Source organism: Cibotium barometz, chromosome 40 (genome assembly GCF_041138505.1).
Source record: "Cibotium barometz isolate CiBa-2024 chromosome 40, ASM4113850v1, whole genome shotgun sequence".
NCBI lineage: Eukaryota > Viridiplantae > Streptophyta > Polypodiopsida > Cyatheales > Cibotiaceae > Cibotium > Cibotium barometz.
Genome location: NC_141085.1, coordinates 22,251,797 through 22,312,744, shown reverse-complemented (window position 1 = coordinate 22,312,744; position 60,948 = coordinate 22,251,797). Strand labels below are relative to the sequence as shown.

At 44.4% G+C, this 60,948-nt stretch overlaps 1 protein-coding gene across 3 annotated transcripts; it reads right to left on the bottom strand.

The window, feature by feature from the left end:
* Nucleotides 1–8,724: 8,724 nt before the first annotated feature.
* Nucleotides 8,725–35,988, bottom strand: LOC147615322 (protein KINESIN LIGHT CHAIN-RELATED 1-like). 3 transcript variants are annotated; one of them, XR_015262824.1, is made up of 3 exons: nt 33,697–35,988; nt 8,995–9,710; nt 8,725–8,909 (listed from the first exon to the last, which is right to left on the bottom strand). XR_015262824.1 is itself a non-coding variant. In XM_086779400.1 (3 exons), exons 1-2 carry the CDS (start codon nt 35,652–35,654, stop codon nt 9,527–9,529), a joined length of 2,142 nt encoding a protein of 713 aa, XP_086635526.1. In that variant the 5' UTR covers nt 35,655–35,988; the 3' UTR covers nt 8,725–9,398; nt 9,496–9,526. The 3 variants fall into 3 exon arrangements, 2 of the variants coding, with proteins under 2 accessions (XP_086635526.1, XP_086635525.1); XM_086779400.1 differs by having other exon boundaries at nt 8,725–9,398; nt 9,496–9,710; XM_086779399.1 differs by having other exon boundaries at nt 8,725–9,710.
* Between the last annotated feature and the right edge of the window lie 24,960 nt (nt 35,989–60,948).

Below are 60,948 nucleotides of genomic sequence, written 5' to 3'. Positions count from 1 at the left end.
AGGACAGGGAGGCGGAAAGACAGGCAGGCGAACAGCGAAGAGGGCAGGGCAAGGCGGCGCAAGGGCGAAGGGGGGGCACGGGGGCACAGGGCGGCGAACAGCGAAGAGGGCAGGGCAGGGCGGCGAACAGCGAAGCGAAAGGGGGGGGCAGGGCGGGAGGGGTGGGCGCAGCGAGAGAGAGAGAGAGAGAGAGAGAGAGAGACTTTGTAGTGCAAAGAAGTTGACTCCCTCCCCTCCTACTAAGAGAGAGAAAGAAAGAAAGTTGTATTAACGTCTTCAAAAGGCCAAAATGACCTATGAGACCAAAAGGTAACATCATGAGGCCAAAATAGTAATAAAGAAAGATAACAAAAATCTAGAACTTTAAAATCTGATCTAGGTACATAAGCAGAGAGCTCTCATATCACCCTAATATATCCCTCATGGGCCGCTGTGCAACACGATGCACAAGGTGGTGAAACTGAGCCGGTGTGTGAGAAGGTCCTGCGATGATGGGAGATGATGACTCGGATCCTCCTGTGGTGGTGTGGCCGTGGGCGAGAGTCATGAGATCTGGGGCGTTGAGCTTTGCATAACTTAGTGGCTCTATTGAGTGTCACACCTCTCGGCCGAGCTCCTACACTAGCCTGTGGTCCAAGTATAGTGGGTGGATCAACCCTCGAAGCGCTAGTTTGGAAGAAGTCGGTGAGAGCTCTTTGTGCTGGTCCTCGAGTAAGTACAACTGATCTGGATCTCACTAAGGACTCCCTGTGTCTACAGAGCTCTAGAAGAAAAAGTCTTTGTGCTGGTCCTCGAGTAAGTACAACTGATCTGGATCTCACTAAGGACTCCCTGTGTCTACAGAGCTCTAGAAGAAAAAGTCTCAGGCATCTTTGATCCAAGAAGTCCATGATCCTAGAAAGTGGTCCGAACCCAGCTTGGAAGAGGCAGTGGAACCTCCCCCGAATCTCACAGTATACACAGCATCGACATATGTAATGATCATTTGTCTCAGGCCCTGTTTGGCAGAGCTAGCATATCATGTCCTCTTGTGTGACCGCCCTGGGCCCATATTTGGCAGTCTTCACTCTCAGCTAGTGGGACGAGGTGTAGGTCTCACCGATCGCACATCTCAACCCAAATGATAGGTGTGTGTCAGCATGGGCAGATGATGAAGCCATTCTCTGTCAAGCGTAGGAGGTGATCTTTGTAGAAGGCCATCTTCATCCCCAGTGGACGACTAGGTGAACTCCATGTCCTCTGAGTATCCAGTCTGATAATGTCCTTCTTGATAACCCTGTTTCACTCTGTGCGGTTGAGAGTAAAAGACGGGTCCTCTATGGTGTACTCAAACAGGGGGAGTGCCTCCATCTGCATGTCGTGCATGCCAAACCAAGTGCTTACCTAAGCATACCAGCACTCTCTATCTCCCTTGAGTGTCATCTGTCTTGAGGACTCGAGGGCTAGTCGAGGTGGAAGCTCCCACAGCTTGTGCCAGTATGTCACTATCTGGAATAGAGCCTCTGTCACTATCGATGCAATCCCCATCTCTGCCCACATAATCTCATGTGGCACTGATGGCTTAATCGTAATCATGCGCGAGATCATCGCCACTAGGGGCCTCTCTTCCACCCATCATATACCTCTTATGGATCTGTCTCGGCCGGCTCTCCCCTCTATCTCCTCCTGTGGTATAAGTCGGGACCCAAATGGGGACAATATACAGTAGTGTAAGTGTAACTAGAGTATCAAATAGACAAAGCTTCGTCCTCGGCTCCTAAAACTGTATCTATGAGCATTGCCTCTAGCGAGCCACAAGCGCTGCATATGCCCTCATCAATCTAACTTCGATCGCCTTCAGCATCGAGAACTCAGGTTTAGCAAAAGTGATCCCAAGGTATACATATAAGGTAACATACTCCACAGGCACTCCACTGTATGTAAATTGTGATGCCGATCTACCTATCCACTATGGGGAGGTGTTAGCGAGAGAGAGAGAGAGAGAGAGAGAGAGAGAGAGAGAGAGAGAGAGAGAGAGAGAGAGAGAGAGAGAGAGAGAGAGAGAATAAAGATTTTATTAACGTCTTCCAAAAGACCGAACTCGGCCTATGAGACAAATCGGTGTACCTGTATGGGGTATCCTCAGTCATCCCAACAAAATGAAAAAGTACTGAACTAAAAAGCTGAATCTGAGTGCAATAAGTACAATGAGTGGTGAAGGGGATGGAGCTCTACTACTAGGAGAATGCAAAGCTATATGCATGGAGTATATAATCATGATATGCAACCTAGCTAGCTCCATCCTGTACCATACTGGGGGTATAAAATGGTATACATCAATGAAGGGGGTGTCCACAGCTCCCTGAAGAACATGCCTGGGTGTGCTCTGAAGCGAGCCAGTCGCTCCGCACCCTCTGTGAAACTGAGCTCTGATCTCTGCCATCTCTCTCTGGTATAGGCGTGGTGTCCGAAAGCCAGGTGTCCTCTGTCTCCTGCGGGCTCTGAGTGTCTCTGCTCTCTAGAGAGTAATTCCTTGCCGTGTAGGGGCTGGGAGTGGGATGGATCTCTGAAAAAATGTAGTAATCTGTGTCTGTCGTCCCCCCTCTGGAGCTGTCTGAGCCTGTAATGATGTCTCTCTGTGGCACTGTATGTCTAGAATGAATCTCCCCAATATGCGCTGGTTTGTTGCCTCAAAGATCTGGCGTAGGGAATGTGGCTCTTTGAATAAAATGGGATATCTCTCTTTGATGGCTGTATATGCTCTACATCTGCATACATAATGCTCCTCACTCTCCACCTTCTCTCTGCACAATCTGCATACCCTCTCCTCTCGGAGGATCCGTGTTGCTCTGCCAGTCTCAATAGATGCCTCAAAAGCTCTGTATGACAATCTGTCTTGTGGCATCTCTCTAAATCTGTCTAGCAGGCATATAGTCTGAAATATGGCCTCTACCATCATAGGAGGCGCAGCAAACTCTGCTCGGATAATGTCATGAGGTACTGACGGTTTGCTGCGTATCATGCGTGCCATCATGAGGGCCTGTGGTCTCTCTATCTGTGTCCACCAATGGGTAGCAAGGCCTGGCGCCCATACCGCTGCTCCATACATCAATGCCGGTGTGACTAATGTGTCAAATAGCCACCCCTTCGTCCGGGGCTCCTGAAAATGCGCCTGGTGGCACTGTCTCTCTAGCATAGCCAATGCTGTATATCCCCGTGTCAATCTAGCTCTGGTTGCTGAACCCATGGTGAAGCGTGTGGCTGCTGTAGAGAAGGTAACCCCTAGGTACACGTATGATGTCACCACCTCCACCTGGTGTCCTGCGAGAGTGAATGTCAGCTGACTCCTGCCCTGTCTCGATGTATGAAAGACCGTAACCTTGGTTTTCCCAAGGTTCATAGTAAGACCCCTCTGTGTGCAGAAATCATCGAGTGCATGTAGATGCTGCTGTAGACCACCTGGAGACTCAGACACTAATACAATATCATCAGCATAAAGCATAATATGTACTGAGGTACCTGCTAAATCAACTCCATCTCCGCCTCCCCGTGTAATGAAGTCAGCCACCTCATCAATGTATAACCTAGCAAGTCTCGGACATAACTCCTGGACATCTGACTCGCCAAAACCTGCTCATATAATGCATAGATGCCCCATGTCATATCTGCTGGTATGCCAAGAGACTGCAGGCGTTGAAAGAGCCTCTCTCGTGGTAGTGTGTCAAATGCCTTGTGGAAATCCACAAAGCAACAATATAGCTTTCTCTTCCTCACTCTGGCCTGATCAATCATACATCTCAAAGTGAATACATGGTCAGTGGTAGAGAAAGCTCTCCTGAAGCCTGCCTGCCCCCCTGATGAGCGTAAACCTGCTCGCTCAGCATATAAGCTAAGCTCTTGCTCCAACACTGCACCATAGAGTTTGGCCAGCACGTGGCCAACCATAATCGTCCTGTAGTTGCTCGGATCGAGCATATCCCCTGTTTTGTGAATCGGCACAATGGTGTGCATCGTCCACTCCGTAGGCAAACCCTCTGCTAGTGCCTTGTTAAACAGGTGTGCAAGAAAAGGAGCCAAAGAATCTACTGCATATATGAGATGCTCACCCTGCAGGCCCATATGGTCGGCGGCCCGTCCATGCTGTAGGCCGCGGATAGCTTCTTGTACCATCGAGTGGGTAAAGAAGCTAGCTGTGGTAGGTCGAGGCTCCTGTGGCTGAGGTATAGGTGGCTGCTGTGGGGCGTGGTATAGGCCCTCTGCATATGTGTGCCATGTCTGTGGGTCTGCAATAGGTGTTGGTGTCCAGGGCTCTCTGAAGTGCCGCCATGAGACAGGGCTATCTCTACTCATGAAGAAATGAAAGATCTCTAGCTCCTGTATCTCTGCGAAGGCTCACCTTTTGCGGCGAGTAAGTCTCCTCATCTCTCTCCTCGACTCCCGCTCTGTGATGGCTCCCAAGGCTCTCTGTATGCAGAGCCGTGAGTATAGGGCTCTGCACTCGTCATCATACCATCTGTTATGGGGCATAGTCCTAGATCTCGCAGGCTCTCCTAAGTGTACACAATGTGGGAAGCTCTGTAATGGAGCCGTGTGTAGGAGTGATGCCAGCTGGGTTGTAATGGTATCCATAGGTGCCAGGGGATCCATGAGTAGGAGCCCATCCTCTACTCTGCCAGTGTATATGTCTGCCATGTCACGTGTGAAGTAGATGGTAGTGTGTGGCGTCGGTATGTGGGGGGCTGGTGATACTCGTGATCCGGCTAGTGAAAATGCCAAGTATGTATGATCTGCCCCAATAGGACGAGGTGGAATGGAGAATGAGGTGACAAGTTGTGATGCCTCCAAAGACCCCATAATGTAGTCTACCACCGTGCCTCCGGTCCGTGTATGACCCCCATGTGGGAAGCATGTCAGCCCTCCTGATCTCGGCCACTGTAGCATCCCGTTATAAATAACGAGATGATGCCTGGCTCCCAACTCTAGTAAGTGGTCCCCATAATGTCCTCTGTCTGGTCCAGTGTCCTCTGATGCCCGACTAGCCCCTATCTCCTCTGGATCCACAGGGTGGAGGATCTCCATGTCATCATAGTCATACACCTCACACTGTCTACTCTGTGTGTGGGCATTGAAGTCGCCCATAAGAAATACTTCCCCTAGTGTAGAATAATGCATAATCTCCTCTGACAGACTAGTGTATGGCGAGGCTCCTGTCTCCTCCTCCTGTGGCATGTCCTCTGTAATGACATAGGAGGATCCTGAGATGGAGAAAAGTAACATAGAGCTATGTATATAACCCTGTCCTGTGAGAGCTGTAAGCTGATCCACATGTATCTGGCCTCTGGATCATGTGCTACCACTCTCAGTCTCCCCTGTAGCTCCCGTCTGAATAGAACTGTTACTCCCCCCGACCCTCTCGAGGTACCCTGGCGTGTGGTCCTCCTGTATGCTGACTCCCACTGGAATCCCTCTACTCGAGGTAGCCCTCTCTCTGGGCTCTGATGTGTCTCTATCAGAAGTATGATTCTCCCCACCATAGCATGCTCCAGTCGTCCAGGCTGCACCCATAGTGAACCATTACAGTTCCATACTGCCATGTGTATCTCTGTCAGTGGCCTGGTCTGTGTCCCATAGGCCCCAAACCGCTAATCCATGGGCTGGCCATCAATGATGACCCGACCATCTCGATAGAATGCCTTCTTGCCTTCTCTCCTCACGTGTAAGAATCGTGGCATGCAAGTTCTCCTATGCTCAAGCTGCATCCTCGTGAGATCATCATCCAAGAAAATAGGAGCTCCCTCTAAACCCCGTAGTATGACCCTCTTCCTCATGAAGGTGACCCTCTCCGTCTCTCCTGCAAACTGTAGGATGAGGACTCGCTTGCGTGTTGAGTCTTTCCCGGCTCTCCATGCTTTAATGAAGGGGAGAGGGTGGGTGCTCTTCCTTGTAGCCGAGCTTCATGCATAGAAGCTGTCCATCTTTCTCGGGAGTGGAGTTGGGTGTCTCGGCTATACCTGTGACTCGAATGTTGAGGCGGGGGGCATGCCTCCTCAATGGTGGTGTGAATGATTTGGTGTTCTTCCCTTTGAGTCTCCTCCCTCACTTCTTTACGGATGTTCTTCTTCACCACCTCAACCCATCCTGATTGCTTGGCTTCGAGCTTTCCCTCCATGTCCTTTGTGATCTCCTTGGAGATCTCTTCTTTGATGGCCGTGAGAGTGTTGTCATTGATCTCCCCTTCTTCCTTCTTAGTATTCTTGATGGCTACCATTTCCACTTTCAATGCACTCACCTCCTGCTTGAGTGCCGTGTCCTCTTGTTCGAGGTTCGTGACCCCTGCTTCGAGAGCCATGATGTGCCGATGTAGTTTGTTCTCCACCTCATTGAGGTTGGAATCGGATGTCTTCTTGTTCTCCTTGATTAGTGCCTTCATTGCCGTCTCGAGAGCCTCAGGGCCTGAGCAAGGGTGGGTGGGGAAAGGAGGGAAGCCGCAGTGGGCGGCGAAGAGAGAGAGAGAGGGCGGAGAGTGAAGCGAAAGGGGGGCAAACACCGCAGCGAACAGAAGCCGCAGTGGGCGACGAACAGAGAGAGAGAGAGAGAGAGAGAGGGCGGAGAGTGAAGCGAAAGGGGGGCAGCCACCGCAGAACAGAGAGAGAGAGGGCGGAGAGTGAGCGAAAGAGAGAGAGAGAGAGAGAGAGAGAGAGGGGAGAGATAGAGAGAGGAGAAGGAGGAGAAGAAGAGGAGGAGGAGGAGAATACAGGAGAGAGGGAAACTTTGTATTGTATTTTGCTTTGTAAACCCACTTAGTGCCAATTACCTTGTATCTTAGAGGATGATCTACAAGGTACCAAGTGTGGTTTTTCAACATGGAGTCATATTCTTCTTGTATGGCTACCATCTACTTCAGATCCCTTTATGCTTCAACAAAGGTGGTAGGTTCCTAAATCTTTACCTTTGAGCCACCGCAGCAAACAGAAGCCGCAGTGGGCGGCGAAGAGAGAGAGAGGGCAGAGAGTGAAGCGAAAGGGGGGCAGCCACCGCAGCGAACAGAAGCCGCAATGGGCGGCGAACAGAGAGAGAGGGCGGAGAGTGAAGCGGCGGACACAGGGCAGAGGAGAGGGGCGAACAGTGAGAGAGGGGGCGGCAGAAGCGAACAGAAGGCGCAGTGGGCGACGAACAGAGAGAGAGAGAGCAGCGAACAACGACAATAGCGAACAGAGAACAGCGAGGAGAAGGCGGTGACAGTAGCGAACAGGGGCGGCCCCGAGAGAAGGTGACAGTAGCAACAAGGGCGGCCCAGGGAGAAGGCAGCAGCGAGCAGGGGCGGCCTAGGGAGATTAGATGAGAGAGAGAGAGAGAGAGAGAGAGAGAGAGAGAGAGAGAGAGAGAGAGAGAGAGAGAGAGAGCTTCCAAAAACTTTGTAAGAGACCTCATTGTGTGCATATACCACACAGAGAACTTGCAAAAACCATGTGAGAGACCTTATTGTGCGCATATATGAGAGAGAGAGAGAGAGAGTCGATATTTTTTATGTTACATAGTTGATGATCATGAAATTGTGTGCTAATAGAGAGAGTCCCCACTATGGTGCAAAGAGGGGGGAACCCCATTGTGGTGCAAATCAAAGAAAGGGGAATATTGTCTCCACTTGCCATCCCTACACAAGCTCATGTGCATGTGCACACTCACAGGAGAGAGAGAGAGAGAGAGAGAGAGAGAGAGAGAGTACCATCTTATGGAGTAGTAGATACCATGCATTGCTAGGAGTTTTACATGATAAAAAATACCAAGATGGGAGAATCGAATCAATTTCATGCTAAACTGAAAATGCAATTAAATGTTTATAGAGAACATTATGAAAACTGAGGTATTGAAGACCACATTTGTGGTATTATGTGCTATGCTATCAAAGGCAAAAATACCTTGATTGAGGTACTCAAGCTTACATGGAGAGGTGGCCCAAATACCTCAATCAAGGTATGCTTTTATGCTGGATCTTTTTCGTTTGTGCGTGTCCAAGTTTGCCCAAAGTGCACCAAAACTAGGCACCTTCAACCACCCTTTAAATCTTTGTTGGCCTCCCATTTCAACTTGCTAAGAATGCTTCTTAATTATGTTCGCACTTGTGGGAGAACATCCCACGTCCAAGGTTTAAGGGGCCTACTTTATCTCCTCGGTCTCAAGTTTTGACTATTTAGGAACCTTCTTCAACCACTCTCTTCCAGCCAATCTCAAGCCATTGACATGCCTTGCATTTAGATTGGATTAAGTTGAGCCCCGTTAATGCATGATCTAAGCATATCTTTGGTATCTTCATTCAGCCACGCTTATCAATCCTATCAAGGAGGGGCATTCTTACGTAGTCATACTGCAAACTCTTGTACTTGAAGAACTTAAATGCCCATGTATTCCCATCATTGAGAGCTTCCCCATAGGGATCAAACAAAGAATTTGTTCTTTAATTGCCCCTCTTTTGTTTCTTAAGCATCTTTAGTTGGCCTTCACCATTCCAAGCCATGCACAACCTCATAGCATCAAACTATACCTTTTCTCCCGTGGTAGACTACCCCACTTGCAATGGTTTTTTGTTGGAGGATCCCTGTCAAAACCTATAGCCAAAGGTTACCATCTCTCTCAATTCCCATATATATATATATATATATATATGATACACACACACACACACACACACACACTCCCTTTAAAAAGACATTTTGGGGATCACCAAAATGGGAATCTTAGCCAAAATTCCCAGGAATATTCTCTCTAAATTTTTTATCAACCATTTTTCTTAAATTTAGCTAAATAAAAAAGCATTGTCAACTTGTGATAGAGATCCTTTGTGATGAGATTGACAACCCTCCATCCAAGATGGCTCCTACCTGTGGGAAATGTTTGTACTCTGTGTCATAGGAAGAGTCACTCTCCCATAGCTTTGGCTTGCCTACAACAGAAGATGGCTCCTACCTGTGGGAAATGTTTGTACTCCGTGTCATAGGAAGAGTCACTCTCCCATACCTTTGGCTTGCCTACAACAGATTCTTCTTGCCTTTTGGTTCTCTAACCTTTTTCACATCTGGTATGAGTAGATTAGTGGTGTGGAAGATCCTAGACAACCTTGTGCCTTTATTACACCTTTGTAATCCTATGATTTCCTCTGCATCCAAAGTACTCCATTGGCTTTTTTATTGCACATCATGATGTTGCATACACAGTGATGTAGTTGCCTTTCCTCCCCATGTAGTATAGGACATTTCTATCTTGCACTTGATCTTCATAGCCACTATCTCCAATTTTCCCTACCATGTTAGCAACAATTAGAGTAGAGTGGTATTGTTGTCTTCATAACCCAACAACTAGATCTAGGCAAGCACCTTTGGGCCAGATTTTATGGAATGAAAGCTTGTCTGCCCCAAATCCCTCTGAAAGGGGGTACAAAAATGATGAGGATGAGAGACATGTATTAACACTTGATAACACTCCAACTCATATTTTAAGCAGAACATAAAAGGATCTTACTGCGTGACTACGACCATAAACATCAGCCCAGCTACATGCTAGTTCTCTGATTGCCTTCAGATGATTCTTTTCTTTGGGTATTCTCCTCAGACTTCGCTTTTTGCAGTAAAACCTTGAGCTTTTTCTCAGCTTCTTCTAAGCAAACAATGGTCTCTATACCAGTCTTCTTTATTGAGTCAATTAAAAGCTTTTGACATAGTAGTGCCTCGGCAAGCCTGCAGCAAGAAAATCAGGTGTACTTAGGAATCTAATATTTCCAACAAGATGAAACCACAATTCTAATAAAGTGCACCTGCTGTAAGACATTATGATAGAAATTAAAATAAATTGTTCACCCATACCTGCTACCCTCTCCACCGCTGAAACAACCAACACAACACCCCCCCCCCCCTTTCTTCGCTTCTCCCATGGTCATCTGTGTAACCTCTAGGACTTCAGCCATCCTGCCCCCTGCAAGCAGGAGTATTTGCTTATATTAATTCTTTGGAGAACTGCTGTATAATGCGTGAGAACAAGTGATATGACTGCCCAACGGAAGGATGAGGAAAACCGTACGTTTCCACCAATCCAAGGTCTCTACAAAAGACTCTTCACGCCACTTATGCAAGTCCAGAATAGCTGTAGGACTGCACATATGCTGGCTGAATGCTGAAGAGAACCTTCAATGTTAGCCGGGAGAGGGTAGGATGCTGTTTGCTGATTTGGTGACTGAAACTGCTTGAGACTTGCTTGAGAACCTTCAATGTTAGCCTGGAGAGGGTAGGATGCTGTTTGCTGATTTGGTGACTGAAACTGCTTGAGACTAGCTGAATTTGTGAATGAATTAAGGCTGAATTTATGCGCTTGCTTTTATAGTCACAAAAGGTGCTGGTCGGCCCAGATGATGCTGTCAGCTAGTTCCCTTTTGGACATAAAATGCTATAAATAACATTAAATGTTTAGCGCTTGAAAGCTCATGTTGTAGTCTTCATTTTCCCAGGCTGCGGAAGTGTCTCAGGCCTGGTCGACTAGAGGATGATCACCATATAGGCTGTAAGCCTGCTGTATATGCTGGCTGACTGGAGCATGATTGCTCCAGATGCCTGTCGGCTGGCCCATACTGCTGTCCAGGGCTGTGAGCAGCCCTTGGACAGGCTGAGCCAACGGCCGGCCCTTTAGCTAGCCCATGCAATGCTTATGCTAACGATCCTAATGCATACCTACTGCTAAGGCTGATTGCTACATGCACCTATCTGACGAATTCTCCAAGCGGGTTAAGAGGACCGACTCCACACTTACCTCTATGGCTCGGAGATTGACCTACCTAGCTCGTGTCTGATTGTCCCTGGACCGAGGGATCACAATGGGGTCACAACGTAGACAAATATTCCTAGAAAAGGCATTACTTCTGTACAAATGTTGCACTAATGATGATGCATGTGTGTCACTTTGTACCCCAATGCAAGGTGCACGTGACATTCCCTCCTGCTTAGCTTGGCGGCAGGTTAAGGGCTTCCAAGTAGTCCACCAATAATTGGGGGTACTCTTGAAAGAACTCTTCATCCAGCCATACTGCTTCATGGGTTCCTCGGTCCTTGAAATTCGTATAAAATTGTTGTATTCTTCAACCGGAACCATGTTTCCATCTGTTGAGGAGAATTTTTTCTAGCTCTATGACTTCTGCCTCGTCGATCATATCTGGTTGTTCCTCTTTTGATACATCCTGCAATGTTGGACCTACATATTGCTTCAACCAAGAAACATGAAAGACATTGTGCATAGTCCAACTTTCCAGCAACTTTAACTTTAAAGAGACATCAAATAGTGGAAAATGGGCCGAAACTTCGGAATGAACGCTTGGGACAACGCTTGCCCACTTGCTTTAGCCATTGCTTCATGATGCGGAGATATACCCAATCCCCTTCCTTAAAGTTGACATCTCGCTTAGATTTGTTGGCTTGTCGGGTATAAGCTTCCTGAGCTTTAGCAAGGGGCCCCTTAATTGACTCAATGATTTTCTTAGTCCCAAAATTGTCAAACAATGCTGTCCAAAAATGAGACGTGAATTTCGGATCTCTATCTGTGACAAACCACCAATGGGATACCAAAACCAAATGACCAAGCGAGCTATGTCCTTGGCTATGGCTGTCTACTTGCATGGAAAGAGCATGCATAATTTATTGAATCTGTCCACAATTGTCATACACTGTGTGTTTATAGATCCAGCTAAGGCGGGAAAAGAGCCTATGAAGTCCATACTGATGTCGTGAAAAGGTCCCTCTGGAGTAGGCAAAGACTGAAGAAACCCTGTGTGTTTCGTGTGTGAAACTTCCACTTTTTGACATATCTGACATGCTTGGACATGTTGGTAGACATTCCTTTGCATTTTGGGTCAATAGAATGATCTCTCTAACTTCTCAGGGTGCTGTTGATACCCCTATGACCTCCGACAAGAGAATCATGGAGAAGGACTTGGCGCTTTTCTTTGAGTACACACAGACGGTTCTTGAAAAGCACCAACCACTTGTCAAAATGAGCAACGGAAAGCTCTTTGTTTTAAATGATACGAGACATCAATGCATAGTTCACCTGTAGCAGCTCCTGTGCGATCTACAAGGTCCATCCTCCGTGGTCCACTCGGAGGGACACTTCGTAACACCTCACTCCCGAATGGTATCCAACAACCACTTTGATACCCGAACAGAACGCGGAGCCTCCTGCTGTTGACTGTTGCTGTGGCACATCTCCAACTTTGGGCTCTGTAAGCCCAACGGAGCGTGCAGTGACAAATTCAACCACGTGTACAAGAGATATAGATAGAGAGAGAGAAGGGGGAGAGAAATGGGAATAGGGGTATCACAGATTACACCACACTGAGCGGAGAACAAGCCCCGCCCCCTTTTCAAGAATTTATTTCAGGAACAATCCACGGGCTTTTCCAAGCCAGGACCAATACAGTGAAATGAATACAATATCAAACAAGAGTGCCAATGTCGAGGTCGGGCTGAAGTCAGTGTCAAGACACAAGATATCTGATGCCGAGCTCACCACGAGGATGACCCACAAGAGTCTTACATTGGGCTAGTACTGTAAATGCAGCGGAAGTATTCATATTGGAGGATCCTATCACACAAATGCTCAAACCGTCTTCTGTACCCTCAATTTTGCGAGTTTAGCAATCCGCTTTAAGACTTCAAACTTTAAGGAGATATGAGAGAGAGAGAGAGAGAAAGAGAGAGAGAGAGAGATGAGAACTGTACACCGTATGGGGTCTCGCATTACCCACTCAAGGGCCTCCTATCCCGTTACCAAGATAGTATTTGCTTTATTATCTTTAAAGAGACTGACGGTGTGACTAACCATAAGCCAAACGCAAGACCTCTGAAGACCAAGTGTTGGGCTGAACTGTACACTGCTGTAGAAGCACCAAAGATGTCCAATCTCAAGCCTGTGCACTCTTTCCAATGGAATGAGAAGGGGATGCAAAGCTGAGGCTGAGAGAGGGGCTGTTTGGGACTGTTCTAGACTGAGTATGAATGCTGTAAATGCTTATGAGTGCTGCAGTTTACCTTCACCAAGTGGCTGGAGCAAAACAATGAGATGATGAATGCTAAAAACCGTATGGATGCAGAAAACGCAAGGTTGAATGCTGAAACTACTGCGTTTGGCTAATGTAGAGGCTAATGCTCATGCGTTGATGCGCCTAGGGCTGTAGGAGGAAAACGATGAGGTATGAGGGCTGGAAACTACAATCGCTTTATGCTCCTTGTGCTGAAGGCTCCAAGCGCTGAATGCTCTATGCTGAATATGATGAATGAATGGCTGAATATGCTAGGGATCTATTTATATGGGCACAATGAGCCAGCCGGCTGGCTACAGAGCTGGCCGACTGCTCATGTCCACCATAAATGCATAAATGATGTGTAAAATGCTGAAAATGAAGGGAAAAGTACCAGAAAAATCCTAGTAAACATCCTGATAAATACTAGATGATATCTAGGGTGTTTGCCATGGTCTAGATGCAATGGATGAATGATGTGCAATATGCAGAATGCTTTCTGATGCAAACCCTAAGGTTTCTACTGACTATATACGCATGAATGCGTCTCTGTAAGTGGGTTAAGGGACTTAGACTGACTGACTGACTTGCTATGGCAGAGAATGACCTACGTAGCTCGTGCCTAGCTTATCCTGGACTGAGGATTACAATGGGGTCACGGCCTATGACAAATATCATCCTGAATGGAACTAATACTGTACAATGTTGCACTGATGATGATGAGCCAGTTTGTCACCATGCACTATAGTGCAGAGTGCACGTGACATTCCCTCCTGCTGAGCTTGGCGGCAGGTTCATGGCTTCCAAGTAGTCCGCCAACAACTCGGGGTACTCTTGAAAGAACTCCTCGTCTAGCCATATGGCTTCGTGGGTACCTCGATCTCGGAATTTCGTATAGAACTAACGTATCTGTCGACCGGAACCATGCTTCCAACAATGAAGAAGGATCTGCTCGGGCTCGATGACTTCTGCTTCGTCTACCACGTCTAGCTACTGTTCATGGAAAGGTCCAAAACTACGGAATGAAAGCTTGGGACAACATTTGTCCACTTGTTTCAATCTTTGTTTCATGATACGCAGATAGACCCAATCTCCTTCCTTGATGTGGAATTGTCGTCTTTATTTGCCTGTCTGCTATAGGCTTCATGTGCTTTGGTCAAGCGGTCCTTGACTGACTCAATGATCTCGAAAAATGCTTCCATGGTTTTATTAGCCTCTAGAGGTGGAGACACCAATCTCGTCAAAAGAGATGAGAAACGGCGACCAAAGGCTGCTTCATATGGAGTCCATCCGACACTAGATGAATGAGTGTCGTTCAAGATAGCCTGGACCAATGGAAGATAATGTTCCCATTTGGACTGCTGGTCATGACAATATGACTTGAGAACATCAAAGGCCAACTAGTTATAAATTTCTGTTTGGCCGTCTGTCTGCGGATGGAATGCACTAGACAACTGCAACTTAGTTCCGAAGTTTTCAAATAATGCCCTCCAAAAATTCGAGGTAAACTTGGAATCTCTGTCTGATGTAATGGTGTTGGGCAAACCACAAATTGGGTACCAATGCTTGAGAGACAGACGGGCTACGTCCTCGGCTGTGGTCGTATGCTTGCATGGGATGAGCATGCAGAATTTACTGAAGCGATCCACAATGGTGAAACATTAAGTGTTACAGGATCCAATGGATGCTGGTAGAGGCCCTACGAAGTCCATAGATATGTTGATGAAAGGTCCGTCGGGGATAGGCAAAGGTTGAAGTAAACCAGCCTTCTTTGTATGTGGAACCTTTACTTTTTGACAAATCTTACAAGCTTGAATATGTGAATAGACATCACGCCTCATTTTTGGCCAATAAAAGAACCGTTCTAATTTCTCGAGGATACCCTATGTCCTCCAACTTAGGAGTCATGGGCATCATGGAGAAGAGCTGATCGCTTTTCTCGAATGACACAGAGACGGTTCTTGTAGAACAACCAACCTTTCTATACTGAATAGTGGCCAGGCTCAGAATTGAGGGCCAAATTATACTGAGTACCAAACTCAGGGGAGTCGACATATCGGTCAACATGCTCATCAAAGACAACATCTTTGCTAACAACAACCTCATTCCGCTCTGGGTCATATAACCTATAGCCTTTGGAAAGAGAGTTGTATCCCACAAAAACAAACTTTTGGGACTTGGAGTCAAGCTTCACCCTCTGCTTCTTTCATAGGCATCACTCCCAAAAACACGGAAATGTGAGACGTTTGGTTTCCTACCAAAATAAGTCTCATCTTAGGCACTGAAGTCGTTGGAGATCGGTTGAGGATATGGTTAGCTGTAGCCACAACCTCTCCCCAAAGTGGACGAGGAAGATCACGATGCTCCAACATCGTCCTCGCCATCTCCACCACACTCCTATTCTTACGCTCAACTCCTCCATTCTCTGAAGGCGATCCTGTATTGGCCAACTCCCGCTTGATTCCATGTCCCGCACAAAACCGCACAACAGCATTAGAAGAAAACTCCCCTCCTTTGTCAGCCCGAAAGTCTTCACCTACAATCCAGACTCCTTTTCCACCATAACATATCAATCCTTGAACGAGTAAAAGCCTTGGTCCTTTTGTGAAAGAAAATACACCCATGTGGACCTGCTACAATCATCCACAAGCAGCATGAAATACAAGGAACCTCCCTAAGATGAGGTCTACATAGGTACACACAAGTCAATGTGTACCAACTCCAGAGGTTTCGAAGCCCGCCTAGTAGCCTGCTTCGGAAAAGACTCCCTATGCTACTTCCTACAAATGCAAGAACTGCAATGTCCCTGCTTGCTGCCAACATTTGGCAAGCCATCCACCATCTAGTCCCGGAAAGCCCACCGCAACGCATCCACATTCAAGTGGCCAAAATGGAAATGCCACAAATCACCCAACTAAGTGCCTGTAAAAGAAGAGAGTGTTGAGAGTATGTAAATGCCATTCTCCACTCCGTCTTCCCAAACAACCTGGCATGTTGCTTTGTCTCGGATAGCAACAAAATGCTCATCAAACTCCACCCGCATGCCAGTCTTGCAAACCTCATGCACTGACAAAAGATGAAAGCCAAGAGATGGGACATAAAGAACCCGGGAGAAATGCTTCCCCCCTCTGCCATGGGGAACGATCTCCAGCCTATCCTTATTGTGAATCAGGATAGTGGATTTGTCACCAATAAAGATGTGACCTGTCTGCCTTTGAAGATCCTGTAACAACTCTCAGGAAGGAGTCATGTGCCTGGAAGCACCACTGTCTAGAATCTACTCCGGAGTATCCCCAACGGTGAGACCAACCGTCTCACTGCTCGAAGAAGATGAAGCTCCGGTGTCCATAATCTCCAAGTGCACAAAAGCTAGAATCTTTGCGGCTGCAACTAAGGAATCAACACCTTTCTCGGTGCTCCGCTGAGGACGTTTCCTCTAATAATGACCCTTCTGGCTACAATGGCTACAGGCCCGCTCAGCCTTCAAAGCATCACACTCTAAGTTGAGCTTCTTCTCAAAAGACTTCGCCTATGAAGACTTCCATTTTTCCTTCTTGTTGTTGTTGTTGCGGCCTTTCGACCCCGCTGGCCAGTCAAAGCCTCTAAACCTCCACCCTATGGAGGGTTCAAAAACCGCTCTTCTCGGTCCAAAACCATACATAGGCACAAGCTCCTCCCATGTAATGGTACTGAGCCTCCCACTAGTGATCAAAGAAGAATAGAAAGCTGAGTACTGAGGGGATAGATGAATCATGAGACAGCAAGGTGATGGCCGTGTCCTCTGAGGATATCTCCTTCCCAGCCTGAAGAACCTCCTGCTGAAGAGCTTGGAGTTTGTTGATGTGCTCTCGCATCGTCGAAGACTTTGCAGGATTCATCACTCGCATCTGCACTTCCAAGGAAATTCTCTTCATGGGCGATACCCAATAGTACAAAGAAGCCAAGTGCCCCCAAATCCCTCGAGCCAGTGTCATGTGTTTGATGTGGTTGATCACTTGGTGTGTGCAATTAAGGAAGATGAAAAAACGAACACGGGCATTGACACGATCCCACAACTGTGCCTGAGCCTCCCGCTCTTTCTTGGTGGATAGTGAAAGCTCCTCCTCCTCCAACTCTAGCCTTGGAACTCCAACCACAATGAAATCAACCAAATCATAAGACTCCAAGATAGACTCCATCATTACCTTCCAGATGCCATAGTTGTTCCTGTCCAATTGTCAGTCCACCGGGAACGTCGGGAGGGTGGGGATCTTCACATGTTTCTTTACCATCTCAAGCAAATCTACTTGGTCTTGTGAAGGGAGGGTGGGTGGGAAATAAATATGAAGAAGAGACTGCAAATAAATACAAGGTGGTGGTCCAACAATGATGCCGCCTTCTACCTTCTTCTCCACGTCCCAAACAGCCCAACAATACTCCAATCAGCACCAAACGCAGCAGTCCCGAATGCTCTCACCATCCCCAAAGCTTCAAGCCACCTAGGGCTTTGATACCATGTCAAAATGAGGAGCGGAAATGAGACAGTACTGAGAGCAAAAAGTACAGAAATGCCAGAGAGGAGAAGGCTGTATAAACTCTGCTATATACACTTGAATTGAAACCGGCCTTCAGAAATTTGATGGGCAGTGAAACAAACACTCACACACAAAACACTTCATCACCCATGGGGACCTGGAAAAGGAAACAAACAGGGGGGGCTAGAATGCTCCTGCAAATAGTACAAGGACACCGATTGGCTCCAAAACGCAGTGGCGCCCCTTGCGGTATTTCTTTACTTGATCAAATTTGAGTACAAAGTACAACTTGTAGAATCCTCCACCGATAGGATCCCCTTGTTGTTTCACCCAGGACTTCCAAATGAGAACTCTCGTTATTACAGCACAGCATTCCATAGAGAAGGCACACCTGTACAACACCTCCCTGCTTGAAAAGGTCTTCTCCATCTCTTCCATGGATCCCTCAAACCCTTTCCCAAACAGTAGTAGGGCTGTACCAAACCATATGTCCTTCCCTATAGTCACAGCTTGCATATAACCTCGAGAAAACTACAACCTGTTCACATGAATCCAAAGACATGCTTTCCACATGAAACCAAAGACTTGTATCCCATAACCATAGGCCTATTTTCTCGATACCAAAGTCCTGTTTCTTCTCGAAAACCAATGTCCTGTTTCCATGACAGATATACCATCCAAACACGGTTGCCAAAACCCAGAGAGAGAAAGATAGAGAACGTGTCAAGCAATCCTTGAATACACATAAGTCCAAGATAAAGAGTAACAACACAACTCTTCCATGAACATCATCCTGTGCATCTTAGCTTGATCCTCTGTATCCCAATCTCGTAAACAAGGCCTTCGAACTTCGAAGACTATGTGGCGGAGGTCGGAGGCTTACTGTTGCTATCTGGAGAGCTCCATGTTCAATGCAATCCATGCTCCCTTCTTTCCAAGCATCTCCACTCATGTAATAAACATGGCAGCATATAAGGAAGGCGAAGGTTCCTGCAATGTGATGAAGCCACAGTGTCTCTGGGAATAGCACCATGCTACCTTAGCCAATGGCCATGGGCACCAAGAAGTGCAGATTGGATTCCCATCCGAAGGCATAGTAGGAGAGAAAACATCCACTGATGGCCACATAGAAGTGTCGCAGGCTTGCTCCTGGCACAAATCGCCATAGCCAGTTGCAAGGGATCGTCGCTAGAAAGGCCAGCAGAAAACGGAACACAGGCACGGAAACCCCATTTATAGCTGCAAGGTTGTCCATAGCACAGAGGCGCGCATAACAGCAAACCACGTGATGCCACCCGACCAAAAATCAAGAGAGACGTCACGCGCCACTCCTGCAGACCTGTGATCCCAAGGTGATGCGCCACACGATACCACCCGACCACACGCCACACCATACGATTCCGCCACCCTTCGCCCTTTTTAAAGATGCGATTCTCTTCGCTTTTCTCCCAAAAAAAAAAAAACTAAAAGCAAGAAGCAATGTATCAAGTACGCAACGAGGCAAGAGTTGCCTACTTGAAGAGGCAATTGGATCTTCTTTCTATGGATGAGGGTGACTCCATGGCAGATCATCTCACTGGTGATCCCGTCACTTTTGAAGAGCTAGTGCGTTTACTCTTGCAGGAAGAGCAAACAAGAGCAAACTTATCGAGCAACCGTGGTGGAGACAAGGTTTACAGCCAAGGATAAGTTTAAAGCAAAGAGGGACAACAATCTAGCAAGGCTGGTCATGGACAGCCCTCTTCTGGTGGTGAAAAGTCTGACAAAGGGGATGCAAACAAGCCCAAAAAGAAGGGCAAATGTCACTACTGCCATAAGCCTGGACACTACATCAGTGAATGTAGGAAGCGGATTGCAAAAGAGAAAAGGAAAGAAGCAGGCAATGCAGTAGCAGACTCTTCTGATGACAAAGCGCAGCAATCAGCTAATGTAATTCAGGAAGAGTGCACTTTTTTGGTCACGTGCACTAGTGGCACACCAAGTGCTTTAGACAATGATATGTCTTGCATTGCATTGACAGACAGGATGTATCATGGTATTTTGATAGTGGTGCTTCGAGCCACATCACTTCATGCAAAGATGTATTTCAGCACTTGGTTTATGCTTCAAATGGCCACACTGTATCATGTGTAGATCATACCACATATCCAGTAAAGGGAATGGGCAACGTCATACTTATTGCAGCCAATGGTGCCAATATATGTATGAAAAATGTATTGTATGTTCCAGGGATAAAGAAAAATCTGCTCTCCGTCTCAGCCATAAACGACCAAGGTTTAAAGGTTGAATTTGAAGATGGGAAGTGTTTAGTAAAAGACCCATCAAACGGTTATGAAATAGTCACTTCTGGAACACAATACAAAGGCTTGTATAAGCTGGACAGCTATGACAAGAGTACTTATGATGCAAATACAGTGGCTGCCCACACTCCTGCTATGCATGATGCAAAGCTATGGCATGCTCGTTTTGGGCATGTAAATTTTCAGAGTTTGGTGCTTTTGCAGAAGCATCATATGGTTGATAATATGCCGCCTCTTGAGTCTCCACCAAGACATGTATGTGAGGGGTGTATTTTGGGAAAGATGCAATGAAAACCATTCCCCAAAGATATAGCTGTTAAAGCTGAAAGTAAATTACAGCTCATACATAGTGATGTATGTGGTCCAATACGGACTGAACCCGGGCTATGGACACATAACGCAGTAATTCTTTCAATTAAATACCTGGACTTTATGACACACACACAAACAGAATCCTCGCTCCCTCGCTCAACACCAGATTGGCCCCGAAGTCCGGAGCCCCTTTCGGTATTTATTTATCAATTAATTCAAGGGAAATTACAAGGGTATGGTATCTGTAGTTACAAGAGCAATTCACAGCCAAGAAACCCCTGTTCTAAGGAAATTTCGGCAACATTTCGGTACATAAACCTTCCCTGAACAAAATCCCAAGTCCCTGGTCCTCTTCCTTGGCCTTCTACCACTCAAATAAGCCCAAAACAGTCAATTACAGCGGACTGTAATTTCCTGCACAGCACTGGTTTGGGTCCTGTTCCAGCTCCTGTTCACTTTTGGTACCATCCTCTAACCTTTGGGCACAGTTGCCCTAAATCCTGGCGTCAAGTCCCTTGCGAAACAGTCCACAAACAGCCCCTAAACAGGGCTGAATCGGACACCTGCTTGAAGAGGTTATGACCCTCTTCTGTTCTTGCTTGGGTGTAGCAGTTAGCTACACCTGTCCCTGTTCAATTGAGGCTCTTGCCTTAGCAACCAAGCATTTGACCACATAGGCTGTACATGTCAAATGAAATAGCCTTTCTGCAGGCATAACCATATCATAAAAGAGGGATAAAGAGAGTGATTATGCAAGACAAAGCACCACTCTACATAAAACAGGGGAAAAGCTTGCATTCCTTGGCCAACCTGTGATCCACCATAGCTGAAAAATGAGAGCACAACTCCCTTTTTGTGGAAATTGGGCGCCAGCTTCTCTGTAGAAGGAAATTTTGTCAAAATTTGACACTTGGCGCTCATGCCTTGTTTTCCCGAATCGAACCTTCTCAGCTAAAAATATCTCGGCTCGTTCACAATTTGACATCACTTCTTCAGCACTTATTATTCCTCTCATCTATGCCCAAAGCATTCCTTCAGGTCATCTGACCAACATTCTCTTTCGTGAGCACATCAGAAAACGTAATGTGGTCATGATACAGTGACTTTTCATTTCATGGACATTCACAAATGTGTATCTACATTTATGGCCAGGCACACTGTCCTACACCATTCTCAGTGGCCAAGTACACTGTCCTGGTCCACTGTTCGTCAAGTCTTCAGTGCCCAATCTTCTGGGATTTCAGGGTCCCAAGGCTCAAGTAAACCATCAGTCGCACGAAGTCCCAATGGTCCACCTTCTCTGGTCATGCAATGTCGAAGCTTGATCCAAGAGATATCTGAGGGTAGAAATCAACAGCAACTAAAGAACAAAATATATATATATATATATATATATATATATATATGTATTTACTTAGGTAAATACAAGGAAAACAGCTGCAAAAGTTCACCACCTGGTGACATACCCCCCTCTTGAAAGAAGCAAGCGACCTCGATTGCATACCACACATGCTAACGGATGACATAGGACGATAACAAGATTCCCCATGTTATTAATGCCATCGCATGTATCACTTGCTAACGGATGACACAGGGCGATGAGAGGAATTCCCCACTACCATTAGTGTCATCGCAAGTCGAGCCTTTCAATATACATGTTTCCGGATGCAACACAGGGCGATAGCACGTGTCCCCGCACTATTAGTGTCACAACACGTATAATCATTCATTGAAGTGTAACAGATACAACTTCAAAGCACTGAAAGTCCATTCATTCATTTATTGACAAGAAATGTCAAAACTGTACATTGCCAAACATATGATACAAGTGTACAGGTCATTCAAAATTCAGGTTCAAAAAGCAGATCATGTCACTGTAGTGTCTAACAGGAAAGCTTTTCTACCTTCGTCTAGTGCAGACAAATCAGTTTCAACTTCATTCACTTGCTTTGCAAAAACCAAGTACAGAGAAAGATGATTTTTCATTACTGAAGTTATGGCAGAAGCAGAAATAACTGGGACACTCTCCTTTCAGCTTCACATCCAGAACATGAGTCTTGTCCCTATGTACAATTGTGATTTTCCTGTTGAAAGCATCCAACACTGCATGTTTCCTATGACACCATGGAATTCCCAACAGGACATCACATCCTTCCAAGGGCATGATAAGAAACTCCTCTGTGTCCACATAACTCTGTATATGCATGCGAAGTTTGCCAAGTATAGGAGTGACAGGAACTGAATGCCCAGGGCATGCCAAATCAGCCTGTCCAACTGGTCCCATCTCTTCAGCACGAATTCCCAACTTGGCTGCCAATGCCGGTGAAATAAAGTTGGCTCGAGCACCAGGGTCAAAGAAAATCAGCACTGTAGGATCTCTGATTTTACCCCATGCTCTGCACAATTCTGCATCATCACATGGCTGGTCACCAACCATGTCAGGTACCAATCCTGCACTCGGCATTGTCTTCTTCTTGGGTGGCCCTTGTTTATCCTCCGCATCTTTTGCTGGCTGTTGTGGACATTTTGCAGCGATATGCCCTTTCTGTTCACAGATGAAACATTTCCCAGCTTGAATCAATGCCTTTCTCTCTTCAAATGACTTGCCAAACAGTGGCCTCTTCTGTCCTTTGCCTTGAGGTTCCTTCTTCACTGTGCTCTTGAAACCACCTGAACCTCCCTGAAGCAGTGCATTAGCCATGTTTGCATTCTCAATTAGTTGAGTCATGTTGGAAACATTGGTCTTAATACAGTAATCCCTGATCTCTTTGGGCAAACCACAGCAGTACTTCTCTATTTGCTCTGACAATGGCACTGTCCTATAAGAAGTTACTGGCAAGAGTGCATCCCAAAAACTTCTTATTGTACTCTTCCAGATTTGCACAATTAGCTGCATCCAGTTTGTGCCATGCTGTCATCACATCCACTTCAAAAGTGTTTGTCAGCCATGCAAAAGAGAACTGCTGCTTGAATTGGACCCATGTAGCAAGTGCCTGTCCTTGCATCAACAGTGAGGTCCACCACTGCAATGCGTTAGCTTTCAAGAAAGTAGCAGCCTTCCGCACCTTAGAAGACTCTGTGAAGTTGCCTCCAGTGAATGCTGCATCAAACTGCTGAATGAAAGTCAGTGCTTTCAATTTGTCCTGCATCCCACTGAAAGTCTCAAACTTCACTGCTTGACCACCTTCTTTGTAATCCTTTTGCTTACTGCTCTTGGGGGTCAAGTAATCATAGACTGGCGGCTGTAAGAATGGTAAATCCTTCTGCACTTTCTCTGCACCAGTCCTTGCTGCCCTTTGTCCACTTGGCTGAGAAAATTCAGCCACATTAACAGGTACTGCAGGCATCAAAACTGGACTGAAATGTGTCTGAAGTCTAGGCTGCACACCTATGTTGGCATAAAGAGGGTTCACAGATTCTGGAGGCATCAGTCCTGGTGACCCTCTTGGCGCCAAACCTGGCAAAGCTGTGGGCGGTCTAGCCATGGCCTGGAAAATAGAGCCACCACCAAAATAACCAGGTTGGGCAGCAACCAAAGAAGGAATGGTCGGCAGAACCATTTGTTCATTACTGCCCTGACCATTAACTGCCTGATCTTGTGCCTGTGTAACATGCTGCACTGGATCAGCTGCCACTGCTGGTGTCTGCTCAACATGCTGTGGCATCCTTGGCACTTGTTCCTGTGCCCTCTCAACTGCATGCTGAGATGATTCAGCCTGGGAATCCCCTGTCCTTGACTGCAAATATCTCTTCATCCTGGGATTCTTCACCAGCTCTTCAAAGGTACCAACCATGCTCAGGAGCTGCGCATGAAATAAATCCTCTTGTTCCTGTTCTTCTACTGACATGGCTGGCTGTGACAATGGCTGTGTCCGCTCAGATGCTGACACCCTGGCACCCTGTCATCTCTCTACGGTGTCGGCGGGTAGAAGAGGAACTCTCTTCTGCCGGGAGCTTTCCTTTTCCCTTATTTGCCATGCTGTCTACTGAGCCCTCAAAGGAATCCTGTATCCAAAGAAAGATCTCGTAATCTTTCTCACCTGTAATCAGCTGTACCTCTCTGTGTGTGTCTCTTGTTCACCCAATGCAATCCGTGTCCGGGCTCTTGCAGAAAAGAGGACCCTATCCCAGCAACGGAACCATGAAACCGGGCTACGGACACATAACGCAGTAATTCTTTCAATTAAATACCTGGACTTTATGACACACACACAAACAGAATCCTCGCTCCCTCGCTCAACACCAGATTGGCCCCGAAGTCCGGAGCCCCTTTCAGTATTTATTTATCAATTAATTCAAGGGAAATTACAAGGGTATGGTATCTGTAGTTACAAGAGCAATTCACAGCCAAGAAACCCCTGTTCTAAGGAAATTTCAGCAACATTTCGGTACATAACCCTTCCCTGAACAAAATCCCAAGTCCCTGGTCCTCTTCCTTGGCCTTCTACCACTCAAATAAGCCCAAAACAGTCAATTACAGCGGACTGTAATTTTTTGCACAGCACTGGTTTGGGTCCTATTCCAGCTCCTGTTCACTTTCGGTACCATCCTCTAACCTTTGGGCACAGTTGCCCTAAATCCTGGCGTCAAGTCCCTTGCGAAACAGTCCAAAAACAGCCCCTAAACAGGGCTAAATCGGACACCTGCTTGAAGAGGTTATGACCCTCTTCTGTTCCTGCTTGGGTGTGGCAGTTAGCTACACCTGTCCCTGTTCAATTGAGGCTCTTGCCTCAGCAACCAAGCATCTGACCACATAGGCTGTACATGTCAAATGAAATAGCCTTTCTGCAGGCATAACCATATCATAAAAGAGGGATAAAGAGAGTGATTATGCAAGACAAAGCACCACTCTACATAAAACAGGGGAAAAGCTTGCATTCCTTGGCCAACCTGTGATCCACCATAGCTGAAAAATGAGAGCACAACTCCCTTTTTGTGGAAATTGGGTGCCAGCTTCTCTGTAGAAGGAAATTTTGTCAAAATTTGACACTTGACGCTCATGCCTTGTTTTCCCGCATCGAACCTTCTCAGCTAAAAATATCTCGGCTCGTTCACAATTTGACTCACTTCTTCAGCACTTATTATTCCTCTCATCAATCTTGACGTAATGACGCGAACAGATTCCAGATCGGGACAACTGGCCCAAAAATAGCAGTTTTTCCTAAAATTTAGGAGATATGCCCAAAGCATTCCTTCAGGTCATCTAACCAACATTCTCTTTCGTGACCACATCAGAAAACGTAATGTGGTCATGATACAGTGACTTTTCATTTCATGGACATTCACAAATGTGTATCTACATTTATGGCCAGGCACACTGTCCTGCACCATTCTCAGTGGCCAAGTACACTGTCTTGGTCCACTGTTCGTCAAGTCTTCAGTGCCCAATCTTCTGGGATTTCAGGGTCCCAAGGCTCAAGTAAACCATCAGTCGCACGAAGTCCCAATGGTCCACCTTCTCTGGTCATGCAATGTCGAAGCTTGATCCAAGAGATATCTAAGGGTAGAAATCAACAGCAACTAAAGAACAAATATATATATATATATATATATATATATATATTTGTTCTTTAGTTGCTGTTGATTTCTACCCTTAGATATCTCTTGTATATATATATATATACATACATACATACATACATACATACATACATACATACATACATATATATATATATATATATATATATATATATATATATATATATATGTATTTACTTAGGTAAATACAAGGAAAGCAGCTGCAAAAGTTCACCACCTGGTGACACGGACACCATCCATAGAGGGGCATGTCACATTCATTGATGACTACTCCAGGTTTGCTTGGGTTTACCCTTTGAAAGCGAAAGCAGAGGTGTTTACATGCTTTCGACACTCTGTAGCAATGGCTGAAAATATGTGTGGATGTAAAGTCCAAACACTCCACTCAGATAGAGGTGGAGAATACATGTCAAATGCATTGAAGGATTATATGCTTCAAAAGAGCATCAAACACCAATGTACTGTGCCTTATACACCGCAGCAGAATGGTGTAGCTAAAAGGAAAAATAGATCTCTCATGGAGATGGCAAGATGCATGGTGAAAGCACAAAAGTTGCCTCACAATTTTTGGATGGAAGCTATAATGTGTGCAACTCATGTGTTGAACAGGTGTCCAACAAAAGCTTTGAAAACCATAACACCATTTGAGGCTTGGTATAGCCGAAAGCCAACAATGGATTATATACGTACATTTGGGTGTTTGGCATATGCACATGTGCCAAAACAACTCCGAACAAAGCTAAATGACAAAGCAATGAAATGCATTTTTGTGGGCTACAGCAATGAGAGCAAAGGATACCGTTTTTATAATCCAACAACACGAAGGATTTTTGTCAGTAGAGATGTGGTATTTGCTGAAAATTCAGAACAGCCCATGTACAGCTTGTATAAAAGTAATGATACAGGCATACAGGACATGTTTGATGGACTATTACCCATTGCAATTAAGAGGGATTCAGATTAGCCAGCCCCTACACAAGAAAATCCTCATGTAGAACATGTGGAACAGCCAGCCATTCAGCCCCCTTCTATGGAAGAAGTGGACGATCTTGTCAGGGGAGAGCAAACAGCCATAGACACAGCCAAGTCAGTGCCGAGATGGTTGCTGAAAACTTTGCAAGAAAGCAAACTGGCAGCTCCACTCACAGGTAGAACAAGGGCTAGTTCCAGCCATGCATTGAATATACATTGTGGGGAGTCTGCAACGAGTGTGTCAAAGGCCCTAGTCCCCCGGGCACCCGCCGCGAGTTACAGACCAAGAACCATGGGACCAGAGTGCACCAAGCACACCAAATAGGGCACCAAGCTTGAGTGTTATGGACATGTTCCAACAGATGATGCGAGCAATCGCAGAGCAGACAACCAAGTTGGATGAGCAGAAGGCGCAGATCTTGGCTCTGGAAGAGCGTACCCATTCTCTAGCGTCGCGTATTCAACCTCCTCCCTCTCCTTCCGTATCCCAGATTCCAAATCCTCGACACAGGGACCCTCTCGCGGGGTCACAGCCGCAGCCGAGCTCTTTGCTTGAGTTGTAGATGCGTGCATTGGAGATCCAACAACGAGAAGACGAAGCCATGCGACGCGTGGAACACGAGCGTTACTTCAAAGCTTTGGACGCCAGATTCACACCGGCGGCGCCCTTGAATCATTTTCCCGAGAAAATGAACTTCAATAAGTATAATGGTAAACTTGACCCCACAACTCTTTATTCATGGTTGCATCAGTTTGCAGCTTACTTTGCCGCAGTTAGAAAAACAGATACTGACAAAGTGATCTTAGCCAGTTGGTACTTTGAAGGTGAGGCCATTCCTTGGTGGATTCAGTGGGCTCATGCCCACACCAGATTAGGTATGGCAGTTTATGTGTGGGACAAGTTTGTCCGCGACCTTAAGCAGCGGTTTCTACCACCCCACTACCTTGAGCGACTCGAAGACGAGTTCAGGGGAGCGCGTCAGCACGCGCAACCAGTCCTTCAGTTTGCCAATAGAATTTCGACTTTATGTCTGCAATTAGGCTTATCTGATACGGACAAGAAAGGGCAGTTTTTGTATGGCCTTGACATGCAAATCCAATGGGAGGTGCGTATGTTTAGGCCAGCCACCTTTGAAGACGCACTTTCGCTTGCGCAGAGTGCAAAAATGAAACATAATGGTGGCAAGCCCAAGACTTCCCAGCTGGCTTCTCCCAGGGCTACCGCCTGGGACAAAAGCCAGAACCAGACGGGATCTTCCCTAGGACAGAGCTTGGGAGCCTCTGGCTCCAAGAACTCGAACAATGCGTCTAAGCTTACTCCAGACCAGAAAGCGGAGGCAGGCAAGACAGGTGGCAAGTTAAGTGCCGAGGAACTTTCTCAATACAAGAAGGAGGGTAGATGTTTCTTTTGTCATACAAAAGGACATACTTCTCAGGATTGTCCTAAGAAGCCTCCAAAGCCCGCCGCCTCCAAAGCTTCCGTGGTGAGCTAAGCTCCCACACAAACCCCAACGGTTACCCCTAGTTCTTCAAACCCCGGTGCTTCAATTGGAGCAATTATTAGCCGGGAGCTCGAAGATAAGCAAAAGGGCGCCCATGACCAGGAGTATGAGCGCAACGAATTGCTCAAGTCCTTTGGCTACATAGGTGGCCAGAGAGTCGTTGTCTTGTTTGACAGTGGCAGCACGGAGGATGTGGTCACGGAACAGGCCACTAGGCGTCAGGTCGAGGGTTTTAGCACAGGCATGACAACGAGCGTCAAGTATGAAGCTCTAGGTGCTAAGTTAGTGATTCAGGGCATAGTGTTTGTGCGTGATTTTATGGTTGCCCCTCTTGTAGGAGCAGATATAATTTTGGATATTCAGTGGTTTCACAAGTTTCTTCCTGATGTCAAGTGGGACAAGCACACGTTCCAGATCAATCGGAATGTGTCGAACGCCCCAGTAACCATTAAGTGTGAGCCAGGAATTCCGAACTTTCTGCTCATAAGCCACTTGCAGGCTAAGCGAGCAATCAGGAAAGGCGCACAGTGTGCGATAATTTACATCCAGACAGTGGCCAGTGCTTCCGAGAAGTACTCGGTTCTCCATGAAAAGTTCCAGAAGAATTTTCTTCGGGACAGCCTCCCTCCCCAGCTCCCCCCGTCCAGACCGGAGGACCACAAGATTGACCTCCTCCCAAGCTCGGAACCCCCGAGCAAGTTTCCGTATCGCCTTTCCAAGGCAATGGAATCGGAGTTGGACCGCCAACTCCAAGAATTGTTGCAATCTGGCTTCATCTGTCCCAGCGTGTCGCCATTTGCAGCACCGATCTTATTTGTCAAGAAGAAAGATGGGTCTTCCAATTTGTGTGTCGATTATCGTGCACTCAACAAGCTGACTATCAAGAGCAGATTCCCGATGTCTCGAATTGACTATATTCTCAAGAGGCTGAATGGAGCAAAGGTGTTCTCGAAATTGGATTTAAAGAGTGGATACCACCAGGTGCGGATTGTGGAGGGGGACATCCCCAAGACAGCCTTCCGTACGGAACGAGCCCACTATGAATTTGTGGTCATGCCATTTGGCTTGACGAACGCCCCAGCTACATTTAACCGCATGATGATGCGTGTTTTCCGGGATTTGATTGGAAAGTGTGTTCATATTTCTGGACGACATACTCATATTTTCAGCTACCGTTGAGCAACATGACATTGATGTGGAGAAAGTCCTTAAGTTTCTGGAAAGCAACGAGCTCTACGTCAATGAAAAGAAGTCGGAATTTTATCTGTTCCAGGTGCATTACTTGGAATATATAATTAGTGCTGAAGGCATTCGACTTGATGGCCGAGATTGTCAACTGGGAAGTACCTCAGACACCCTATGACATTAGATCTTTTGTGGGTATATGCCAGGCATACTCCACTCACATCAACAAGTTTTCTGGCCTCTCGGCAGATCTCACCGATCTGCTAAAGGGAGTGAAGACAAGAAGGGAAAAGATTCAGATGACTCCACGAGCGTTGGAGGCATTCCAGAACCTCAAGGTGGCTTTGTCAGAAGCGCCTTGTTTAGCACTTGCCTCGTGGGACGACCCATTTCAGGTGATCACCGATGCGAGTAACATCGCAATTGGAGGTGTATTGCAACACAATGATCATCCAGTAGCTTACATGTCTCGTAAGTTACTGCCCGCCGAGAAAAACTACTCATTCTATGATCGTGAACTCCTAGCAGTCATACAGGCCTTGAAACATTGGAAACATTTTCAGTATGGCCGTGGCTTCGAGGTTCGCACTGACCATCAAGCATTACGCTGGATTCAGACAATGCCAAGTGCACAGTGGAGTGATCGACAACACCGTTGGAGTCAGATATTCCAGCAATTCGGTGGTATGATTGAGTACCTTCCAGGAAAGGCCAATCTAGTGGCCGATGCTTTGAGCAGGAAGGGACAAGTCATCTGTAAAGCAAAGAATAGAGCCATCAATGGCTGTGAGCTGAATCTCCCCAATGCCACAAACTAGATATGAAGCATTATTGGCACACTGAACAGTTTTGCCAACAGGGGCAGGGCCTACATGACAAAACAAATCCCTGTGAGATGTAATATGCTTTGAAGCACCACTATCAAAATACCAAGTACATGCATGTTCAGTCACACTGAGGGCCTCTGAAGACCAAGAGGCATCATAACTGCATGTGTAGAAACAGTAATCCCTGTCTTCAACAAAAGAAGCAGTCTCTGGAGGAGCTTTAGAGGCATCATTTACAGACATCCCAGATTCCTTTGCCTTCTCTTTGGCAATCCTCTTCCTACACTCTGTGATGTAGAAACTTGGCTTCTTAAAGTAATGGCATTTGCCCTTCTTCTTGGGCTGTCCATCACCTTTCTTGGTATCCTGAGATGAACCACCATAACCTAAATTCTGATTTGAACTCTTTGGCTGAGATTTGCCTTTCCCTTTTTGACCTGTCGTAAATGCTTGTTCAGCACTTGTGTTCATATTCATGTTCTTCCTGATTTGCTCTTCTTGTAACAAGAGAGCAACAAGTTCCTGATACTTAAGGGGCTCAACAGCATTCCTCATGCTGAGGTTCAAAGAGGTATGAAAAGCCAAGTAGATCACCTGTTTACTATGGGATTTTCAGGACTTCAGCATGATGCAGCGTGTACTTTTTTGCAAGACATACAAGAAATGTTACAAGTTGCGAAGGAATCTCTTAGAAGCGCTCCAGACATATAAACATCGTTCACCGAGAGAGTTCTCTAAAGGAACGATGGTGTATTTGCAAGTTCCGAAAGATTTCGAGACTTTACGGACGGGTCGATCTCCGAAATTATCCCCTAGATATTGCGGACCATTTCGGGTTAAACACAGGATTGGTTCAGTTGCATATGAATTGGACTTGCCTTCTCATGTGAAAGTCCATCCCATATTTCATGTCAGTAGACTTAAGGAAGTACTCCTCAAGAAATCATAGATATCGAGGATATGACATTTGTACCACACAAACCGGAAAAGATTCTTGGATTTCGTGAAAGACGATTGCGGCAGACGCTACTCACGGAATACAAGATCAAGTAGAAGGATCGTGTGGGAAAGGACGCTACATGGGAGACATTGACTACCCTACCCTGAGTTTTTATTGAGCTCAGGAGTGAGCTCTTAGAGGAAGGAGAGTATGTCAAGTGCACAGAGTGTATCTACCATATGCAGCACGTACACAAGACTAGCTTCGAGGCTTGGGGTAGGTTGGAGCTAGGCAGGCTGATTGACGAGCTAGGCTAGGGATGGATTGACGGGCGAGCGCCCATGTGTGGACCTTTGAAAGACCAAGTGTGAATGTATGACTGACTTGGGACTGTAGATAAGCCAAACGCAAGACCTTTGAAAGACCCAAGAGTCGGGCTGAACTATACACAGCTGTAGAAGCACCAATGATGACCGATCTCAAGTCTATGCACTCTTCCAATGGAATGTAGGAAGACTGCAAATATGAGGTTGAGAGAAGGGGCTGATTGGGACTGTTCAAGGCTGTGTTTATGTGTTGTAAATGAATGAATGAATGCGTTTTACCTTCACTAATAGGGCTATAGCAAAACAATGAAGTGTATGAGTGCTGAAAAGTGTTTGTATGCCGAAAACGCACGATACTGAAGTGCTTCTTCTGGCTGAATGCTGATGATGCTGCGGTTTGATGATGTATAGGTGAATGCTCAAGCATTGATGCTCCTTGTGCTGAAGGACGAAAACGCTTGACTCCAATGATGATGAGATGGAATGAATGATTGCAAGGCTATGCTATTTATATGCTCTTATGTGCTGGTCAGCTAGCTGAAAGCTGGCCGACTGCTACACGACTTGCATAAATGGATAATGTTGGAATAATATGGTAAAAATGCCAAAATAAATGCTATAAAATATGGTAAAAATAGTAGATGATATTCCAAGGCTTCTGCAGTCATCTATGTGGTCTATGTGCAAATGAGATGAATGATATGCAATATGCAACCATGATCTGATGCAAACACTAAGGCTTCTACTGAATCTATATGCATGAATGATTCTCTCCAAGTGGGTTAAGGGACTCGATTGACAGACCGACTCTCTAAGGCTGAGGAATGATCTACGTAGCTCATGCCTGACATATCCTCGACCGAGGATTACAATGGTGTCACGGCGTTCGACAAATATCAAATCCTAAAGGGTTCTACTGCTGTACAGTGTTGCACTGATGACGAGCCATCTTGTCACCATGCACTACAGTGCAGAGTACACATACGGACTGGCATTGCTTCATGTGCGGGACTTGCACACCTGACCAAGACCATGTACGGGACTTGTACACCTAACCTTGGACGCTTAGAGTGGAACCCTAGCTGACTCATCTTGGACTGGGGCTCACAAGGGACCAGTTTCCACTCCAAGTCCTACACCTGCTTGTTCAGGTATGTCCATGCGGCATCCAAGTGCGGGATGCACATGACACTGGAGATTTCTTTGAGATTTCAAGCCCGCACAGGTGGGGAGATGGTATCTGCAGGTTGCAAGCCAAGATGGATCCATAGTTGCGGAACCACACCCCCCCCCCCGCGCCCCCGCGCGGGTGCGAGCCACTGCCACAAATTTCTTCCATTCTCTTCTCACGGTGCCTCCCCATTCTCTCAGGTGCTAGACACGCACGAGCAAGTCTAGCGGCACACGAAGGAGGGGTCCCCCCCGCTCTTTGGACTTTCCTGTTGACACCCTTTACTACAAAGGAGCTTGGGAGGCTCTAACGGCACTTCCCAAGGGAAAATGCCCAAGAGAAGATGGGCTTCCGGTTTCCTTATTTCTTTGGCATTGGGATCTCATGGAAGGCGGCTTCAAAGATGTCTTCACTCAAATTATGATCACGCTCCATGCCGGAGAGGCTGTAAGAGGGATTGATTCATTTGATTCCCAAGGAAGGTGGTGACAAATTGGAGATTCAGCAACAGAGGCCCGTCGCCCTCCTAGGGATCGCCTACAAACTTATGGCCTCCCCCCCAAAGCATTAGGGCATAACAGCCAGACACATAGAGGTCACTCAGATATGATATGTCAATGTCACGCACAACAGTAACTCATCCAGCCATTAATTAGGAGACCTTAGGAGATGATGCTACATGGTTACCTTACATCGTCACTCTCCATGCACCCACCTACTTTTCCTTGATTACACCTAAATGTGTTTTTCCAAGATAAGGTATGGCATGTTTACAAATCTTCCTAGCTAGTAGTTGTCCTATTCCCTCATAATAGTTGCCATGATAAAATTCTCCTCTCAGTAGTCTCAAATCAACCATAGAAGTACATTGCACTAAGCATCTATGTACCCACCCATACGTCTACTGGTTCAACGATTCCATCGACCCAGCAGTTTATATGTATGTCTGTCTATTTGTGTATGTCTGTGCATATATCTGCACATGTGTAGGTATATGTTTGAGCACAAAAGGCCTTATGGAAAGCATACTAACAATTCAATCACAATATAAACACAATAATATGTCCCTTTACCTGCCAAGAGCAGTGTACACATTTGCAAGGTTGTTGTAAAGTGTGATTGTAACCGGATCCTGAGGTACATTGCTCTGGATTACTATCGTCTTGGCCACCTCAAATTTAGCCAATGCCTCGTCAAGCTTCCCTAGCTGTATGTATGCAACTCCCAGATGGTTGTACACGTCCAAGAGCTCCTTACTTTCTAGCCCATGCATGATTTCATTCTTTGCAGCACACCTCTCTAGATATAGTAAAGCTTCACTAGCTTTCTCCAAGGTAAGAAATAGAAGACCTATCTGGCCTTCAATATACGCTATAGCTGCTTGCTCTTCCTGGTATTGCTGATGGGTTTCCAGAGTCATCTTTAGGATTGACAGGGCTTGCTCATTTTTGTTTAATTGCCGAAAAACTAAAGCTAACTCTACCAAGCTTGCTCCTGCCTCTAAAGATAGTCTTTTGTTTCTCAAGACATCCAAGGCCTTATTGCAATACTTGGTGGCATCCTTGTCCTCTTTCAGTGCAGCATAAGCTTTTGCAAGTAGAACCAATGCCTGTCCATGTAAACAGCTTGCTGATGTAGTCTGATTAACAACGTCTTTCAGCTTAGGAATCGCCTCCACGTACCTTTCAAGACATAAGAAAGCTTCACCTGATGCCAAATCAAGAGATGCCACCTCTTCAGACTTCCCAAGACTCTCAAGAATAGGTCTTATTAACTGATGTTCAGATAGAACTTTCTCAAACTCATCAAGGTCATAGTAGATTACCGATAGAAGCTTCCGTAACTCTGCTACTTGTGAAGAATCCGAACCATAATTGTCTGTATAGATTGGCAGTGCTTTCATGCACAAGCTAAGTGCTTCCTCAATATCTTGTGCCTGCATATATGCCTCTGCTGCTTGCTGATATGACCTCCCAAGATTAGGGTCACGTGGCTCCAATACCCTCTCATGTATAGCAAGGGCCTCCTGAAAATTAAGTAGCGCCTCATCTTGCCTTCCAAGGGACATGTTGGCTTGCCCAAGAAGAGCTTGGACAGCGTACTGCAAGGTCCCCATTTCTTGTTCCTTGACAGTATCCCTCAGCTTTTCTAAAACCATGGCCGCCCGTTCTAACTGGGCGACCACCTTCTCGAACTCACCCTTCTTGTGGTAGGCACAACCAATCACTTCCAGGCACGTGGCACATTCCAATGACACTTCAGGAGATCCCAAGATCTTCAATGCTCTTTGTCCATACATGAGAATTTTATCTGCATCCTCGTCTACAGACACACACAACTGGGCTAGCCTCAAACACGTGGCTCCAATTCTAGGGTCTCCAGCTGGTGCAGACGCCTCCAGTTCCTTTAACAATGCCTCAAGTGCCTCCACGCTTTCCTCCGCTACCATGGATGGCTTATATTCTTCCTCTGCAACTGCCTTTGCTGCTTTGTTACTGTCCGCATCCAATGCATAGGAACTTCCATCAACCTTTTTCATAGGCTTTTGAGCTTCGTGTAATCCGGCTTTCGATGTTTGTATGCTACATGGCTTTCCGACATCATGTAAGGCCAATGTACTTAAGTTCCTGCAGTGCAAAAGTTTGTGTGGATAAGGACCAGCCTCTCGCCATTGCATCTGAGATGTATTCATGATCGACTGGCTACGGTGCCTCCATGAAACCTCATCGTCCCAGATGCCAGCCCCAGAAGGTAGGATTCTGACGGATACCTCAAGTTCATAAGGACTCCTGAGATGCTGGCATGATCCTGCATCAAATTCTTCATCCAACACATGAGCTGGAATGACGGGAGAGCATCCAAAACCTCTCGCAACCACCTGTTCATGATGACTTTTCAGAGAGGGTGGAACCTGCCATTCTAAACATGTGCTTTTGGGACATGGCACAATCTCACTATTGCATACCGCCTTTACAGAAGTGAAGAGATCGATCACTTTGAGCCGGCCCTGTAAACCCTTACTTTTCAGCATCTCCGTGAGTTTGTTCGAAACTCTGTCAAGAAGCAATATCTTTACACAGACATCGAATAAACTCCGGGCATGGCAAGCTTTGCAGCTCCTCACAGAGAAGAGCCGAGTTCTCCACAGAGAGAGAGAGAGAGAGAGAGAGAGAGAGAGAGAGAAGACATGGTACTCTAACTTGAGTACATAGGCTTAAATCCCTTCCAAGCAGATCACTTCTCATGAGGTTTCTATGGAGGTTCACATGTAAACTAAAACCCTATTATGCCAAAAAGAGGCAGAAAAAATGAAAGGTTTATCTTGAGGCACAAGCTTGCAAAAACCCATGAAACCCTCAAGTGATCAAATCTTTATAAAAATGGTAATTGCTATAATAAAGATAGATGAAATAGAACCAATCACTAAACTTGAGTTTGAGTTTGAGTCAAGCAATAGATATTGGTGCCAACCACAATCTTATGTCTTCAAAAAACTAGACTTCTCTAGGACATCCCACTCTCACACCCACAAAGACCTATGTCCAGACTATGGATTCCCATAACCTAATGACTGTTGGCAACTTTAATGTAGAATTCACTATTGGAACTGAACTTGTGGTATGCAAGTTCTCTGTGACTTCTACAAAAACCATGCAAGAACAAAATCATACTTAGTAATATTCCACTTACTTGTGTGCTTGCCCAAGGCCAACTCTCACTGCTTACCATCCTAGAAGTTCATCCAATACTCGGTGACACTCCATAACATTAAATGATTACAAAATAACAAAGGGAAAATTTAAGGGTTCGGCTAGTGCTCGTGCCACCCAACCTTAGGCTCCAAACCACTTGAAGTGGTAAGTCGCCCGCTGAGCTAGACACCAGCACAACCGTGCCCACAAAGCATACGCATCCCATACCATGCACCACCAACCGTCTCAATTGTCTCATTGGCACTGCCTACCAGTGGGCTAAGTAGTGGTTAACTAGTGGGCTAACCACTAGTTGGGACCCTTGGGATGTCCCAATCCCAAGGTAGAGCTCCACAATTGGAACTACTCACAAATAAGCCATAATCCCAACTTTATAGCCACTTGAACAATTTACACTACTATAAGAACTGCCCAACCGGCCTCTAACACTATAGCCACATTATGTCCACACAACATTTGACATAACACTCTTCCCCTCCTAAGGAGAGAAAGAGTGGGAGACAAAGTCTGGATACTGGCATCAAAGTGAAGCAACATTCTCTCGAGTGTTGCCTTTATCAGAAGGATCTCTCCATCTAATTAACCACTCTGAAATAATTTGATTCCTAAGGGTATAATCCATAATGACCATTGGTTCATGGGGAACATAGACAGATAGATCCTCAAGTCTCGTGAGATCCTAGTTAGAAACTAAGTTATCTTTTGCACCCAACACCTCTTTCAATCTACCAACATGAAAGACATGATGCACATGTACTCCATGAAAAGAATTTGTAGCAAACCCACACTCTCATAGGCCTTGATCACTTGAGAAAAAATGTTTGTAGACTCTCAAGAAAGGGCAAAAATCACTAAAATTTGAGAATTGTGAAGAATTAAAACAATGTTTGTAGACTCTTATGAAAGGACAAAAATCACTCAAAATTGATAGAATTGTGAATTAATCTCTAAACACATAGAAGATACTATATGTAGTTTATGTGAGTGATTAGTGATGATAATCAACACAAAGATGAGTAATTAGTCACACAAAAACGTTGAAATCTATAGTAGAGAGAGAAAACACAATCTATAGAGAAAGAAAGTGTGTAGAAAACAAATTTTGAGCCCAAATTGATCTCTATTGCTTGCAACCTATTACATTGATGATTACTAAGCTATTTTGCACTCCAAATCTCTGATTCTTTGCTCTCTGTAGTCTCCCACAAACTCCATGCTTGCTTCTTCTCTTTTTCTCTCTATTTTCTCATATTTTTGTATTATTTACCACTCCTTTGCCCATAAACCATGGCTGGCCACTATGGATGTATTTTGCCCACTCAAATCACCTTATTTTACTCTCTACACTCACTCTAAGGTCTACCCAATGATCTATTACAAATATTTTAATTATTCCCTGCTCTAAGGTTACTCAATGACTCCCGTCATTATAATAGACATTGTCGGTATCCATATGTCCATCACATGAAATTGCTTCTGCCTCTTCGACACTCCCTCTCAAAAGGAAGTTCATGTCTTTAACTCCAAGTTCAAATCTGAATCTCTCATGTTTCTCCCTACTCATCAATGCTTTTGTTATAAGATCTACAATCTAATCATGTGTATTGATGTAGATTACATCAATTTCTTTTGCCAATACTTTCTCCCATACATAATAATACTATACTTCCTCATGTTTAGTTCTTGCATGAAATACCAGATTGTCAGCCAACTAAATCGAGCTAACTGTTATCACAAAACACATGTATTGCTTCTCCACTTCAAAACCCAAAGTGCCAAGTAAAGCTAACATCTATGAAACCTCACTCGAAGCTTGAGCCAATGCCTTGTACTTAGCGTATATATTGCTTAAAGGCACTATTGGTTGTTCCTTAGAAAGCCAAGAATAAATCCATTTCCAAGTGAACATGATATACCTATCACACTTCTCCTCGTATTTGGATCTCTTACCCAATCTAGATCATTGAATACTTGTAGTCTCGATTGCCTGTCTCTTTCATAAAATAAACCATGATTCACTGTAGAATTCACATACCCCATGATTCTCTTCACTACACCATAATGAGGTTTTTCGGGTTCCTACATGAACTGGCTAACTACACTATAAGCAAATCGAGTCTTGTGTGATAGTTAGATAAATTAGCTTGCCCACTAGCATGCGATATAAGGCAACATCTCTAAACAAATCTTCGGACTTTACTCTTAGCTTTTGATTCACATCTATTGGGATGGCTATTGCCTTATAATGTTGCATACCAAACTCTTTAAGCAAATCTAACACATATTGCCTCTGGCTTAAACACATACTATCTTATGTCTTGACAATCACTATTTCCAAAAAGAACTTCAACTCACCAAGATCTTTCATTTCAAATCCATCATGCAACTACCTCTTCACTATTTCTATTTCTATTTCTATTTATCTTGCATTATTCCCAATCACTATGAGATCATCTACATAGATGACTATGAGTGTAAGAGTCCCATTCACTTCTCTTACAAACAAAGAGTGATTGATGGGGTTGATATAAACCCTATTTGCTGCAAATACATAGCCAATTGCTCAAACCAAGATCTTGGAGCTTGCTTTACTCATATAATGCTTTCCTCAACTTGCATACGTGCATCTTTGAACTATCTACAAAACCCTCTGGATGAACCATACACACTTCTTCTTACAAATATCCATTCAAGAAAGCATTCTTGACATCCAATTGGTGTAAGGTCCATCTCTAACTCGATGCTATGGCAACCACACTACGTGCAGTAGCCATCTTGGCTACTGGAGAAAATGCCTCATCATCGAATATGCCATATGTTTGTGCACAGCCCTTAGTAACCAATCTAGCGTTAAAGTGACTTATACTTCCATCTACATTGTGTTTGATGCAATATATCCATTTTCATGCCATGATCAACTTGTTCGTAGGAAGCGAGACAAGCTTCCATGTCCGATTCTTATACAATGGATCCATTTCTTCCTTCATAGCTATTTGCCACTCCTTACTCTTATTTGCACCTTCAAAACACCTTGGCTCGATGCATTCATTCACCTTTGCCATACAGATGTAGTGATGATTGACATAATCTGCATATGTAAGCTGCTCTATCAGTGGACACTTCCGTGTACTCCTCCGTAAAGTATGGTGATTCCCTTGATGAACTCACATTCTTAGGCATCTCTTCAATTTCTACATCTACATGTTTTTGCATCCCATTCTTACCACTTTTTTATGGAAAAGACTCCTCAAGTCTATGTACATCACTATCTCTTAAGGGTAGTGATGTCGATAACCCTCTCTTTTGTCTATAGGTTGCATTCAAAATCGATGATGGCTGTGTATAAATGGAACTCCAAGCCATTTTTTAACCTTCATTTGGATTTCCAAATACATGTACAACATCATCTTGATGTGCCCCAACAAGCAGTGTATGTATATGTGAAGAGGTGGCCCTGTTTTTGCTGATTTTGGGATGATCGCTCTACAAAATCTAGAGTTTCCCTTATGAATGAACCTTATGTGCTAGTAGAGCATCATATGAAGTTGCCCTGATGGCTTTCGTTTGACTCGATTTGACCTTCAAAGCATGTAGAGACCTCCCTCCAAAAAACTATCAAAATTGCCTTGTTTTTTAGCCATTTCAAACGTTTGTCGTGCTTGTTTTGCTATACCATCAAAACCATGAATTCTTGCATGTTTGGCCACATCAAAAACATTATTACAATCGTACCACATCATTCACATCCTCTTCAAGCATGCTTTCACCATAGCTTGACCTTGCATCTAGTTTGTCAACCAGTCTTGCATACCATGCTAATCCTTCATCAAACCTCACATCTTGGCTTATATATAACTTCTTTTGCATCAAATTATATGTCTAGAAGGCCTCCAAAGGCTTCAACTAACCTTGCTTACTAAATGGAAATCTGGAGGACTCTCCAAATTCACATGATTCACATACATCTGTCAATTCACTTGTTCTAGCAAATATGTCACTATTCCCTTGACTTGCGTATCTCTCAATCGGTTTGTATTCACATGTCCAAGCCTTCGATGCCATATATCAAACTATGTCATATACTATTTGCTTATGCATACATATTCTCATACCACTTTGTATTGCATGCATCCAAAGTAAACATCTGACCTTCTCTTCTCCCTTTTGCTCTATGAGCTTATTTTCAGCTTTGCAATCATAAACAAAAAAGCCCATATGATCAAATATCACTCTTATCTCTTGCTTAAACATTTGTCCAGCTGATAACAAATTCTTTGTAATACCTAGAACCTATAATATATTATGCAAGTGTTTCTCCTCTTTATATCGGTATGTCACCCACATGAGTAGCCCAATGAGTTGTGTCATCCCAATAGTCCCATGTGAAGGCACTTCCACTTCCCACTTTGCTTTAAACCATTCACCATGGCTGGTCGTATGATTACTACAGCCCGAGTCAACGTACCATTTGGCTTCACATACATTCATACTTAAACAAAAAAGCCCATATGATCAAATATCACTCTTATCTCTTGCTTAACAGCTGATAACAAATTCTTTGTAATACCTAGAACATATAATATATTATGCAAGTGTTTCTTCTGTTTATATCGGTATGTCACCCACATGAGTAGCAGAATGAGTTGTGTCATCCCAATAGTCCCATATGAAGGCACTTCCACTTCCCACTTTGCTTTAAACCATTCACCATGGCTGGTCGTATGATTACTACAGCTTGAGTCAATGCACCATTTGGCTTCACATACATTCATACTTAAGCTTTAATGTTCATGATTCATACAAAGCAATTGGTGCTTTTCTTTCTCCTCTCTTCCTTCACTCTGGGATGTAGATGCATAGTTACCTTGATTGTTCCTTCCTTCTCACATATCCCTATCTTTACGAAAACATTCTCAAAGCACGTGTCCTATCTTCTTACAATAATGGCATACAACTCCACTTCTATCTTGACTCACACCATGGCCTCTTCCTTGATTTGCATACCCACCTTGATATATTTGTTGTGATAGCCGGTTTGATTGTTGCTTTGGTAACCTCGGCCATAGTGGGACATTTTTTTGGCGAGCATTTTCGAGCGAGCGCTTTTTGGGAATCGAGCGAGCGGATTCCAAAAAGATTCTCCCCTCCCCCAAGAAAGAGAGGGCCTACAATGGTTTGAACTGAGCATAAAACCTAGTTTTTAAATGTACATCTTCCAATTAAAGAAATTCCTAGCCCCCCTCCATGAAGAGAGAGGGGCAAAGCAAGTTAGAGAGAGCAACATGACATAATTACTTCGGTGGGAAACACATAAACACATGTCAACATCACATCCTCTACATTGGGGTTATTCGTTCAAACTGAAAATGAAACCAAGTTCATTCATGTACACCTTCCAAATACAGAAATGCGAAAACCATTATCACATCCTCTACATTGGGGTTATTAGTTCAAACTGAAAATAAAACCAAGTTTATTCACGTACACCTTCCAAATATAGAAATGCAAAAATCAACATCTTTACTACTATGGGCCTCGCTTGTTCTCCAGGGTGTAGGCACAAAGTAAGCGAATGGTGTTTGTACCCTTCCGTACTTCCTCTAGCAAGACACGCTCAGACGATTCATCAATAAAACCATGAACTTACTAAATTGCAATTAAGCCCACCACTTTGTCCTTAAGAAATTTTTTCATCGTTTTTAGGAAGTGGAAAGGATGTGAGACCTTTCCATGCTTGTGCACCATCTATGGTCTTCTGCTTGATCTCCACATCAGTGGCCTCCCTCTCGATACGCACAACAACAACTTCAATATGCTAACATTTAATGAGGCCATCACAAACAAAAAGAAGGAAGTTTGGGTTGTTTTACTCTTCTAGCAAGGCTTGGTGGCAATGCTGTATAACAAATTGCTTTGGAGCTTGCCTCTATATTTATAGTAGTGGGAGAGGTTCAACACCTCAAAATAAAAAACTATATTTATTTTTTTAAATGCTATTTATAAAGGTTTCTTTCCTCGAATTTCGGCACCACAATTAAAAATGCATATTTCAAACTTGTTTGGGAAAGAGCAAGCATGTATTTGAAGGAGATAGACATTGCACAATAGAACCATCTACAATGAGGTGACATCCACAGAGGTTAAGCTCAACTGATTATCCTTGCATTCAAATTTCTAAATTAGGGTATGTTCTCCTATGAGACAAGGCATTATAAAGCTCAAGGTCAGATAGGATAGGTTGGTCGATGAACATATTCTTGCTCTGGCTTAAGCCTAGCACATGTAAATAAATGAAGTACAAGTGCTTGCATGTAAGGTACAGCTTCTTCTTGTTGGCGTCTCTATCTGTAAAATCTGGACATGTACAAGACGGTTCGTCTTTCACATGCACATCATATTTTCCCACGTGTGTATCATCCCTGTGCGATTCGATCTTGAAAACTTCATACTTGTGCTCCACTCTCTGCACTTCTTCTACCACCATAGCTTTCATTTTCAAAGTAGCCTTTATTTTCTTGGCTGCTTCCTTTGATCTTGACGTGCGATACTTGACTCTTATGCCATTTTGCATGCTTGACCCACCAGCCTCTATGTTAGTAGTGGACCCATATGGCGGATCTTTTGAAGTTGTAGTTGTAAAGAACCTTGAAGCCCCACTGCTACGCGATGGGGTGGGCACAACACCTTCTGCATTCTTGCACTCCACCTGGTATCCACCTTCTCACAATGAATATACCTCCTCGTTTGTGAGGTTCATTCCTATAGCAATTGGCTATATCTTGGGTGGTGGACTGGGCTTTGGGTCTATGTTGTTGTCCACTATATAGCAATGAAGCATGTGGTCAGGGTAGAACCACATACATTGTCTAATGAGGCCTTTAGGGTGCTTGCAATAGCCATCAAAGGAAGGTGCAGGCACACCCTTAGCACATCTGACTATGTGTTGCACATCTGACTATGTGTTGCCCACACCTCTTAGCCCCATGAGGCGTTCCACTGCATGTGACCTTTCTGCCAATGCATGTCCTTCAAATTGCCCACATTGTTTCATTCACATTGCGCTCAATGACGTTACCCTCTGTGACTTCTATAGTTCTTTCCTGGAGTTTTGCTTGTATCATGTTCTTTGAAATTGATCTTCGTGGCCTCCCATAATACTTGCGATCTCTTACATGTGTGTTATACTCTGGTCAATGTGTGGCCTCAGCCATTAATATCAATTACCACCCTTGACGGTTTCTTATGATGTGCACTCTCTTTGTTAGTGAGAGGGGTAGGTGCCCTGTACATGGGTGTTCCTTCAGTTACCTGATTAACTGTTTCAGACCACTTGGGCAGGGCTTGTAGAGCACCGTTCTTTTAGTTTCTCCAAGCTTGGGCCTCTCCCTATGTGCTTGCCTTGACTGTAAGAGACTGCCTTTGTGCTTTGCAAAATGCATTCGCCATATCGGTAGTACATGCATCATAAAGAGAAATCGGTAGTACATGCATCATAAAGAGAAATCTTGCGTCTATATCCTTCCCCTGTCAGCCAACTTCCATGCTTGCTTTCTACTAGGTTTGTTCTTGGGGTATTTGGACCATCATTACTTCTCTCTATCGTTCTCATGATGACTGAATCCCAATGTGCTATATGCGCACTTCCCACCAACTCAACCAAGATTCCATTGTTGACAAATTTGTGTCCATCACATGACCACTACGCCACCATTGACGTATCAATCGAGCCTCCACTACTGTAGCTTCACTGGTAGGAGCCATGCGCCACTTCTCACACGTTGCTTTGTGCTCTCCTTGAGAGGTAACACACACATACTTTGTTGTGTGGGCAACCATGCTTTGCTCCCAATGAAATATGCCTATCCCTATCTGTCAAGACGTTGTTTTTTCCACCATTGAACACATGTCTAACTGCATTCTAGTTTGCATGAGCCTCGTCTGCCATGAAACCATAGAAATCTGCCCTCTCACAAACCATGGTTGTCCATCACTTCATTAATGCATTCCTAGAACAGACATTGGGCATCCATATCCTCCGCTTTCATTTCACATGTCGCAATGGTGAGAAGATCCTACATGCTATGTGAAAACGATAGTCATTTAAGAGGTTGTACAATTAGCTTGCTCTAACCACCTAAATAATCTACATTGGTAATTTTCTACCTTGGATCATATACATGACAAGCCATGGTCACCCAATATGATGTTCGTCGGGTGTGGTCAAATTGTATCCACGCATGTCACAGGTCGTCGAGCCGGTCCGTCGCATTCTATTCACCAAATCCAACGTTGAAGCGGGTCTAATGGTGGACATCTTGAAAACATAGCACTTCTCACCTGAGGACCCTTGACGACCTAGGAACCTGTTTCCATGGAAGAAGTCGTAAGTGCATTCTCACTTCAGCTTCATAAGTACATCCAAGCCAAAACTCTCCTTTGAAGGGCCTTGGCGGGCTGCACAGTGACTGACCTTCGAAACTTAAAAAATAAATTGTTCAAATATTACAATGCATCTTATTAAGATTTTAATAACTATTTAATACCTACCAAATTTACCAACCAGATTTTAATAACTATTTAATACCTACCAAATTTACCAACCAAATTAGCCTACCAGTTTTCTTCCACTAGTGGTTCCATTTCCTCTGCAATGTTGATGAACTCTTGTTCCCCAATGAAATGAGAGGAACCACCTTCTTGCACTAGTGCTACCATGACGATTTCTTTTGCCACACACATTTGAACCTTCCTTGCCCCAACATTGCGATCCACCCCTAGCACCCTGGACACCATTTGCCTGGTCCTATCGGTTAGTGCCTTTGATGTGCTTGCACATACATTATGTTGATGGGTGCCGATGTGTATCATTAATCTGCTCATCGTCTCGTCGGAGGGCATCACATAATAGATATAGCAATTGCATGTAGCAATGCACATCGCTGGAACTGAGTAGTAGTAATGGCATAGGAGCTTCCCAGATGCATTGCTGCACTCCTCGCCAGTTGTGCCTTTAGCATTATTCTAGTAAAATGTGATGTATTTGACACCCTGTGGTTCTTTAAACGCGGGCAAAGTTCATTAACACACTTCAAACTGCCTAGACAATGGCTTCACCGACATACTCCAAGGAAGGCAATGTTAGAGGTTTGTGGCTTTGACCACCAGTGGGGATCATACTTATGCTCCATGGAGTCCATTCCTGGGCGTGTTCCCATGGTCAGTGAACTCAAATGCAATATCACCATTGTATTGTCTAGGAATCTCCATGGTCTTGGTAACGTCTTTGACATTTAACAAAATCTTTGTTAATGTGTTTCCCTTCTTCATGCTGAAAAGGTATTCTAAAATGCTCTTACCTTGTTCTCTTGCAACACCTAATGCATCAGTATCCTTATTATCTTGAAAGGGACTGCATAAATCTATCACATTCTTCAGAGTTGAAAAACCTCTGGGCAGGCTGTTTAAGATGGCTCTTGGTTCTGGGTTTGACTTCAATAAAGAATCAACTATTGCCAAGTAGTTGGCTGATAGAGAGTCTTCAAGTATGTAGGACTCCTCTCCCTCATGATTAGAGGTTACCTCAAGAGGGATGTACAACTCTTGGGTCCCAATACTTACTAAGGCTTACAATTCACAAAATGAGCTGGGAGCTACTTGCTCATGTAAAAACTTTGCACTCACCACCACAACCCGTCCATTGATGAAACTCAGTTCTTTCTTAGAAGGTGGGAATGTGATTGTGCAACTCATTGTAAAGAAGAGCAAAAATAAAGTACATAAGAACAAAAAAGAATGGTACAATAGGTAGGGAGTAAACAGGTAGTACTGAATGGTGATTAAGACCCTTAAGCAAGTTGACCATTTTTAATCAGACCGTTATAATTTAATTATATTTTTATTATTAAAAAATATTTTTTAAAAATTCTAAAAAAATAATGATATATATATTTTTTTATTTTTTCGAAATTAGCATTCAGTCATCTCTCTCCTATTTCTCTCCATACTCTCCTTCATCTCATGGTTTACAAGATGAACATTAAAAAACATAACCATCTAAAAAACTCGACAAATACATTAAAGAAGCTGGCACTATGAAGTTTCTACATCAAAGAAGTTGCATTATGAAGTAATGCCAACATTATTACAAACCTCAAAACTTAGTAGGAAAGACACTCATAAGTTTCTATGTGACGGGCAACCATTGATTGGGCCGTATTCCTAATTAATTGCTCGTTCTCATCGTTAATGACTCTGTATGTCCTCCAGTAGCAAGCACCGCACTTGATATTTTAAGCTCAAACATATCTATTGTTGCCAAGTCGTTCTTCTTTCCTTGGATTATTTGCTTCAATTCCAATAATAAACTCCTTGAAATCTCTCTAGCTTGGTACAAGTCGAGATTGATTGGGTCATTCCTGTACATCTCATCAAGCGCCATGTATCCTTACAAGATGATACACTCCATGGTAAGCTCCTCGGAGGTGAAAAGGCGATTGAGGAAGGGGCGCTCGAAGAGGGAGCGCTTGATAGAGGTTCAAAGTGGAGGGGACGCTTAAGGAGGACGCGAGAGGAGGTGGAGTGGAGGGCGTGAGACAAAGACCGAGAGGAGGACGTGAGAGGGCACGAGAGGAGGGCCAAGAGAGCATGAGAGGAGAGCTGAGAGGGCTCAAGAGTGCTGAAATAGCCATGTGTGGCCATGCACATGCCCACACATGGCTGCCACACATGTTGGGCCCATGATCATGGGCCTAACACTTGGCTGCCACGTGTGAGGCTCATAATGGGAGGTGGAGTGGAGGGCGCGAGAGAAAGACCGAGAGGAGGACGTGAGAGGGCACGAGAGGAGGGCCAAGAGAACATGAGAGGAGAGCCAAGAGGGCTCAAGAGGGTTGAAATAGCCATGCGTGGCCATGCACATGTCCACGCATGGCTGCCACGTGTAATGCCCGAGTGTAGGAAGCATTACACGTGGCATCCATGTGTAGTGTGCCATGTGGCCAGCACGGCACACATGGTGAGCCTTTAGCTTGCCATGTGGACACGTGGTAGTGCTCACGTGTAATGCCCGCGCTCGGGCATTACACGTGGCCAGTCCACGTGTACTTACCACGTGGTAGTGCTCACATGTAATGCCCGCGCTCGGGCATTACACGTGGCCAGTCCACGTGTACTTACCATGTGGCAATGTCGTGTGTAATGTTGAGATATCGAGCTCATCTAGTGAGGCGGTGGACACTGATGACCCGCCTGGGGGATAGGCCCCACACTTACACCACTGGCATGGTTGGTGAGATCATGGGTGATATGCGGCCAGTGGGATAACAGGCTGTGTGACAACCATTCTAGAGACTGGCATAGTTATAGCGCCAACTCATTTAGTTAGGTTCACACTATAGAGAACCCTATTATGTATTTGGTTGAGTACCTTTTCATATGGTGTGTACTCTTATCTTTGTATATGGTGTGTTGAGTATTGTGTGAAGAAGTAGATTTTCAGCCTCTCACCTTATGTGTTCTCTTTTAGGGTTTTGTGAGTGTGTGTGTGCTTGCAAGAGCTCAAGCTCTCTTCTCCCCTGCATCTTTTCATGGTATCAGAGCCTGGTTCATGCTAAGGGCTGAGCTGCTGTGCAAGGAAGAGAAGCACAAGAAGCGGTACGAGGGTAAGAGCTTCATCTACTCTTCTCTATTTGTGTTGGCGACTACACCCTTGTCGAGAGCTCTACAGAGGCACCGGCAAACGATCTTTGATTGAGGAGCTTTCCTTGTGGGAGTAAAGCCATAGGGCCGAAAACGCATTTCAGACACGTTTGGACCTCCGTTTTTCAAAAAGCAGACGATTTCGAGCACTGCAGGTAAGTCATCGATTCTATGCAGAACTCTGTTTAAGAACTGCAGGAAGACAGATTGGTTGTGCAGACATTGTGTGTGCTGCAAGGAGGTCAAACAGTTGCCATTGGGTGTATGTATGCACATTGAGGTCACTAGTTTGTGACATTTGAGTGTAGTACAGTATCGCTGCAAAAGATACAACAGTTTGTGCAGGACAAACCAGAGTGCTATTTCTGGTAAATTTATGTGTCTGGTAAGATGTCAAATGATGGCATAAACCAGATTGTTGCTGAGAAGCTTAACAAAAACAACTTCCATGCTTGGAGGTTCAGGTTGACAAATTTCTTGATGGGAAAGGGTTACTGGGACTACATAGAAGGTGAGCATGAAGAGGCACCGGAGATACCAGAGACCAATCTAACTGCTAGAGATGTGAAAGACTTCAAGGATTGGAACCAAGGAGCCAGAAAAGTTATGTATTGGCTCTCTATCAGTATATAGGACACCATGATTGGGCACATACAGGATGCCAAGTCCCCCAAGGAGGTGTGGGACACCTTGGTAAAACTCTATGAAACGAATACCAAGGCACGAAAGATACAGTTGAAGAATGAACTTCATACTATGGAGAAAAAGAGTATATCTGTGAATGACTATCCATTGAAGATCAAGGGTATTGTGGAATCCCTTGCATCTATTGGCGTTTCAGTAGATGATGATGATAAGGTGGAAGTCTGTCTACGTGGTCTCGGGCCATAATACAAGGCATTCAAGACGTCTATTCACACTCGGGAAAACATTCCCAATTTCACAGATTTGGTGTCTATGTTGATTATAGAAGAGAAGAGCTTGGGTGAAGACCAATAGTCTTCACAAAACAAAAATAGTTCAGAGCAACAGGCCTTCTACACAAGTTCAGGGGAAGAGGACAAGGTAGAGGAGGCCATGGACGCGGCCAAGGAGGTGGCCAAACAGGTAATCAGAATTATGGCCAGCAGCAGCAACAACAATAGTCCCAGAATTCACAACAATAACAACACGCAGGTGGAAGAGGCCAATTCAGAGGCAGGGGGAGTCAAAGAGGTCATGGAAATTAGCAAAGGCAGTATAATGATACACGTGGATGCTTTTATTATGGTAAGCCTGGACATGTGCAGGCAGATTGTTATAAGAAGCAGGTTGACATGCGAAATGGAAAATTGCAGCAAAACAACTATGCATCCTCGAGCAGAAACAATGAGGATAATGAAAGGTTGTTTGTTATGCAGCATGTCGTTAATGCCATGTCTGAAAATGTTGAAGCAGCACATAAAGATAATGTATGGTACGTTGATTCAGGTGCTTCGAACCGCATGACAAGGTGGTTCAAGGAGATGAAAAACCTTGAAAGACCAGGTTTTGTGGAAACAGGGGATGACACTGCTCATCCAATTGCACATGTTGGAGATGTGCCATTTTCTATGCAGGATGGCAAAGTGAAGTACCTTGCAGATATACTTCATGTTTCGAACATAACAAAGAATCTGGTTTCAGTTGGCCAGATGATTGAGCAGGGTTTTCAGGTTCAGTTTATGGTTGTTATATTGAAGACTTTAAAGACAAGTGCAGGTTGGTTGCAAAAGGCAATAGAGTGGGCAGAATGTTTACATTGAATGTAAACATGCCTGAAGTGAGTGCTGCGATGTTTGCAAATGGTTCAAGAATTGTTACAGACACAGACATTTGGCATAAAAGAATTGGACATGTGAATGTGTAGAGAATGAAGTCTATGCAGGCTAAAGGAATTGTGACAGGGCTGCCCAAAGGTTAAAGTTGAAGGTATGCAGAAAATATGTGAAGCATGCCAATTTGGAATTGTTACAGACACAGACATTTGGCATAAAAGAATTGGACATGTGAATGTGTAGAGAATGAAGTCTATGCAGGCTAAAGGAATTGTGACAGGGCTGCCAAAGGTTAAAGTTGAAGGTATGCAGAAAATACGTGAAGCATGCCAATTTGGAAAGCAAACAAAGCATGTATTTCCACGTGACAGAAATGTGAGCAGAAATGCACTAGATGTTGTGCATTCAGATGTATGGGGTCCTACGAAGACCATGTCTATGGGAGGCTGCAGGTATTATGTGACATTTATTGATGACCACACAAGGAAAGTGTGGGTATACTTCATGAAGGAGAAGAGTGAAGCGTTCACTCATTTTCAGAATTTCAAAGTTATGGTTGAAAAGCAAACAGGGAAACATGTAAAGTGCCTAAGGTCAGATGGAGGGGGAGAGTACTTCTCCAATGAGTTCTCTGGATTTTTGCAAAAGAATGGTATTCAGAGACAGTTTACATGCAGATACACTCCACAACAAAATGGAGTTGCTGAGCGAAAAAACAGGCACATTGCTGAGATTGCGCGAGCATTGATGGGAGAGAAGAATATGCAGCATAGCTATTGGGCTGAGGCTATTTCTACAACAGTTTACATCATGAACAGGACTCCAACTGTAGCCATACATGATGTAACTCCAGAGGAGAGGTTTACTGGTAGAAAACCTGATTTATCTCATCTGAAAGTCTTTGGATGCATTGCATATGTGCATGTGCCAGATGAGCTGAGAACTAAGCTAGATCCAAAAGCTGAAAAATGTGTGTTTATTGGATATTCCCTTGAGCAAAAGGGATATAGGTGTTATAACCCTGCTACATGTAAGGGTTATAACACCTATATCCCTTCTTTTTCAGCAGCATACCAGCTGCTCATCTCATAAAAAACAAGCAAGGATGTTGTTTTTGATGAGATGAGCAGCTGGTATGCTGCTGAAAAAGAAGCTGTTGGGGCTGATGTGAGTGGAAATGTGGTTGCACAGAATGCAAGTCAGCAATCATAGTCTTTGAGTGGACCAGGAGAGTCCTCATCTAGTGGTTCAGTTGATAGACTATGGAGTGGCAGGCTGCATCATAATACCAGTCCTGCAAATGTGATTAGTACATCACATAAAGGCAAAGAGAAAGTGGTTGAGCCCCTTAGTATGCATGACATTTCTGCAAAGCATTCTCATGTTGATGGAGAGTCTAGTGGCTCAGAGATGAGCCTTGATGAAGATCTTGGGATACCAGCTATGAGAACACCTGGTGTAAAGAAGGCTATGGAAGCCATGAATGCAAAGCTGCGAAGATCTGGGAGAGTGAAGAATCCTGTGCAGAGGTTTACCTATGATGGTTATGTGGCACATCACTATGCATACATGGCAAAAGTTGTGCAGGTTGTAGAGCCCACATGCATTGATGAGGCTGTTGGAAATGTGTGTTGGGAGAAAGCTATGGATGAGGAGATGGATGCACTATATGGAAATGAGACTTAGGATTTAGTGCAATTGCCAGAAGGCAAGAAAGCCATTAGATGCAAGTGGGTGTACAAAGTAAAACATAACAGTGATGGAAGCATAAGCAGATACAAGGCTAGATTGGTAGCCAAAGGATATGTGCAGACATATGGCATTGATTATGAGAAAACTTTCAGCCCAGTTGCCAAGATGGCAACAGTGAGAGTTGTGATAGCAGTGGCTACGTCAAAGCAATGGTCTTTACATCAGATGGATGTAAAGAATGCATTCTTGCATGGGGATTTGCAGAGGTGTATATATTGCAGCCACCTCGTTATGAGGATGTGAGTCACCCCGAGCATGTTTGCAGGTTGAAGAAAGCCTTGTATGGCTTAAAACAAGCACCAAGAACATGGTCTAACAAGATTTCTGAATATCTTGTCACTATTGGCTTTCATGTAGCCAATGTAGATTTCTCGCTGTATGTGAGACACAATGACAGAGGGGTTGTGCTTGTTGTCATCTATGTAGATGACCTGATCATTACGGGGGACCATGATGTAGAGATCTTTGATGTAAAGATCTTGCTTAGACAGAAGTTTGAGATGAAGGATCTGGGGGAGCTCAGATATTTCTTAGGCATTGAGGTGATTAGGTCACCACATGGTATTGGATTACTGCAGAGACATTATGGCTTGGACATGTTGTCCAAGTATGGTATGACAAGCTGTAAGCCTATCTCAGTGCCATTGGATCAGAATGGCAAGTTGAGTGCAGATTTAGGGAGGATCCTACTATGTATAGGCGCATAGTAGGAAGCTTGATCTACATGACGATCACCAGGCCAGATTTGAGCTATGCTGTTGGGTTGGTGAGTCAGTTTATGCAGGTTCCTAGGAAGCCGCATTTGGATACATTGAGACGCAGACTGAGGTATGTGAGGTCTACTTTGCCTTGTGGACTATTTTATGAAACTGGGACAGAGATGTGTACATTGGTACACATATGATGATTGGGCTGGTAGTATCTCTCAGATAGAAGATCTACTAGTGGGTTCATGTTTTCTTTGGGGAGTGCTGCTGTGACTTACAGTAGCAAGAAGCAGCCTACGGTTGCTCTATCCACCAGTACACAGAGGCCAAGTATAGAGGTGCTGCTATGGCAGCATGTGAGGTAGCTTGGTTGAGAAAGCTACTTGCAAATTTGGGTCTATCAGTGGATAGATAAGTTGTCATTTTCTGTGACAACATTAGCTGTATACAGTTGGCCAGTAACTCAGTTTTTCATGCTCGCACGAAACATATAGAGGTCCACTACCATTTTGTCAGAGAGAAGGTTTTGGCAGGAGACGTTAACCTTGTTTATGTCAGTACACAGGATCAGGTCGCTGACATCTTCACCAAAGCATTGGGTATAGAGAAGCTCCGCAAATTCAGGGCTTCGCTTGGTGTACATGAGATGGAGTTGAGCTCGAGGGGGAGTGTTTAGATATCGAGCTCATCTAGTGAGGCGGTGGATACTGATGACCCGCCTGGGGGATAGGCCCCACACACACCACTGGCATGGTTGGTGAGATCATGGGTGATATGCGGCCAGTGGGATGACAGGCTGTGTGACAGCTATTTTAGAGACTGGCATAGTTATAGTGCCAGCTCATTTAGTTGGGTTCACACAGTATAGAGAACCCTAGTATGTATTTGGTTGAGTACCTTTTCGTATGGTGTGTACTCTTATCTTTGTATATGGTCTGTTGAGTGTTGTGTGAGGAAGTAGATTTTCAGCCTCTCACCTTGTGTGTTCTCTTTTAGGGTTTTGTGAGTGTGTGTGTGCTTGCAAGAGCTCAAGCTCTCTTCTCCCCTGCATCTTTTCATGAAATGCTCGCATGCGAGCATTACACGCGGCGGCCTCGTGGCCTTTGTGTGGCGCAATGGCCACAGTGGCCATGTGGATGGCCACATAGGCCAACTGCATGGCCATGTGGGCGGCTATTAAGCCGTTGCATAGTGGCTGTTGAGGGCCACAAAAGCCCTCAACAGCCTCTCACTCCCCCCCTCTCGCCTCTCTCACTCACCCTCTCTCTCCCCCTCTTGTCCCGCTCACTCGCCCTCTCCCTCGCTCCCTTTATTGTCCCCCTCCTCGTTCCTCCTCACTTGCTCTCTCTCTCTCTCTCTCTCTCTCTCTCTCTCTCTCTCTCTCTCGGTTGGAAGCAGTCTCAACAAGTGTGCCTCAAACAACGGTTGGAACGTCCTCAAGCAATAACGATCCTCACTTGTCCTCAACGTTGAAGGAAGAGTTCTCAATCATCAAAGTTCTCCAGGTAGACTTCATATGGATAGCATAACAATTCCAATAGCATCATATGTAATTGGAATAAAAAATTAATACATTTTAAATACTAATTTTAGATAATTGCATCACATGTTAAATGATAAAAGACTAATTTAAGAAGTATTGATGGTAATATGGATGCATATTCAAGACAAAATGCCTCCACGGACTCGTCTGTAATCGAAAGGGTTCACCGGATTGCAAGATGAGATCATTCTCTCGCAAGATGTGGGCATATCACAAGTGGCCACATCAAGCGAAGTGACAAACACCTCACAATTGTAGCTGGCTATGGAAGTTGGTTCTTCAACGCCCGCCGTCGATAATCGTGTGACCACTAGTAGTGCCACGATTGTAGAAGAAGAGGAGTCTGTGAAAGAGAGTTTTGGTCAGGTGATTGATCGACACATCTCGAAAAATTGGGTGGAGGACCACTTGGCTGACAACCAAAACCACCTTCTTAGAGTGCCGCTTTGTTGCCTACTTGTTGCAAACCCATCAATTTGCACGAACGAGGATTCTATCGAGGGGCTGATCTCAGAAGCATCGTGCAAGTACCAATTGACAATGGCGGCATTCATTGTTCCAGAGGGATTCCCAAGCAAAGCCCCTATTCCATTGGACCGTCGAAGTGCAGCCAGCCACGATCTATCATTGTCAGGTGAATTTGACATGATATTGGAGGAGACCGAAGGATGGAAACACATGGTTGGCAAGATGTTCATTGTTTGGGATGGTAACCATCGACTCAAAGCTTGGCCAACAAGAATGGGTGAATACCAATTGAGTCGAAAAAGAGAGGATTGCCAAGGTGAATTGTAGAGTGGTCCGGTTCCTTGAGGAAGAGGAGGCAGAGTCCTTGTTGGTGCTGCGCATGATCAACAAGTATGTGCATTATACAATGTGTATATAAAATGAAGAAAGATTGTGTATGTCATCTTTTGCCTTGTTTATAATGCATGCAAATTTTTCAGGGTCACCACCATTCATGTGCCGGACACAATGGCACATGATATATTTATGATGCAGCGTGTGGGTCTTGCCGATCCACAATCGTTGTTGTCAAAGTTTAGTGATGCTGATCGTGCATGGGCCCAAAAAGCGCTTACTCATCAAGGACCCAATAGATCCAAGTGGTTGAAGCTTCCCATGGCACTCTTGTCACAATTAGTTTTCAAGGTGTGTGCGCATTGTAGTATGTTTTAATTTTGAAATATATTTCTTTATGTTTTTAATTCGAAGTATGTTTGTTAAATAAATATAAACGCATTGCAGTCGGAATTCGATGCCATGTTCTAGGCCAAGATCAGTGGCTTACTTGACGAGGGAGTAGAGAATACATGATGAATGTAGAATTGTTCGACAAGAACTATAGGGATGCCCTAAAGGAGACGGAGGCACTCTTCACTAAAAGGGGACATGAGCTGGCACAAATTGCCTATCCCGACTGTGGGAAAGAGTTCTTTAAAAAAGTGATATCCCACCAAGGGTGGGATGAAAAAGCTAGCAAATTCACTACACCGAAGCTAGCCGAGATTGCTCGAGCACATGTTTCAAATGAAGAGTAAGATCTTCAGCTCTCTTGATGCATTACATTTTTTAAAAGTTATTAGAAACCTAATGCTTGTTTACAATGTAGGAAATGTAGGCTGCTTGACATATTGGCTGGTGGCGAGTTTGCTATGAGGGATGCGTAGATTCCGCCATCCGACAGAGCCTTCTTCATGTGGATCCATCATCATGTGTACTTGTTCCAATTGATCGAGTACATGCTCAAATTGCACGTGAAGCTGGAAGGCGGACTCACTTGCAGTAGCTGGCATGCATGAAAGAGCCACAGAAGACTGTGGAGTAGGTATCACAGAAGCCTTGAAATCTTATAGGAAGTCTCATTTTGAGAAGGCATTTATTAGGTGGAAAAGACAAATGCGTGCTACCTTGGATCCTAACCAGCAACCACACCTACCATGCACATCATGACGCCTCTTGTATAGGTATAAAGTACCTTAACTCTTCTTCTTCTTTTTTGCCTTGCATGGTGGAGAAGCTCTCCTACTTCTTGTATTGGTTTTTTAGACCTTTCTAATGGCTGTGTATTAGGTGGTGGTGAAGTAGTGTACGTGATCGGATCTACATTCTCGAGAACCCTTCAAACGCATGGGTGCTGTTTGAGGTGGAGGAGACATGATTGTACCCCAAAGAGTGGATCGTTGAGCTTCAGGGCAAGGGCGCATGGATGCTTTGTCCATGGTGGTTAGACTACCCCAGAGGGGGGAGTTTCCCCCAGACGAGGCAGAGCAGTTTCAGAGTACGTTTCCTTGTGCACAGTATTTAATTTGTACAAGGTATGAAGCCTATTTTTTGGGAGTTTACGGTTCTAATGTTGGTTGAATACAGTGGCCAGAAAGGTCAAGAAGCCTGCCATTGAGCAAGAATTGACCCCCGTGCAGAGAAAGGGTAAGAAATCCACACCTCCATTGTCTCAAAAAAGGTCACGGCCAGACTGGGAAGGGGATGACTCAAATGAGGAATATGAGGACAGCCATTCCAAGCAGAATGAGCATGAAGATGAGCGGCAGTCCCATGAATAGGGCAAAGAGTAGGTGACCCCTTCGCATGGCGAGACCCAAGAGCAGGGATTGGAGAGTTCAAAAGATGACGAGGCAGACCTCTTGGGATCTAGTAAGTAAACTTAACGTGTTAAAGCATTAATTAGATCATTTATTCATCAACACTCACATAACATGTATTTGGTGTTGTGTAAATGTAGACTACCATCCCATCGTGGTGAACCCCCTGCACTTAGTTTTGAGCTCGAACATTGATCACCTCCGTCTCGCGCTTATGGGAAAGTGAAAACACATGTACGATCTCTCAATAGTGCGAGTGACTCTCTCTATTCATCGTCATTATAGTGTTTGCACTCCCCTTACATACTTTATTGTTCGAGGAATCTTGCAATATTACAATGATTCATGGGATCTCTGACAAGGTGAGGAAGCATGGATGCCTTCGATAGCCTTCGAGGCGTGCACTTGGTGTGGGCTGATTTTTCTATAGATACGTGTCTCCACAAGGGCACTTTAGAGGTTCCTCGGTGGAATGTTTTTCGAGAGATACTTGTGGAGTTGGATTTTGTGCTTGCTGCAGGGTTCCTACATGCCAATGGCACTATGGTGTGCACCCTACGTGCAGAGCACTTGGGGATTGCTATATGCGGGAGGCAGGAACTTCGAACTTCACATTGAGAAGGACTTTGTTCTTGCATGTCCCGCGATATCTCTATGTCATGTCGTCTCAGAAGCTGGCCAAGAAGAGGGGAGTGCAGGATTCTTTGGTTTTTGTGAAAGTCAAGCTCAATGATTTCCCTCCCTAAAGTACTTACTAGTGTGTGCAAGTAGGTCTCTTTTCTGGTCATCACACGATCTTCATGCACCCCAGTGAGAGTACGTCCACTCATCCAAAGTATGATAGGTGGGGAGGCGAGTTAGCTGCAGATTGCGGAGGTTTTGAGGTTGGTGATGATATCTTCTTGGAGCCAAAAAGCAGAGGAGGAAACCTCCCCATACCAATTGGATGCAGACGGGGATCCCATTCGATATACTGTTGAGCGTAGCAAGCCTTTCGCAAGGTAATCATGTGCACAATTCAAGTAGTGAAATCATTATATAATCAATGTCTTAGACATTGTCATCCATTTGTCGTACGTGTTTGCCATGTAATGTCATGTCATGTCATAGGTGTTTGCTATGTCATGTTGTGGCCTTGTAAGTTTGCGAGGGAATATAAAATGGAAGTTTAAGATCATAATATGGTGACTTTGTAAACAAGTTGCAATGGTAGTTATAACTTGATATGCATTGATAGTTGTAAATGAGTTGCAACATGTATAGTGCTCTTGTATCCATCCACTCCTCTCCCCTACTGTTACCATGAGTCATAATGTTCGAGACCATAGAGAGGTGATAGACACTTAGAAGTGTAGAGAGAAACTGCTCACCTAAACATCAAAAAGTACTTGCTCAAAAATGCTCGCTAAAAAAATATACCCAGCCATAGCCTTCTTGAGATCCTTGACCTCTTTGAAGTCCCTCTTGCATATCCTCGACCTCTAATGTCACCTCAAACTTCTTACATATCCTTGACCTCTTGCAGATCCTCTTACATATTGGGACAATATCCCAAATCCTACCAAAGAATCCATCACCAGGATACAAGCCCTTGAGAGAGTCAAATATGTTAGATTGAATTTCAACAAATAAAAGTTGATTCAGATAACCGATTCATTCAAAGCTTCTACCACTTTATTGGTAGATACTTTCCAATAACAAATCTCAAAATCACGGAGCCTTTGATAATTGTAAAAGTATTTTAGAGATAAATTATCCACACAAATACCACAAAACTAGAGCTATAAAGATGATGTCTCCACTTTTTTAAAGCCTTATTTACAACAAAAATCTCTTTCTCATACATATGCCACTTTATCTGGCGCTTAGTCTATTGGCATCATGGTGGATCAAATGTGATTAGAAACATCATGATGAAAGCATGCTTTTAGCACTAAGCAATGTTAATTAACTTAATCATATAATGATTAGCATAAGCAAGGAATAGTGATGAGAATGAGAGAGAGTTATTTCAATAGATGAGTGCCTCATTATATAGGCTAAGTACAAGAGATTAAAGCTTGATTAGGTACAAGATTAGGTGTGGAACCATCACCTAGTATCTGTCCATTATTAGGTATAAGATTAGGTGTGGAACCATAACCTAGTATCTCTCCACGATTGTATTACCAAAAAGTGAACTCCAAGCCCTAAATATGAGGAGAGGCATCTCTAGCTACCCTTGATTCTCCACGCGTTCTTTTCACCTATATTTGGTAGATTCTCTTCCCCCTTTACTGTTGGATAACTATGGTTTTTGACCTTTGAAAAAAATCCCCTTAACCCCATGATATTTTGGTGTTTATTTCAATACCCTCCCTCAACAAAATATCCTGACTATAAATGATGACAATGCTAATCCTAGTTACAACTTACAATGCTAATTATGTGATGACCATGTTGGTGCCTTTAGGTCTTACCTCAGTTAGGCTTACAATGTTAGTTATGATGGTTGATGCTAGATATCTAGTTATGTTTACATCAAGTTTGGGATAGACAATAGACTTCCAATTGGGATGGTTCTCTTAGGCTTGAAAGCCCAACTGTCCTCAATGTAGTTGGCCTCAGCGACCGATGGGTGAGACCTCTTCTTTCTCCTCAACTTCTGTATCAAATTTTTCTTCACTTTTAAGATAGGCCTTTTGGACCGTGTTCCTTTGAAAACAATCTTTTTCTTTGTGGTTGGGTTTCCCACAAAAGTTACAAGACTTCCTTGAGAAATCCTTCTTCACTTGTGCTCCCTTAGTGAAAGTCTTGAATCAAGCTTTCTTGAATAAACCACCTTTGTTATAGAAAGCTCCCTCTTAGATGCCGTGATGCTGCTTGATTTTATTATCTTCCTCTAAGAGTGATGCTTCTATCTCCACAAGCTTTTTTGAGAAGGAATGTTGGTGAGGGTGGTTACTATGTTTTCATAGTCTTCTTGTGGAAGATGCTTTAAGAGCATTGCAATGCATACATCCTCATCCATATTGATTTTTATGCGAGATCCAGTTGAGTAAGTAAGCTCTTCATGTAGTTTAGGTGTGTAGAGATAGGATAAGAGCATTGCAATGCATACATCCTCATCCATATTGATTTTTATGCGAGATCCAGTTGAGTAAGTAAGCTCTTCATGTAGTTTAGGTGTGTAGAGATAGGATCTCCATAGTTCATTTTTAATTCAAAATACTTCATTAGCAAGCTGATTTTGGAACTCTTAGCTTGTGTACTAAAGAACTTTTCTAGCTCTTTCCAAGCCTCAAATGAAGTGTCCTTACCATCTAAGTGATGGATGAATTGGTCATGCAATCCTAGGACAATAATGGCGAGGGCCTTCTCATCTTTAGCAATCCAAAGTGCTTTACCATCCCTAATGATAGGTTTCTTCTCCTTTCCATTTGCTACACTCCACAAGCCCTTCTTCATTAAGATGAATTTGATTTTAGTTTGCCATGTGTGGAAGTTCATCCCATCAAACTTGAAATCTACTTATGTGTGCCCATGATTTGTGAATGAGCTAGGATAGTCTTACCATGATCTAGGAGACCAACGGTAGTGTCTAAACCCTTTACAAATGGTTTTGATTCGTGTTAAATAAAGATTAATCAATGAATGTTAAGCACACTCCCAAAAGCATAAAAACAGAGAATAGACTAATTTAGAGTGGTTATTTGGAGTACCAAATCAAAGGGCTTTTCTAACGTGAGGTGATAGAGAGGTGGTAGATCCCAAACACTATTAATGAACCCTTAATGGTTTGAAAAATTTGAGATTAGTGTCCACTAATAATTAATTAGTGAAGATAATCTCCAATTATGAGAGTAGAGAACAAAGATGTTAAACCATTCCTAGGGTTAACAAGAGCTACTACCATTATCTTACATTAAGGAGTCAAGGTAGATACACTAAATGGTCATACATGCAAGATATGAAGCAATGGTGTCTAAATCTAAAACTTGAATGGAAGCCCGTAATGGTCCAACGGAATACTTATAGCGATTCCCTGTTAAGAGCATGTGGTAGTAAGTTAGGATGAAGTCCCAAGTGATGTACTTCATGGATATATTATGAGAGTAGTAATTGTAATAGCATTAGGCTTCTTATGAGCCTAAAGTGCCCGGCCGGCACAACAGTTTAAGTGAGTGTGAACACTTATGGCCATGTATATAAGTGAAAATCTCTCATAATACAAAGAACTCTCCCATTATACAATAGAGTCTTGCTCTTGCTAATCCTCTTGTTAATATCTCTCTTTAATACATGCTAGTGAGTGTGTGTGAGTGAAGTGAGGTCAGAGGAGGGATGAGTACACATAGTGCAATGCGGCGGTGTGATAATGCTCGCAGGAGACACGGTGGAATTGCTTCTCAAGAAGTTGTGGAGCTTGGAGACCTTAAGGGTTATGAGCTTGGCCATTGGAAAGATCCTCACGATAGTTGCGGTTCACCAGGTAATCTCTTGTTGGATGTGTTTCAAGGGGGGTTTGGGTGAGC

Coding starts and splice junctions, on each gene's coding strand:
- LOC147615322 (XM_086779399.1), bottom strand. CDS start 35,654: ATGCTGAAAAGTAAGGGTTTACAGGGCCGGCTCAAAGTGATCGATCTC. Junction 9,711..33,696: donor GTGTACACTGCTCTTGGCAG/GTAAAGGGACAT, acceptor TTCTTGCTGCAG/GCTTGCCGAGGCACTACTAT.